The sequence below is a fragment of the Lonchura striata genome, chromosome 2 (assembly GCF_050655825.1).
Source record: "Lonchura striata isolate lonStrDom1 chromosome 2, ASM5065582v1, whole genome shotgun sequence".
Classification (NCBI taxonomy): Eukaryota; Metazoa; Chordata; class Aves; order Passeriformes; family Estrildidae; genus Lonchura; species Lonchura striata.
Genome location: NC_140704.1, coordinates 139,125,906 through 139,197,994, shown reverse-complemented (window position 1 = coordinate 139,197,994; position 72,089 = coordinate 139,125,906). Strand labels below are relative to the sequence as shown.

At 37.7% G+C, this 72,089-nt stretch overlaps 1 protein-coding gene across 1 annotated transcript; it reads left to right on the top strand.

Moving 5' to 3' along the window:
* Positions 1 to 46,908: 46,908 nt before the first annotated feature.
* On the top strand, positions 46,909 to 69,845 carry EIF3E (eukaryotic translation initiation factor 3 subunit E). Its single transcript, XM_077782439.2, has 13 exons — positions 46,909 to 47,016; positions 48,697 to 48,811; positions 51,777 to 51,894; positions 54,909 to 54,951; positions 55,404 to 55,508; positions 57,466 to 57,591; positions 58,981 to 59,105; positions 59,824 to 59,950; positions 61,875 to 61,976; positions 62,620 to 62,729; positions 67,940 to 68,042; positions 68,489 to 68,623; positions 69,678 to 69,845. The coding sequence occupies exons 1-13, from the start codon at positions 46,927 to 46,929 to the stop codon at positions 69,714 to 69,716; spliced, it is 1,338 nt and encodes a 445-aa protein (XP_077638565.1). The 5' UTR covers positions 46,909 to 46,926; the 3' UTR covers positions 69,717 to 69,845.
* The last annotated feature ends 2,244 nt before the right edge of the window (positions 69,846 to 72,089 follow it).

Genomic DNA, 72,089 nt, shown 5'->3' with positions numbered 1-72,089 from the left:
GCCTTTATCAACTGTTCTGTTCTTCCTTCCAGACCTGGTGAAGCTTTACTCTCCTGGGCACTGATGCCCCAGGGCTGGAGAAGAAAGGGCCATCCCAGTGCCTTGCCAGCTGCTCTGCTGAAAACAGGATTTGTGGAGCTGGGCAGAGTTGGGGAACACTCCATCTGGGCCCTGAGTAATGTGCTACAGTGAGGTCAAACTGTTGTTTTGTGGCACAATACAGCCTCTGCAGAAGCACAAAGTGTGGATATGAATGATCCTCAGCTCCCAACTGAGCCCACTTTTGCTCCAGATACATATCCAGTATTCAAGACTGGCTCTCAGTTAATTGGAAGCACTGTGTCTCCAAAGGCCAGAAGGATGAAAACATTTCGGAAAAAACCAAGGAAATGCCAATAACCAGAGCAATCACCTTCCCAGCCAATCCTGTCACCTCCTTATGCATTATAAAATACCCAGGATACTTTCATTTTAGAAGGAACATTATGGATTAATAAATAGAAACCAGAAATATTTGGAAGGTACTACTTCCAGGATTAAGTGTTGCAGGTGGAAGGCCTGCATTTACCAAAATGCATCACTCCTCGAATGCTACATGTGTAGAAGAACTTGGGCCCCTTTGGTTTTTTAAATATGCAACTCTACAAAGTGAATTTCTACTTTGCTCTGGAATTAAGCAATATTGATTATGGTTTGATAATGGCATTAAAAATTGAAGATTTCATGTAGCCATAAGGATATACTGGTTTTATGTGACACAAATGTGTGAATTAAGAAGTTTTGACTGGACAGGGCATGAAGTCTTTCATAAAGGATTATCCTTTTCCCAGAACAAAAATGGCAACAGATCAAATTCAGGAAAACAACCTGCCAAGCCCCTTACCTCCCACTCCACTTCTTCAAGACACACTGCATCTTAATTAATTAGGCTTGAATTTCTTGGAATTGATAGTATTACCATTCTAGCAATTCTCCAGTCATCCATAAAGCTTCCTATGAAGTCCAGATTCCTTTACAAGTAAAAGTAAACAAAAGCGTATCTAAAAAACTAGAGGAAAATGAGACAGAAAACCTATACCTTTTGGCTGCCATTTCAGGATAGCGTAGGCAATGCCATGAGTTCCCTGACTCAATATTTAATTTGTTTTTATTTAACTTATTTTGTAGGATCACAAAATATGCCATAGAGTCTTTGGCTTTGATTTTGCAACAGCAACTGCCTGAGTAGATCCTTATGGAGTCCCCTTCCTGAATGAAAGCTTAGATATTGTAAATCTATCCCAGTCATCCCTAAAGAGAAATTGGACTTTTTCACTGTCTGCAGTCAAACCTCAGCACCTCCAGATGTAGCACGCACTGCAGCCTTCACTTCAAAACAGTTGTCAAGAGTGTGCACCAGACTTTCAACTGTCATGCCATACAGTCAGGATCCCACACGACATACAGATGATAAAATAGAATTAAATAATGGTACATACCATGAGAAAAAAACACGCAAGTTACAAAATGTTAGTGGTCATGCTCACTGGCTTTGCAAAATTCAAAATTTCTCTGCTGGAGTGAATTTAATACCAGACAGTTCTAAAATCATGAGGTTAATATGTAGCTGCATTTGTTGAGAGAAAAGGAGTAACTCTAAATGCTAAAAGTATTTTTAAGAAAGGTGTCTCAAAATTTATCTAGACAAAATACCCCTTCCATTTAATTTAGCTGTTATTTACTATGCATATAAAGCTCTTCTGTTCAGGACTGATGAACTATAGTGTGTAACTTTCAACCTCCACATTGTGGTGTAGAAAAACCCTCTGAAACTGCCTTAATATAGAATTTGGAATGATTTCATCAATTACTAGCACTCTTCCTCAGTTTAAGTAGATTTTAGTTAGTAGCATATTTGACAAGGCATATCAAGCTGACAACTTTCATTAGTCAGATGTACAACCATTGTAAACATCTTCCAAACCAGAAGGTTAGGCTTAAGAAACAAGACACTGGTGTTGGCAGGTTCAAAGATAGTTTTTCAATTTCATGCAACAGTTAATCCGTGCCACTATAAATGACTAAGAAAGTAATACACTGAAATACATACTGATGGCCTGCCACTGAAAGACACCAAAGAATAAGGAAAATTCAGATGATCCTGATCAAGTAGCTCTATTTGTTAAATGTTGTGTGATTAAAAGCAAACCTGTTGAACTGAAATTCAGGTAAATACTTCCACATTGGATTTTGAAGTAAACATCATCATAAAAGTGGATATGCAAGATATAAATTGTGAGAATGATTTAATTGAATGGCAAAGCATTTTATTTTGTGTAAAGGCACTATATGTTATTAGAGTATTAAATGAAGAAGAGCCCTCTCAGAGGACTCTCTAGACATTACTTTTATATAAGATCAAGTCAAGCAAGATGATCTAATAATCCATTGTGACAATAACATGTATAAATCTAGGAAAATTTTAAAATAAACTATAAACCCAAAGATTGTGGTCATCTGTAGTATGTTTTAATATTCCTTGTTATAAGTTTGTAATAGTTCCATCTATGTACCCCATTTGGCTTCCCTAATGGTTCAGTCCTGAGTTGTTTACCACAGTTTTCCCCACCAAAATGTATGTCAATCCACATGTCAATCCACCCGAATATCTCCCTTGCTCCCTTGTCTTACCCCTGTCTGTCAAAGACAGCACACGCTTTTGGTTCTGCAGTGTTCCCTGTATTTCATCCCTTCCTCGAGGTGGAGTTGGATTGTGGGGTTTGCTCCCTCCTTGTGTTGGTTTCTACTGGGGAGCTCTTACCCTGCACCCCTCCCCTAATGCCTCCTGTTGGTCACAGGTTGTGTCCTCCCCGTGTTCTCCCATCCCTTAAAAGCAGCCACTTCAGGTTCAGATGTGTCACTTGCTCTGCCCTGACTTCAACATTAAATCTTTGGAGACTCAGACAGGTGTCCTTCCCTTATTCCTGTGCCTCAGTTTCCCCGTGCTCTGTCTCTGCAATCCCCGCCCCCTGCAGCAGTCTGGGCACAGACTCGGGGCCACTGCGGGACAGCGCCGGGAGCCTCCGTCCTGTGGCTGCTGAGAGCCAGGAGCAAAAGATGGTGTGGTATTTCGAATTCTTAATTATTGTATTAAGACCTAATTTCTAAGACTTCTAAGACTTAGATAACTAAGACTTCTCAGACTTAATAACTGCGACTTAATTTCTAAGTCTTGTAAGTTTAACTAGATGTAGTTGCAGGCTAGGTCTGCCTTTTTTTCCCTGTTTTTGAAAAATTGTGGTGACTATGTAGAGCTAATACAAAGTTTGGGCATTTGTGGTTTTTTAGTGATTCAGGGAATATTCTGCAGTAATAAGAAAATGTGTATGTTCAGATGTTACTAATGAATACCAGTTTAAGAATCTACATAAAGAGATGGACTAAACTATTTTTCTTTTGCTTTTGTCTCCTCTTAACAGCAGCAGGAAACAGTCAAAGACAATTGTATTTACTTGACTGTTGTATACCAGTTTCACAGACCCAAAGAATTATGTTTAAGTGAGCCGCCAAACCTGGTTTGGTGCCAGCCTGAGCACTCCCAGTTTATCACCAGCTGACCTGCTGCTGCAATTCTAATACCTACTTTCTTGCTCCTACACTCATATCTCCCTATGAATAAGATTTTGCATATCCCTCTTTTCCTGGGGTTAAGACATGACTGGAAAAGTCTGTAGCCCACAAAGCTACAGCTAATATTCACCTGAGTGTCTACCTGTGCTTATAATCTCCATAAGGCATTGGAATCACTACATTTTATGGGTATCTGTATCTAAACTTACAACACTCACTGTAGCCTGACACTCTCCCAACTGGTTTCCAGCAGAATTCATGCCAGTGGGCACAGTCTGGATCTGATTTGGAGGACGACAATGGAAATAGGGATCATTAAAAACACCCCATTATCATATGGTCTGGTAGTTGGCTACAGTGCACTTCTACAAACATGATTTAGTACAGATGTTTCATTTAAACTCTAGGTTTATAAAGGTACACATTTTTTTGGTTTACTCTGATTATAACCACAGTCTACTCCTCCCCAGTAATCAACTGCTAGAATTTGTCAAATGTTGTCATTTAATATGTGGGTCACTTCCAGTGCTGTGTTTGTTGCATGGAATGCTCCACTTCCATAGAAACAGATGTTTTAACTTAACAGCAAAAAGAGCTAAACAAGTGCATGTGAAGGCACAGTGCAAATAATGTGTTTCATTTCTGTTATTTATAGCTGTCCACAGCTATCATAATTTTTTTATTTGAAAATTATTAAATCAATTACAAGAAGTTTATTTGCGGATACTGCCAAGCATGATGCATGCTAGGAGACTGCTTCTGGGAAAAGTGTCTTCTTCTGGGCCATGCAGAGGCATTTCAAAGAAATCAGTGCATTTCTGAAAGACTGCAGTACAACAGGGTCTACACACTAGGCCTCAAAGTATATGCAGAAAAGAAACCCTCTTTAGATCTCCCAGCTGTTCTGGCAGAGCAGTGGAGCTAATACATACTTAACCCCTCGGCATGTTTGAAGAGAATCTCTTGCCCTCTTTAGTACAGCTGAGATGGTGGTTAGAAGGAAGAGTCAGGGGAGAGGTCTCTGCAAAATGGCTGAGATAAGAAGATGGCTTTCTTCCTTCTTTCAGTTCTATTTGACTGAAATACATCCTACCTAAACAAGGAATCAGAATTGTATGCAAAACTACTAACAGTCTTATCAAAAACAAAAGGGGGAAATATTTTTGAAACACAGAACTTTATACATGTGCCACAACACAGTAACAAGTCAGCCATCTGTGAAATTCTTTGCTCATTTAAATCCTACCTGACTAGTTTCAGGTCACTGTAGGAGCCACTGATTTTTATAACAACAGTAATGTTTGAAAGCAAGCCATGCTGCATAGTTTCCAAAGCACAAAGACAGAATAATTTGTAACAGAGCTGTAACATTCCATATCCAGGGGCAGAGCACATAAAGAGAGAGCTGCATGTACCCAAGGTAAGGGCTGATGCTGTAACATCAGATACTGATGATAGGCTGATATTCTAACTTCCTAAACAAACCAAATAATTTTTACACCTGAGCTATGGGCAAACCTGAAAGTACAGCCTAGGTTATTTCAAAAGTTCACTGTGATTATTTTTATGCCCATGCAAGTGCCCTGGACATGTACTCCACCTCCTATGCTGGATTCTCAGTGCAGTAGTCAGAGCCAGGCCAGATGAGAGAGATATCTGTGTTTGGAAAGTCTTGGCAAATGCGGGACACAAAAGCAGTAAACAAATCAATGGGATGCCAGACCAAATGTGTTCCACATTTGTGAAAATAACAAAGTTGAGTCAGGAAGAAAGGTTTATGTGTCTTCTCCTCATACAATCCTTCCCAAGGTACTTTCTTTCAATCCCCCCCAAATTAAATCCAGCCCAGACAGCAGCAATATTTGAGTACACAGCATCAACCAAATGCATTGCAAAGCTGCTGACAGCTCTGTGGAGCTTGGCCGGAGCCACGGCTCCCAGGGTGAGCAGGTGTTTCCTCCCAGTCCTCCTGCCCAGGCAGGCTCATGGATGCTCTGGAGGAAGAGCCTGTGCCTCGCCTGCCACTTGCAGTGGAGCCAAGCCCAGGAGCCAGGCTGGCAACTTCTTCCCACACAACTCTCAAATCTCTGCCCCCGCCATGAATTCCTGCAAGGAAAAATCTCTGGATCATTTCTCGAGCCATGAGAAAGACCCTGTGACATCTGTTTGTGCCAGGGATGGAAAGCCTCTGCAAATATCTTTTTGAGGGACTTGTGAAACCATGGGAATCAGCTCACCTCTCCTGAACAGGTTAGACAGCATCTGGTAGCTCCACAGTTTGGTGAAGCATAGCTATGCTGCAGCAATGGGAAGCAGGCACAGAGCCAGTATGGGACAGAACTGTTGTTCAACATCAAATTTGAATTAAACATTAAATGTAAAAAAACCCCAAAAAAACCCTGAAAGCTTTATTCAAATTTTCTAATTCAGTTTTTTGTTAAAATCGTGAGATGTCAAAAAAATTACTCATGGCTATTAATTAACACAGTGCTTTGCTACATCCATAATGAGAAATGGGAATTTTTGAAAGCTGTGTAATCTGTAAGGCTTTTACAACTCTTTTCACTGTATTCAAATTCAGTATTTGATGTTCACATATACTGAGTCAGCACAGTACAACCCAACCCTACAATAAAGAAAAATGTCAGCTGATGGCTTTAAAACCTATACTTCAGAAAAAAACAAGTAAGTCAGCGTGACTGGCAGCAGAACAATTTGGTTATCTTTAGTTAATGTATTTTATTTTAAGGATTATAGGTATTGTATTTATTCAGGTAACTCAGCCTTTTTCCCTGACAGCAATTTTCTACAGAGAAAGTGGTATAAAGTTCTTTTGAATTAATTTTTGTCTTAGGAATAATAAGTAAATTTATGGTACAATTTACATGAGTGAGGCTAGTCATTTAATTCCTTTAAATTTAGAATTTCATTGTCCACCTGAACTACATATTATTTTTGATCTTTGTTGCATGACATAATCTTTATAAAGTGGGTGGATGGGCCTCACTAATTTACTGGAAATTTCATTCATTTAGAAGTCTGATTGAAGAAAGAAGACATATTACACTAGCACTGGATAAGCAGATTAAAGGAATACTAGGGCATTATGTATTATTCTTGCTTTCTTAAATAAAACCCCCCATTACTTTCCTATATGTATATATGTATATATGTATATATGTATATATGTATATATGTATATATGTATATATGTATATATGTATATATGTATATATGATCTTCACATTTAATATATGTTCTCCCCTTGAACAAATAAATCAAAAAAACATATTGTAATAAAACTCACCTGATTTGGTAGACCTCAAAATCCAGAATCCTTTTATGCCTCAGCTATGCTCAGTTTTGCCTGCACATTATAGTCACACATATCTTTCTTCTCTAATAGGGTTATTTGCCACAAAATGAATGTCTGGAACAAGGATTTGAGAATCCAACTTGATATATCAGCAAGCAAAAAGTCTTTGTGATGTTAATTGTGGCCTCTTCCTGCTCTTCTTTCTCTCACACCTATTTGCTGTTCCTTTGTTAACTAATTCTCTGGACAAGCCTAAATAATAAGGAAAAAGTCATAACAGAATTACAGATTGCTTTCTGTACCTGGCACCATAGCCATGTGTGTTCTACCAAGTTTTTCCATGTTCTTTAACTTCCTTATTTGCTGCAAAAATTAATGAAAGAAAATATTCTCCTGGAGAAATCTGGGCCCATCTGACAATTTTTCTGCCAAACATTCAGGGGCTCTAGTGAATATCTCACCATTCTGCCTTCTCCTCTGATGTGCGTGCCCATGGATATAAAAAAAAAAAAAAAAGTAGGATGGACAGTAAATTCAGGTGGAGTCCCAGATGTCTTCAAATTCTTGCTGTTTATTTATTTTTTTTCCAGGTCTTTTAGCTTTCCCAAGTAAAAGTTTTGTGTTCTGGGAAAACACATTTCTCTCAGCACCACAGGCCCCCTTCTCCCAAACCCCAAATCATCACTCAACATGGAACAATGCCAGATTTGGTAGTGCTGCAGTTGCTTTGAGGGAAGATCAAGAAGTTAATTCATAAGAGACAGAGGTAAGTTTACCTTTTCTAAACTGCCTAACAAGACTGAGGAAAAAGCACTTTTTTTCCAATCTCTACTTAGAATTTCAAAAATTAATTTGTCTATTAACACTCACACAAAAGTAAATGCCATTTTGGTGACCCCAGAATATCTGGGAAAACTCAGCCTGGACAAAAATCCACAAAACCTGCAATTACAAATCAGTTCCTTTCATGCTAGAAATTTGTCATTTAAAGGGTTCCAAGATAGTAGTTTGTGATGTTTTGTTTGGCATTTTATTTTACATTGTTTTATTAAGCCTTATTAAAAGCAGAAGAGCTACTTTATATTTTCAGAATCCTTAAAGATATAATCATCAAGTTCACAAAGTTTTCACTGAAAGATCTTTTAACTTGCTTCTTAAGCCAAAAGACCTTGTGTTTGATAATGAATCAGCTGGACATATGGATATTGTATTTGCATAATGCATATTATGATTACTATACGTAAATAAAGCAACAGTAAAAAATTTAGGAAAATTAAAAATAATATAATACAAGACAAGAATTAGGTTCATAATTTACATGAAAATTTACTATACTTTAAATATTCTTTTTATCACAGCAAAATTTAAAGGAAGTATTTTGGTACAATCTAAAGCAACATTTTAATAAAAAAATATTTTTGTGAAAAATTTCTACTCCCTTGCATAGGTAAAATAAAATAAGCTTAACTATTACTCCCAGAATTAGAAGGCAGAAATATCTATTTCTCCTTTATTATTTATCTGGAAACATGAATTCCCCTAAATTGACATTATTCACTTTTACTTCCTGCAAAATTGTATAAAATTATAAAATACATAAAAATTAAAAATATTGTAACATAAATTTGAATGAGGTATTTAAATTTCATACAACTTTTTTCCTAAATTATAAAATCTAGGATTTCTGGACTTAAAAGACATACAGAAACACAGATTTTTTTTTTTTTTTTTTTTTTTCCACTCGGGAAAACCTTTTAACCTGTTTGGAGTGCAATGACAGCTCAAAATTCCATTCTGAGGTTCCAAAATGCTGGAAAAATTTTGTACTGCAGGAAAATTAAAGCTCTAAGTTTCATTTGATGAAACTTTGTATTCCACCCCACTGAGCTACAGAGACCTCAGTGCTGCTCACTCATCTCCCTATCTCATCTTACAGAGGTGTGATGAAATATTGATTTTTTTGGGCATTTTAGCTTAGTATACAAGTTTTCAGGTATTAATATGATCTTCTTTTCTTTTCCATGGCTGCGGAGAAATATTTTATCTTTTTAAAGAGTGGACTAAAGGCCTCTCTCACCCTACTTTTTGATCTGACCACTTGTGATTACGTCTTCAATCTTTCAGTCTCCCACTAAACCTCCCAGCACAGCACAGCACATCCCAGGAGACAGCATGTTCTCCTGGCTGGAATTGCAGCTGCAGGACACAAAGCACTTCAGACTGCTTTTGAGTCAATGCCACCTTGAGACCCATCAGCAGGAAGAGGTTTGCACTTCTCTGGGGTTACACTGTGGGCAATACTTGAAATCCTTTTTACAGACAGCTCTCACCATTTCAGTGAGTCCATGCTCCACACAAGCTCTGCTCAGGATTTTCCATGTAAAGTACCTTATCCATGCAAAATGCATTGTTGCAGTCCTCCACCAACAAAATCAGAATAACTGAATTGCTGTGGGTTTTACTCATACTCATCTCCAGCATGGTAAATCCCTTCTGGCCACATCCTTCTGGTGATGCTGACAGGAGGGCTGGGCTGTCCAGCAACAGCAGGAATTGTCTGGGCTGTGGTCAGTCACCAGCTACAGAACTCCTTCTTGCACCTGGAGTTAAACTGGGAACAAAGCCACATGCAGGAACGTGTACATTTTCCCACCTGTTTTATCTCCAGTGCACTTGTATCAATGAGCTTCTGTTTCCTATTTGAAATCTGTTTCCTGAACACACAGTTCCTATCCTGTAGATCTCCTGGCACCATATACCTAGGATTCTCCTAAACTTAGTAAGCTTTTGATAAAATCAAATTAGGCATGAGTCAGAAGTTCTTCATGTTCACCATAGAGCTGATTTCTACTCTGCATTTTCCCAGGATAAAATCACAATTGGTTTATTTTTGCAGACTCACAGGACATGTCCCAGAATCAAGTGTTTGGAGGGTAAGGAGACGGCAGCATCCCAGCTCACCTGTCAACAGTACAGTAGAAAGAGAGACAGGAAAATGGCTCCTGCTGGGAAAGCAGAAATGCTACAATCTCACTTTGCTCATTATGGAAACATGGCCACATTTTTGAAAAACAAAAAGACAAATAAAAATATTATTATTTGTTCTGACAATTACAGTGACGTTTAAACCTGAAATTTGGCCTGCTAAGAATTTCTGGCCTCACACTTTCTTTTAAATTCCTATTCCAAAAATTCTTTCCAAAAATGCATTTGGAGCAACTGGAAGTATTCCACTTTGCAGCTGCAGATAAACCCAATTTCCAACAAGTTGGTTCCAACATCTGCCTCCTGTTTTAACCTGGTTTGATGGAGTCAGTCCATTGGCTGCTTGCCCCTGTACAGATCACAGGTTTTTCTTGCTTTGACAGTTCATCACATGCAATATCCACTTAAATTCCCTGGCAGGTTCAGAATCTTTGGAGAAGTCAGCCAGGAAAGTCATCTTTGTGCCAGCAAGGCACTGCCTGCCCTGCATTGCACCTAATGGCCTTTTGTTAAATTCGGTAGCTGTCTCAAGAGTTCAGAAGAGAAATATGAGGCTGTGACTTAATTAAGTAATTTGATTACATAGAAATCAATCCCCTGCTAGGACTGGATAACTGAAACAAAAATGCCTACCAAATTTGACACAACTTCTATTTAAATCGTTCTATAAGCTTGTGCTTAAGCACTTTGTTAAATGAAGATATAAGCAGAAGAAGACACTGCCTTTGTGCTCTCTTTGGAATAACAATCTGAAAAGCTTTAAATTGGGTTTGTTCCTCTTACATCTTCTATATAGTTTCCTAAATCAGAACAATGATCTGCAGAAAAAAGAGAAACTATGGAAATTTCTCAAGCTGAAATGTGTTGCAAAACTGAACATTATTCTAAAGTTGTATATTACAACTAAATTAGGTATAGATATTTTAGGCTGTAAGGAGTCAAACTTACCAATGTGCTGGAATGCTTGTAGTCTCCAAATTCTTTATTGCTACTTAACCCTATCTATGTGGAGATAGGGTCTCTTGCATATTTTAGGTTCTACCTCTTCTTTAAGATGTCCAAAGGTTTTGGTGGGGAAGAAGGTTATTTTAAGAATGGGAGATAATACAAAACCACAATTTCTTTTCATCAGACATGTTTCTATCACTCTTATGTTTCTTGCTCTTTATCTAAACCTCCGCAACTTGGAATAAATGCTTACAAGATACAATACTTTCATTTTTCTTGTAGATGTGCAGAGTCAGCCCAAGAGCTGGAATTTAATGATGCACATAGATTTAATGCAGAGATGGATACATTTCACCAGAAATAAAAGGCAAGAGCAAACCTGATTATCTGCATATTCCTTTGTACACCCTTGGCCTGTCTCAGTTCAGTAGATGGAAGCACACATATTTAGATTAACACCTGCAATACAGCATTGGGTAAAAAATTTGTAGAATACCTCGAGTGTGTAACATTTTCTTCATTTTTTTCATTCAAGCTAAAAAGACCTCTTCTATAATGGACTGCTAGTGGAAAGGTCTGTTCTGGGTGAGACATGTTTCTGAGCAAGCTTCCACATTCCAACAGCATTTTTTGGTGGTCTAAGCAAAAAAGATTAATTTCCTTGGAGAGTCACAGATTATCACACTTGGGCCCAGCCTCCTGAGGTGCAGTTCAGGTGCTTCCCCTCAGCCTTGCCAGGAAGAAGGGGCTTTGCACACAAACACTGGTTTGAGGTGCAAACACTGAGGTGCTGGAGCACAGCGGCTCATCCTCAGTGGAGGGCAGCTTGCAGCAGTGCTGCTGTAGAGATGATCACACCTTCTTTTAAACATGGCACATAATAATGTTGTTTTCTTGAAATGATGAACTATTAAATCTGTATGACATATAGATGAGAGAAAAAGTGTTCACAGGCCTGCTGTAATTTATGAACATGTGGTGCACAGATGTTACATGAGATTTTTCTTCCCTTTACTTTTGAAAATTTGGATTACATTTTCTCTCCTCGCTAGTGTTCAAACTCTGTGTTTGAGGCTTTATTAGATATCTCAGCAGGGTAAATGGATGATTAATAATTGTTGATGACAGATATTTGGTTTCTATAAGCTGTGAAGTGAAAGATAAATATGATGGGAGCAGTTGTATCTATGTATGACAACTAAGCCTCTTTAAGACTCTGTTAGAGTTATCCATGATTTATGGGGATGTCACCACTGACTCTAGATAGGGAAAACCTCTTAAATTTCTCTTATGATAATCATTGCTTTTTCTTGGATATCAGGGGGGAAATATCCCCTAAAAAAAAAAAAAAAAAAAAAAAAAAGACAAAGAGAGAAAAACATGATTTTTTCAGAGTTAGGAGATATTTCAAAGAATACCCAGTTCCTGATAGTAGTACAATTAGAGCTTTCTTCAGAGAAATACAGGCTCTGTGCTGCCATCTCTCAATTAAGCCATGAGAACAAACACATAGTGTGTGTGTGCTGGCATCCAGGGCTGCACTAAAGGCTCACCTCCAACTCCAGTCCCCATTTCACTGTTTAGAAGGAAAATCAAAAAGACAGTTCTGAATCCCTCTGAGATGAGATGAGATGAACCATGCTGTCCTGATCTGGATCCTGGAGAGTCATATACAGAGGTAAGGTTTTGCTTCAAGACCATTTCTTTTGTAATGAGAAGCGTCTGGCTGCAGCAACTTAAATTCAATTTCCAGTGTTTTAAATTCAAGGAAAAGATTGTAATGGATTAGGTAGGTGAATCGACAGGAATAACTCAAAGCAGTTGGCAAGCTAGCTGAAAGCCTTACCTCATTGTAAGGCTTTCTATGTCTATCATATACAAAATCCTCATTTACAGAAATATATCACTTCTGTTTCTTTGAGTCATGTTTGTTGGAGAAACAAAGAACAATAACAAAAAACCTTAACAATTTTATTAGGAGCTCTTTCTAATTTCTTTAGGTCTTCGAAAAAAAAATCACATAAATGTTGCCAATGTAATAGTAATTCATTTCTAATATCAACTCCTGATAATTGCAGAACCCTGAACAGAAGTGGAAATTCTGTAGGCAAAATGTATGCTAGACAGGAACATTGAAGGAGAAGAAAGGTTGAAACACAACTAAGTGAAGGCAGCTTTTTCAATTGGAAAAAAGGAAATTTGCCTTACAAGTATATACCTATAATAGTACTACATGTGCTAAAAAAAATCTCCATCTATTACTCATTATTATATAATAAAAGTTTTTTTGATATATAACTAAATACTTATGATATTTTCCTCATTTAAAACTTCTGTTCCACCACCCCTGCCCTGGCCCCAAACCCAGCTTCCTGGAAATTTAATTCCTCCTGAAGTTAAATAGTTTGAAGACTACTACAAATTTCTCTGACTCCTAATGTTACTGCAGAATGATGGAAACTGCTTTTCTGCACCTTTCTTCTCAGCTCCATGAAGTTTTTGTGAGTTAAATTTGCATGTAGAAAGAGAATGACTCCTTCCCACGTCTGGTAATTAGTCTGGGAAATGTATTGCTATAAGAGAAAATCTGATTAAGGACCACAGATGAATTCTCTTCCTCTTAATTAATCATTACGCATGTTGATAAATGCCTCCTCTGAATTTTGGCCTGATAAAGGGCTTTTAAAAATAGTTAGGAAGTCTGCTATCTGTTAGTGGAGTAAAAAGGAATCATGTTAAGGTTTGGCCCCTCCCTTGTTGCTTTGAGTCCTAAGCCCTCGTACACCTGGAAACCTAAGACAAGAGTGGCAGGAAGCAAATTTAATTTGAAGGGACAGGGAGGGACTGTGTGCTGTGAGAGGCTCAAATGCTCTGCACAGACATACTGGCCTCCTCCTTCACCAAGACATCAGGAGAAATAGCAGATATTCTCCTATCTGCCACTTTGATCTGAGCTTTAGTCCTCCAGAACAATATAAATTAACAAAATCAATAGAAAACTCCCTTTAATTGTAATTGGGTTTGGAGCAACCTATCTTAAACATTACTAAATTAGTTTTGATTTTGATCACCACTTAATTGTGGACAAAAGGAGTGGAAAACTTAGAAATAGGGAATATGTGCCAAATGTTCCTCTGACCCACCAGGGCTGGTTTCATTACAAAGCCCCACTCCATCATACTGAAGCAAAACAACAGCTCTCAGTTGCTAAAACAAAGGAAAAGCTGAGGTGCAGCTCCACTCACAAGGCAGCTTCGTGGCTGGCAGAAGGCACCGTGGGGACACCCAAAACTGCCAAATTTCAGTAGAAACTCTGAGAAAAACAAGCAGAAAAATATTTTAGGCTAAAAATGGGATGTAAAGCTCTTTAAACCTGTTCTCACTTGCTGCTGAGAACTGGGAGAAGCCCTAATGCCCTAACAGTGTGTTGCACTTCTGCTGCAGAGGCTGCACAGAGAGTCCCTCCAAGTGGCTGCAGCAGCTTCTCCACAGCCTTTCTTGATGATGGCAAAGTCCTTCACATCAAGGGTATGTGATAGTCATTGTTATTATCCCAGTTTTGAAACAGCGTCTCCAGAGCTGAGATAGTTCTTTGTTTCAGCTACAGGCAGACAATACTCTTCAGCTCTGCTGCTAGCAGCAGACTGTATTTCATCTCTGCCCTCCACCTGGCACAAAGAAAGGTTGACAGAGAATTACCCAGGGGGATAGAATAAGCTCCACTTGCAAAAAAAAATATATTTTGTACAGGTGGGAACAAGTATGTTTTAATTCAGAAATATTATTTCCCTCTGGTGCAAAACTCTCACTTGACAGCTTGAAGGAGGATGTGTGCCTCTGTGTGTTTCCAGGCCAAAGCAGAGGAGGGACCCAAGTCTACAGTCCTCCAGCTGTTTCCTAGTGCTGGACCATGCGTGTCAGGTGCAACAGCAGGGACAAAGGGATGAGACCTTTTGAGTTTGTCCACCTTCAAAAAATGCTCAAATTGGCATGTTCTCAAGCATATAGAATAATAACTTCCTACTGTCTGAGGTTACTGAGCAGACTTTAATTTATTTTAGGATTATCAGTAGTTTTCAAGCCAGTGAAAAACTGGAAAAACAGCTGCCCTTGTATTTTGATGGTTCTTAAACTTTCATGCCACCCACAAGGCATTTATCTGGATTTCTGTAAAGCCTTTGATACAGACCCCCTTGACATCCTCTCTAAATTGGAGAGAGATGGATTTGATGAGTGAACTATTAGATTAATAAGTTGTTGGACAGTCACATCTGGTGGGCAGTGGTCAATGTCTTGGAGTCCCAATGGACAAAAGTGACTAATGGTGTCCTTCATTGAATGAGTTATTAAGTATCTTCATTATTGACATAAAGGATTGAGTGCACCCTCTGCAAATCTACAGATGACACCAAGCTGAGTGGTGTGGATGACACAACTGAAGGATGGGATCCATCCAGAGGGACCTGGATAACTTTGAGAAACGGCCCATGGAAATCTCATGAGGTTTAACAAGACCAAGTGCTGGTGCTGCACCTGGGTTGGGGCAACCCCTGGTGTCAATCCAGGGTGAGGGATGGACAGACAGAGAGCAGCCCTGCTGAGAAGGATCTGGGGGTGCTGGTGCATGAGAGGCTGGACACGATCTGACCACCTGCATTTGCAGCTGTTGGGCTGCATCAAACCAGCATGGCTAGCTGGGCAAGGGAGGGGATTCTGCTCCTCTACTCTGTCCTCCCACATGGAGAACCCACCTGTAGAGTTGCATCCAGTTCTGGTACCTCAACATAAGAAAGACATGGACCTGTCAGAGCAAGTCCAGAGGAGGCCACCAGGTTGATTAGAGGGATGGAGCATCTCTCCTATGAGGAAGGGCTGAGAGCATTATGTTTGTTCAGCCTGGAAAAGAGAAGGCTTTGGGGTGACCTACTTGCAGCCTTCTAGTAACTGAAGGAAACCTACAAGAAGGTTGGAGAGTTAGTTTTTACAAGAGGATGTAGTGACAGGACAAGGGGAATGGCTTCAAATTGAAAGAGAGTATGTTTAGATTAGATATAAGAAAGAAGTCTGCACTTTAGTGGTGATGAGGCACTGGAACAGGTTGGTTAAGAAGCTGTGGATGGCCCATCCCTGGAATAATTTAAGATGAGGCTGCATGGAGCTCTGAGAAACCATGTCTAGTGAAAGATGCCCACAGAAAGGGGTGGAACTAGATGGTCTTTGAGATCCCTTCCAACCCAGGTGATTCCATGGCTCTGTAAAGGCTGAGATGGATGTTCACATCAATTCTAAGACAGTGGTGTTGAAGTTAAAGAATAAGTAGATTGGAAAGTTTTGTAGTCTGACTAGGTGTGGTGGCTCCTGTGGTAGTCCAGAAATCACTTACAACCTCTGAATTACGTAATCTCACAGATTAGTCCTAGGCGTTACTTCATAGCCAATAGTCCCCTATTCTTTGAGACTAGTTCTGTAGGATAAGGACAGCTGGAGAAATGTACTGGGAGGAATTAATTTTATAATGGATGTCCAAGTCAGCCATTCAATGTGAAAGACAGGTGTGCACAGGAATACATTTCTGTCATTCCACAAATTGCTGTAAATCCCATATCCAAGAGCTGACTGGCTCTGGAAATGTGCATTTTTACAACACGCAGTAACAATATGCCAGTATTAAAAATATTGACAACTTGCCCCAAATCAAATCTAGTTTTCTTTTTCAGTTTTCTCTCTTCACTGCTCAGGCAGTGCAGATCTCTCAAGTGGATCAAGACAATGGATGGTGCATTTTTTTCCATAGAGGCTGACAGATAGAAGGACGATGATTAGGAGAAAGCTATAATAGACAAAAAAGTTTTAATATTCTTGATTTGTCTGATACATTTCAAATATACTGTCCTGTGCTAATGAGAAGAAAATGAGGACAAATGTTCCCCTTACCCTAGCTGATCTGATCTGCATGCAAAAATGAAGCTCTAAGAAAGTTTAACTGGTTCCAGCTGGGTCCTACACAACCTAAAAAGGACCAGTTCCTCTTAGGCAAATTATAGCAGTGTAAATTCTTCTTATATCATGACAGTGGCAAGTGCTCAGAATCTCTGCCACTGGGAAAAGTTGTGGAGGGCACTACAAGAGCACATAACTGAGAAAAGAGGGATTCTCGTAGGAGGAATTACAGACTTAAAAAAGACTATAGTAACTAGATGTGCATAAGAGTAGACTTCATCAAGAAACTATAGAGGACCCTATCCCATAGGTTATTAAAAGTGGACAGGGCAAAGTAACAGAAAATACACTGTATTGGACAGTTTTTCATTAGAAGCTGGAAGGACATGGTGAACTATTGAGTAATTTTTTTTTATCATGAATGTCTTTTACTGCTTTTGAAAATAGCCTAGGTTGCCAGCTAGATCCTTGCTGTGGGACAGCAGCCTCACATTTATAATAACCTCACATTTTATAATAGTTCAGAGAATATAATCTTCTTTCAATAAAGAAACAGTGCATGGGAACACTTTAAAAATGCATCGACAACAATTTGCAGGTTGAAACATGCTGCTTTTATTTTATCTTTCATAAGCCAATATGAATCCAACATTTAACTTTTAATGGCAAGCATGTTGTGCATAAGTGGAGCAGTTTCATGTAAATATGTGAACATATTTAAACAAACAATCTAATGCAGGCTTAAAATGAATGAAAAAAATGAAAATCAATAAAATCCCGAGTTACACTGGTGTGTGCTCATGCAATATACACCTACTGGGACTTAGTTTAAAAGTGTTTTGAAATATTTATTTCTCTGATATTTATATTAATGGAAACTTTCCCAACTGCTGATGGCAGATATCATATGCTTGTGGTGATAAGAAAAATGGCAATTTTTCTGTTCCTGTGGAATGTCTTGTTTTGGCTGTATGCAAAGAAATACCATATTGTCAGGCTGGACTGGAAGCCTGTCACTGAAATGAAAATATGGAAGAAATATAATTGTTTCCATAATTCCTTATTTGAGTTAAATGAGTCTACTCAGACATGTTACCCCTGAAAACCTGACAAAGCTGCAGATGTTAAGAATTTAAACAGTTTGTGGTTCTCTTGATAGCAAATCTTATTAAATGTGAACTGATATGGTTTATGCAAACATGGAAGATACAAAATAGTAGGATCTTTTAATTTAACTCTGATAGAAGCTTCCAAATATAATCTGTAAATATTTAACCATGGACAAAAGGTACTGCTTTTTACAGCATTTCATTAAAAACAAACCAAATAACCTAGTGCACTCAATTATAGTATAGTGTTGGCAATGACTGCTGCTCCATCCAATTCTTTTTCATAATGTCTGTTACTTTCTCCCATTTTGTGATTGCCCTGAATTTCTTCTCTTATATTATCAAAACCAGTCCCAAATCACTTTAGTTTATTTCTTTCTTCAGACCAAAGAAGAAAAGGTAGTATAATTCCTACTGAATCTTGGAATACTTTCTTTTGTACTAGCACGTATTTTCTTTTTCTAAAAATACAACATATATCCAATGTTAAAGCTTGTTGTAAAATAGAGACTAAACTGGCAACACTGACTAAAACCACATATCCAAACCAATTCCTTTGCATCTGCTTTTTTTTTTTCTTGAACTTCTTCAACCTTCCTCAGATTTCAGCTCCATGTACCAAGTAAGCAAGAATTTTGCGAAGGATGAAGCGATCAACCTGCAGGAACAGGCAGAGTTCATCAGGAAAGCTCCTAGCACAGCACCAGCACAAAGTCCCTGCGTGCAGACAGCTACAGCACACAAATCACCTCCACAGTTCTTGTTTGACTGGTATCCCAAACTAGTAGGCAGTCTATTCCTGATACTGTCATAAGATCACAGGGAGAAGCAGCATGTCACGGGCTTTGTCTCTGGGTGAGCTTTCCTTATGTGCCTGAGGAAAGAGACATCTTTGGAAAGCAGGTAAAGCTGAACCCAGTAACCTGACACCACAAGAAGGAGGTGTACCAGCTCCAGAGCTGACCATGACTGGTTCCTGTGGCTGTACCAGCTCCAGAGCTGACCATGACTGGTTCCTGTGGCTGTCGGGAACATTGTTCCCAAGGGAAGATGGGTGATCACAGCAGGCACATTGTGGGGATGGGTCCGTGAAGCAAAGGGAACATTTAGATCTGAGACAGAATTCCTCCTAAAGTCTGCAGTGCATGTACTCATCACGCTCAACATACCAGGACATAAATCCTTTAGCCACCTCATAGAAAACCAGAAAAAGATCTCTCCAAGCAACTGTATTTCAGCTATTAACTTTAGGCCCTTGTTTTTCTGCTTTGTTCTTCTCCAGTCAGTTAAACAAAGAGATGTAGAAAAACCAAAGAGAGAAATACGAGCAACTGAAAAAGAAAAGTGCTGTCATGATTGTACAAAAGGTTGCTGGTATTTACAAAATTCTGTGTATTCAGATTCAATATTTTCCATATGAACATCATCACTTAGTATTAATGCTGAAACTGTAAGGAGGATAGGGCCCCTCTTCCAATAAATAATTTGCAGATACAAGGAAAAGTACAATCCCTGCCCTGAGGACCTTGGAAATAATATCCTGCTTGTATAAGTTGAAATAGAAATGTGTTTATTTTTACTACAGTAAGTGCTTAACACACAATAACTAAACCAAAACTATTATTTCAAAAGGATTTAGAATAATATTTTAATTATCTCAATGTTTATAGAATTGAAAACGCAGGAACTACTAATAATTACAGTCTCAAATACTTGTATTTTTTCTTTGGAAAATCCAGAGACTGATATAATTATATGCACTTGTAAAAAAGAAAGCAGTTGGACAGATGAGCTCTTCCATTATAGGATTTGGCCTAGAGGACAGCAAACAAATCAGCATTATCTTCAGGGCAATTTACACCTATTGGTCTCCAGAAATTTATACTGTTGAGGAAATTTGGGAGTTTTACTATGCCAAGTCAGAAAACATTGCAAGTTATTTATGAGACTAGCAAAGAAACAGTAACCACATAATAAAGTATATAATATTTTATTCAGGTTATGTTGGAATACAGAATATAAAAAGTAACAGAAAAAGAGCAAGATCCAGAAAATAAGTAGTATGGGAACTCATACTCTCTTTTCAGATAATTTTTACCAATATGAATGCTGAGAAGCATCCATTCTTCACTGTCTGTCAAGATAGACTACATAGGGCTCTGGAGGTATGTTATCACATTGTATATAGTATTCTTACTCTTAACAGAATATCTGTGACATGCACAGAATGTGGACCTAAAAGTTTGTTCTTAAGTTACTATGTCCCCCTCCCTGCCACCCCCCATAATCCACACCAGCATGAATAAAGCACATTGAGGAAGAGATTGAAGATACTTGTTAAAAAAAAAAAAAAAAAAAAAGAAAAATATGTGTTATTTCATAAAATCATTTAGGCTGAACAAGACCTTCAAGACTGTGTGTACAGACTGAGGAATGAGATTGAAAATCAGTGCCACAAAAAAGGAAGCTGGGAGTCCTGGTCGATGGCAAGCTGAACATGAGCCAGCCATGCCCCGGCAGCCAGGAGGGCCAAGTGTGCCTTGGGGGGCACCAGCCCAGCATCACCACTGGGCAAGGAGGGGATTGTCCTGCTCTGCTCTGGGGCACTCACCTCGAGTGCTGGGGGCAGTTTTGGGTGCCATAAGAAAAGACAGATAGAAAACTATCAGAGAGTGTCCAAAGGAGGTCAACAAAGATGGTGAAGGGCCTTGAGGAGAAGCTGTATGTGGACTATGTAAGGTCACTTGGTCTGTTCAGCCTAGAGAAGAGGGAGACCTCATTGCAGTTACAACTTCCCTGTGAGGAGAAGAGGAGAGGAAGACACTGATCTCTTCTCTGTGGTGATCCAAGACAGGACCCAAGGGAATGGCCTGAAGCTGTGTCAGGAGAGGTTTAGGTTGGATAGTAGATAAAGGTTCTTCACCCAGAGGGTGGTTGGGCACTGGAACAGCTCCCCAGGGAAGTGGTCACAGCACCAGCCTGACAGAATTCAAGGAAAGTTTGGAAAATGTTCTTGGGCATAAGGGGTGATTCCTGGGGATGGTGCTGTGCAAAGAATCAGACTTGATGATCCTTGAGGCTGCCTTCCAACTTATTCTGTGATTCCAGCTTATGTCAACTAGACCATAGCACTCAGTGCCATGACCAGATCTTTCATGAATACCTCCGGGATGGTGACTCCAACACATCCTTGTGCAGCCCATTCCAATGTTTGACAGCCTTTTCTGTGAAAAAATTCTTCCTGATGTCAAACCTGAATCTTCCCTGGCACTGCTTGAGGCTTTCTCCTCTTGCCTTGTTGCTAGTTGCCTGGGAGAAGAGAAAAATATTTGGAAAATGCTGCAATATGGACAGCACAGAATAGCATGTGTGAGATGAGTATGAAGTAGAGGCAGGATCATCCCCATGGAGGGAAGTGCTGGCCTCCCCAGAAGTGGTCCTCGGGCTCCCTCTTTTCCTTGCTGTGCTCCTCTACTGCTGTGAGCAGTGCCAGTCTTGCATGCATGGGATTTGCTCTCATGCCTGCCATCCAGGGCCTTTGTTGGATCACCCATCCCATGGAGGAGCTCCAGAGCACAGACACCATAAAAAAGCTAAAAGAAAAAGAGGAAAATACCCAGAGGAGAAAGGAGTACAGAAAGGAGTGGAAATCACTGTTTTAATCTACACCACATGTACAACATGGCTGAGATACAAGCTCTAGGGAGTCATAACTCTGAATGTCCTGACTTATGTGTATTTAAAGTCTGAACTGTTGCATTACAACATGGGGTGGGTTTTTATGCATTTAATTTAATTTTTTTCTTTGGGGAAAATGAAAGTATGCTTTACTGTACAGGCAAAGAAACACCATGACAGACAGTCAAATAAATATCATCCTCACATTTATTTGCATGATTAAGCCATCAGACAGTCAAGTAAATGGAATGGAGTGCATTTATTTGAATAACCTCCAAGGTATTTTTGGGCACATAAATAAAATAGGGAGGCAAGTCATAGCCCTTAACTTTTCCATTGTTAAAACAGTGCAACTTTAGAATAACTCCTCTGAAAAAAAGGTAAAATCAATGTAAAAACAAACTAGTATACATCTGAAAACTGCTCTGCTTTTTCCATCCTCCCCTTACACAAAGAGGCTTTTAATTAGGGGGACTTAAATTAGTTATGAAGGGTGACATGCAAATATGTGTCTGGACCAGGTTCAGTGCTGTAGTGGTTAACCAGATACTAAACACAAGATAGTATAGTGCCCATACATTCTTGTTCTGTAAGAATCAGGAAGCTCTTCTCATAACTCCAAGACATTCTCTTCTTCAAAAGCACATAACATCTGCATTGTGTGTAAAGGTTTCTGCATCCAGAGAAGACCAAGAGGACAGCATTGATAGAGCAGAACACTCAGTGTGAATACTTGAAAGCCACAGTACTCACATTTAAAGGATTTTTTTCCTCTTGGGAAACAACTCTTGGGAGTTGTTTTAGAGACTTTTAGACTAACTCTAGATTGGTTCAATAGACTAAATGCCCATTGTGGCTGGAGTCCATTAGATGAGCTCTAGGAATCTATACTCCAATTTAGTTTCATTCAAAGGCATCTAGCACATATGTGCCAAAACCATCCCACAACAAGAAGCAAAGGACAGTCAATAGGGACAATTGGGAGTGTCATTTTCAAGTGAAATCCTTATTTGCATTGAAATACCAACATTGGCACACACTGTGAAGGAGAGGAAAGATAACTTAAGCTCATAAACTATGTCTTCTGTATTCTCAAAGTAAAACAATAAGCCCTAGAAAAAGCACCCAGTTCCCACTACTTCCACAGATTAATGCACCTATACATGAGAAAGCTTCAATACAAAATTTTGGAAATGCTTCCAAGGAAGTGCATATTAATTCAGACATTACTTATAGTCCTTATGACTCAGACCCTCATACGAAACTTAGTCATGTGCTTGGAAATGACCAAAAACATTTTAGTATCCAGAAGCATCCAAATACCAAATGAATCCTATTTTTACCACCCAAAACAATAGTTTCATTCAACAGTGGTGAGAAACATGAACTGAGTTGTGTTTTAAATCAATAGTGAAGGCCGTTCAGTACAATATTACAAATCACAAAATTGGAAGAAGTGTGAAGTGACCCAAAGTGATGATTATAAAGCAAAGTAACAGTATTAGAAAGTTATATCAAGCTAAGAAAAATGTTCTTTAAGTTTCTTGTGCTGTCCTAAGCCTTATTTTCCTTGTGGGTAGGGTTAGGATCAAGGCCATGAAAACAGCAAAGGCTATATTTTCCAGACCTGGTGAAACTTGGTGATTTACATTGGAAGCACTAACAACTCCAGGAAACTGCTGTAGGAGCTGGGGATTCTGGTTTGTATCCTGCAATACCCCAGTATGACATCATATCTTTTAGCAGATGAACTGCATCCCACCAGCACCTCAGTGGACATGTCCACATTGTGCTTAGCTCCTTGACAATCTCTCAGGTTTGACATGTCACCTGTCTACCTTACTCTCTACTTTTCCTTTGAAGGAAATTAGCTAGCTCTGTTCACATCAAAGCAGGAGGGCAGCTCTGTGGATAGCTCACTAGCAACTCTTCCCAAAGGACAGCACAGAGCAGCCTACACTCTGTGGGTCCTGCTCAGTGTAGTCCTCCAACACCATTGCAAATAAAGCCACATTCCTTTCTGTCATACCCCACAACCTGCAGCATGTACCTTAAGATTCATAGAATGAAATATCCACTCTGGAAGACTGAAATACAACCCACATGTTTCACTTTGATTGGAAAAACACATAAAAAATAGCATCTTATAAGGCCACCCTGTGAAGCTCAGAAAACTCATACACTATGAACATGACCAGTCTGCTTCAGAGGACAGCAGCCCTGTAAAACATGGATGTTACCATCCTGCACCAGATGGTCTGTGAGCCACGCATCACAGTCTTCAGCACACACATTTTTCAGCATGAATGTAGTGGGTGAATTTTAGTTTCTTTACAGGAAACTCCTGGATATCTGAGAAGTTAACTGAGGAGAGCTTGATAGACTACACCCTTCTTGAATCTGGGATGTCAGTGGAGAGAAGTGAAAAGTGTTTGGTGGTAATATCACCAAGTGCACCAATGCAAAGAACAGACTTCCAGAAATGGTAGCACAGCTTCCCAGAGAAGCAAGAGAGAGATAATTGTCAATGGACTTTTTGCTGTAGCCCCTTGACCTGGAAAACTATAAAGAGGAACTCATATATCGGTCTCCTATGGAGAGGTGATATGTCAAAGTCTAGTAAACCAAGCAAGTTGGCAGGACAGTGATTCTGATGCTAGGTGGCTATAAATTTTCATCTGTGGTACCAGGGTATCAGCCTGGAAGCCTGTGAATACAGGGTGAGAAATATTGCATTCCTATGGCACATAGGAAGCTTGCACCCATCATGTTTAACTGGTGCCTTTTGTGTAATCTCTTAGATATTTCAACTTTGATAGAATAAATTGTCTAGTAAAGAGGTTAAATAAAATATTTATGTCTGTATGTCCACTGAAGACTAATCTAGATTAAAACCATTATAATTAAGAATAAAATTTTAGTCCTAAAAGAGTGGAACTTCAGCCTGAGTAAGGATGTACTCGAAGCAACATTGCCGTGCACTTTTGTGCATTAAAAGTGGAAGATGCTGTGAAAATAAGAGTGGTTTTTGGCAAGAAAGGAAATTAAACTATGTTGAAAATATCTAAAGCAATACATTTTATCCTAGTAATAAACCTTTAATTACTCTATCATATTACCAGAAAGGTTTTCATTAATCTCTCTGAAACAAATTGTATCAGTAATCAGAAAAAATTTTAATGATCAATCTAAAATGGAAGTGAACCAAGCCATTATTTCTCAAGATTCCTTGTAATGACTCTCAGAATATAAGCTGCTAGTAACACGTGAGCTGTGAGCTTGACATACAGGCTGCTACTTTGAAAGCATCTGAAATTCAGTAGACATTGATTCAAGTGCACTTTTAAAAAGCTGTTTGCAGCTTCCTGCTGAAGAAGCAAAAATTCAGTTGCCAAGATGAAAAGTCAAGGGAGAGCCAAATGCAAAAAGCTCAAGAAAAACTTTTGTTACAAAATCTTTAAAACTCAGTACTGTTGTTCACTACAAAATTAAGGCTTGATGCAGCCAGTATATGTACATTCATTTAACTTCACCAGCATGAACTTGCAATCAGTTAAGCAGATTCCCTGTGGCAAGCTGTGAGTGAGCTTTGCTCAGTGGGGCACTGACTTGAGTCTCTCTCCTTTAGTATCAATTTTCATGAAGTGTGTAAGACTTTAATAGTTTGGGGACCTTTAATCCTCAGTCAAATTTGGTTAAAATTGGCTGCCAGTTCAGAAATTATTAGAGGACTGTGAAACAAGCACATGAATGGATAGAGGAACAAAAGACCTCTAGAATCAAGTAATTTCTCTCCTTATAGAGTTTAAAATAAAAGGGGCAAAATGAAAGTAGGTTGTGAATCAAGGAAAAAGTTCATACTGATGTTCTTCTTTGATTATCAAGAGCTTCCAAAGATGATGGTGGAAATGTCATCCTCTGAAACCTTTCAAACTTCATTTGTCAAAATTTTTGTGAATAAATAATAAATTGCCCTGTAGAAAAAGCTTTTTTACAGTGAATAATTAAGTATTTTCAGTAGAATTTATAAACTATATGCAAAAATAGTTCTTCGGCATACCTCTCTTCAGGTGTGCAAATATATAGGCATAAAGGTATGAAACTATTTTTGAATTTAAATCTTCACTAAGTCTTCTTTTGATATGAAAAAAATATCACTAAATCAGAAAGGAAACCCATAAGGCATTAAAAATGACACTATGTATGCTAGTCCAAAAATCTGTTCCAGCTGAGCTATATACCAAACCATCATTTCAGAGAAGTACAATGAAAATAATTGGATTTACTTGGTATTTGTGTCTGAATGACTCATCCTCAAATTCAGCCTGGGTATCTGGTTCTATGCCCTTTGTCATCAATCATTCTGAGGAAAAACAATCTGAACTATCTCCTCAAAGCACACAGATAGCTTTAGTAACAATCTCTTAACTTGTACAGATACTGTCTTGTGTTTGTTGTATGTAAATTTACAAACTAAACCTCAGGCAGTTTACTTAGTCTCTCTGTCAGTATTTAACAAACTATTTTCCTTATGAAAAGCCCAGTTCAAATTAATTTCTCCTTGGCATCCATATTGTTAAACATAATCTTTGCAGAAATACCTCACCTAAGAATAGTAGTTGTATTTTATTTCACAGACTTAACTTCAGCAGTCTTCAACTGATCTGAGTCCCACAGCACTCACAGACATATGGTGATGCGATTTGGTAATGTAAATGCAACATCCATTATAGGGTCACTGGCTGGAAGGTGGTGTTAAGATTCTGGGATCAAAAAAGCTAAAGTATGATCATGTCATTTATTGCAAAAAGACTCAGAAACATGCACTGGTATGCACACCCGCAAAGCCATACATACTGCTTATATTCAGCAAATATTGCTTCTCTTAAAATAAAGGCAAAAAAGATCTTGGATGTCATATTCACACATCAGTTCTGATTTTCACAATTTTATTTTTATATGGAGCTTTTTATTAACATCAAGAGCCAAAAAGAGAAAGCAGGAAATAATATAGCAGAATAAAGGAAATTCCAGCTCATAGCTCATTGGTAAACAAGTAAGAATATTTGCATTTTCAGCAAATTGCTAGATTGCAGTGAAAGGTTGTGGGGATCCTATGTACTCACCTTAGTAGTAGCTACAGGTAGGACAGGTACTATTGCTTTCCTTAAATTAATGGAGTAGCTAAAAGATCAAATTTAAAAGTCTAAAATTGATCTTAAATTCTTATCAGAAGTTCGTAGGTAAAAAAGTTTTTATTTTGAAATGTGAATATCCTATTGAGGTTCTACAGAAAGTCAATGGGTACCACACATTTTCGGCACCTTTAAAAAGAATTGGAAATTTACATATAAACCACATACAGATCCACAAAGAAAAAGTCTAATCCTGGTCAAATCAGTGGTAACCTCCAGCCTTCAAACCTTCCCATTGATAGGAACATGGTCAAGGTTTCACCAGCAGTTTAAAAGAGGCTTCATGAGTTATTGGAGCCACATCTTTCTGTCAAGCTTTAAAATCAAACCAACATTTTGGAATTCAGAGCTTTCTGACAGGTGCACTTTTCCCATGTCTGTCTGCATGGGCCAGGCACCAGAGCCAACCTGCTTCTGTACAGACAGCAAGTGATTTCCTTCTCTCCTGGCAGCCCCTCATAAGAGCTATCAGCTCTTATGGGTGACAGAAGGAATCCTGCTCGTGAACTGTGCCAGACTTCTGAAAACAAGGTTTAACTACCCACTTAACAAAAAGTTTATATGGGGACTTAGTTACGGTACGTGTTAATGAACCTTCCCATCAATACTACCTACAGGACCACTAAAAAGATTTCTTTTTTCAGTACAGATGATAAAAATTCACCAAAGTTTGCAAGTTTGCAATGCACAATTGGCAGACTGCATTATGGGACTTGCAGTCTAAGACCCCAGAGAACAGCTTGGTTTTGCAGCTCTTCCTTTAGGAGCAACTCACAGCAGCATCACAGATTTTCCTCTTTCCAATTACAGTCCTGCATGGATGTGCTGACCTGAGGAACATTCAATAATCAAAATCTGCAGTACCAAACCACAGAGGACACATGGATGATAGGATAAAAACTGTAATGATTACTGATGCCTCTTTTTAACAATACAATGTAAAATTAAATATAGATTAAAACAGTGGGGAAAATGAGATTGTTTTACTCAACACCAGTATTAAAAGCTGCCATTTCAGCCACATATTCCACATCTTTAGTAACCCAGTTATCATTAAAACAATTTTTACATGCATTCTCTGCACATCAGTGAATCAAGTTAGTCAAGATACTAATTATTTGGTTACCATTCTGTGACATGAATAATTCTAAAACTAAGCTCCTAAGAACCACTTCCTTCAGTTTAAAGGCAAAATTCTAATTGGCATGCAGGAAGATCTGACAGATTAGTCAATGGGGGCAGCTAATCAGTCACTTGACTTTTTGTCCTACTGAAAAAATTCCCAAAGTTACAGCTAAAGTTTATTTAACAGGATTACACCTGAAGTGAAATATTTCTCCTCCTTGCTCAATGGTATCTTCAGAAAAGGCATATCTAAAAATCACTCTCTTTTTGAGAGAGGTTAACTTATGGTGTCAAACTCAGAATGCTGTGGCACATTAAATAGAGTTTCAGAGATGGCTCCTACTTCCCAAGCTTAGGTCCTGAGGTTTCATTGAAATTCAGCCACTTGATATTTTGTTGCTAAAACCCACCACGATGATTGTGCCAACAACTTTATTAATGGCCAAGGTGATTAGAACAGTTAAGTCTCAGAAGGTATGGATGAAACTTGATCCAACTGCTCTTCCATAATTCCACAGGTAAATTGCACCTACATTGTACTTGAAGCACACAAGAGAAGTTTTGTAATTTGCCCTAAGTTCAAAGCCACATTCCTACATTCACTGAGGAGAAAGCAGGTTAGGATTTGGCTTTGGAAAAGATTAGCCTGTTCCAGGATATATACTGACCTGAAAAGAAGAAATATGGCATCTCTAATCATGTGTGACAAGTAAAGACAAAGGGTTTTTAAAACTAGAGGAAAAATAAATCTGAAATATGCTTTTCTCTACTATTATGCTTCAGGATGGTTCTGTAAGACACCTGCTCTAAGCCTTGTGCTAAACAGCTGGAATTCTCTAGAAGTCAAGATTCTCATCTCCCTGATGCTCCTATAATCTAGATCTACTGCAATACCTCTGAGCTCTGAAAGGCTCTCTGCAATACTGGCGAGTGCTTCCTATTCAAAATATTTCTGTTGTTCTACAAGGAGAACTGTGGATTTCTAGATCAACATTTTGGATTGTTATAATCAATCTGTATTTGTCACACTGCATTTCTATTTATTATGTTTGCTTTTAGTGGCAAAATCAAATCTAAGGAACATTAAAGGAAAAGTTGATCAATCAATCAAATAATGAAAAAGTATGGTCACTGAATTACACTTCTAGCATGATCAGGGCAAAAAGGTATTTCCTGTATTTAATTTTGCACTCCCTTCTCTCAACTTAAGAGACAATTCCTTTTTTTCACATGACTTGAAATACATCAGGATCATTTTAATCCGTAATTAGCATATCCTGAAGTTAGCTATTCCTTGTTTGCAACAGATACAAATATCTGCAGGAACAGGACTTTCCTTTGTATAATTTTCTTTGTCAATGAAAACTGTTACACTTGAGTCCATGGATTTAAATGTGCATTGTTCACACTTGTTCAGTGAGTAGTTCCATTACAATTACTGAGGCAGATAATATCTTGATCCAGATCTTACAGTTCTCCTTTAATTTCAGCATAACTAATGTAAATAGGATGACATATGAGCTATCAGCAGTAAAACCAAAATACAAATACATGGAATTGCATTCTAAGCTACTTTGATGATTAAAACCTGGAAAAGTGAATTTTATTTTAGTAAACTGAGAAGACTTGTTGTTTATAAGGCAGCCTATTGAATCATCCCTTATTTTCAAGCCTGCATGAAACTGCCTAAACAGTTGTGCTCCTAAGCTTTAGAAGTATACTGATTTATGGAGAGGCAGAATAGCTTGTAGCACACATGCAAATATGAAGACACCTTGAAAGACATGTGACTGGTGTTTTATAGTCTGTCAGCTAAAGTGTATTGTACACTTTGGAATCCCACTACCTGCAAAGTGTTCTCCTTTGGGCAGTTTCATGTGAGTTTCTGTCCTCAAGCAGGCAGCCAGTCTACTGGCTTTTCTATGAAAATCAGATATTGCTTCCATTTATTTTACATTTAAGTCAATCAGCTCAAACATTTTCATTAAGAGATATTGTTAAATATTGTACCTATATAAACAGTCCAACGTTTCAAAATCTATACCCTTTTATCCTTAGGCAGGACAAAGCAACACATAGATGAAAAAAAATTTTAATTTCCAGAACAGCAATAGCTAGAGCCAGACAGTTTTTGTCCAAGCTCAGAGTTTACAGCTATTGAGTGCATTTTCATTTTATTTGTAGTAACAGCTGTGATTTCTACGCACATTTTGCCAATCGGAGGACAAGCATTTTCTTCTGAGTAACTAATCATGCCTCCAAGGGCCTGTGTTAGCAACACAGACATCCTCTTAAGGGAATAGAAAACACCACCTTTGCTATAGCTTTGACCTAAACCCAAAAGAGCAAGGCCCTTGGGGTCATGATTTCAAGCAGCACTGCCCATACCTTTCCTCTCAGTCATGTATTAGATCATTACTTTACCACTATGGGAAAAGAAATATGAACAAGTTCACTTCTACTTTAATATTTCTCATGAGTTCAGCAGTTCTTAAAGTTTGATACATAGAAAGGTCTTGTTGCAGACTGATTATAGGCTGGTTGCCAGAAAGATCAAGTAAGGTATTTTAAGCTTCATCAACCATATGGATGTGCCTTGTCTTTTTAGAGGATGTATTTTTCCCTGAGGATTTTCAACATTTTAAAGTTCTACTATTTAGATTTTTTAATAATTTCAGATAAATTCAGGATGACTGAGACTCAGCACAGAAGTCCACAAAACTGACAGTAATTTTCCAACAGTGCTATGTTCTTGGATGATAAATATCTTTACCTTGTGTGGCTATATATTCATAGAATGGGTAAGATTGGAAGGGAACCCAGTGGGTCATCTGGTACAACCTCCCGGCACAAGCAGGGTCATCTAAGAGCACATGGCATAGGATTGTGTCCAGATGGTTCTTGAGGGAGACTCCACAATTTCTCTGTTGGAGAGAGGGTAAATCTTCAGTATGTGGTCACTTGCACAGTAAAGAAGTTCTTCTTCATGTTCAGGTGGCACTTCCTGTGCATCACTTTCTGCCCATTGTCTCTAGTCCTATTGCTTGGTTCCACTGAGAAGAGCCTGGATCTATCCTTGGACATCCTCCCTTCAAATACTTGAAGATATTTATGATATCCCCTCTCAGTCACCTCTTCTCAAGGCTCAATAGGCCCCTGTATTTAAACCTTTCCTTGTAAGAGCTCCAGATTCTTAATAATCTTTGTAGCCCTCAGCTGGACCAGCTCCAGGACCTCCATGTCTTGCCTATAACGAGGAGCCCAGAACTGGACACAATACTCCAGGTGCAGCCTCACTAGGGCTGAGTAGAGAGGCACATTTTCAACTGTAAATACATTACATAGCAATTAGTAATAAGTGCTTAAGGTTTGTTGCACTTAGCTGCAATCAAATATTTCTTGAACAGGGAAAGCTGATTTTGTCTTTGTTTCTCAGGCTTGAACTTCAACAGTCCCTCCTGCCCCTTAACACACACACGTTTTGAAATCGTATCTTCAGGTCCTCCCTATCTACTTGTCTTTGTTTTCTGTTGGGTAAGAGACTTGTATTGCTCTACATTTTTGCCACTAGTTACATGCCTGATGATCTAAGTGTAGCTCTACCTGGCTGCCAGGAAATCCTGCTGAAAATCAAATCTCTCATTCTCTGACAGATGAACAAATAAGTTCAGGGGTTGTCTTCAGTCCCTGTAATTACTGCAGAAGATTTTTCCTTCTGGTATCTTTACCCCACTTTTAAACTGATTTGACCTGCAGGAAGAAATAATCCTTTTCAAGTCTCTCCTATACATACCTGAAGGAAATATGTGATTAATTAAACAAGACACTTATCCCTTGTACAGCGCAACTGAAATTGGAAAACTGGAAATTTCTCCAAAAATGTCCTGAAAACATTCTAAATTTAGGTAGAAAAATGGAAATTTAAAATACTGTAATTGAGCATACAGCATAATTAAAAGCAGCGCTTAAAACAAAGCCCCAGATCCTCTAGAGAAAAAATATGTATTAAGTACATGATTTAACCAAATGTATTTCTCCAAAATGTGTCACCTGAGTAAAATGTTAGGAAAAAACTGGAGTTCTTCCTATTTCACAGCAACTTCAGAGCACACACACAGCACAGAATTGATGCCACAGTCTGTATGTTCTTTAGCAATGATGTTGTTAATAGTATCTTCAGAGGAGGTGCAGCATATCCAACTCTATTTCAGTCCCTGAGAAGTCTCCCTATAACTTCCAAGAGAGCTGGGCACTGTTTCATATTCATTATATTTCCCTTGAAGACTGATTTGCATTTTATTGTCCAAGTTAAATAATATCAAAGCTCCTAAGAGGCACAAAATTTCCTAGAACCTGTATCCTGCCCTGCCTTCATTCCCCAAAAGCAATCCTGAGTAGAAGCATACAGCTGTAATAAACTAGATTTTGGCAAGTTTTGCTCACCAATTAAAACTATTAAAGTTATATAAGTCTGTTTGATCAGAACTGAAGCTTGGAAACATTGCTGGGAATCCATCTCCTAAAAGGTCTAGTACAGAAACACCAACACAGTTTTGTAATAATTGCTAATTTATTGCACATCACAAGTTTTTCTTGGAAGAACACAGAGGACAAAAATTTTCAAGTCAGTTATATTTTTACTGAAATATCAGCAAGCCTTAGGGATAAGCCTTACCTGATGAGCAATATGTGATGCAACACATGCACTTCAAGAATGGCCATCCATGTGCAGTCTCTCCCATTCCACCTACTGCTGCATTTGGCATCAGGACAGAACAGGGTGTTGGCAAAGGCAGAAGATCAACAGGAAACCACAGCCTCTATAGAATACAGAACAATCAGCCCCTAGAAACCAGTGCATGCATAGGCACTGGTCATCCACAGCAGCAAATATATGGTATAGAGCACACCTGCATTCAGCAGATGCAAAACCTCTTTCTGTGCATGAACACAAAAACCTTCCAAATCCTTCCACTATTTGTTCTGTTTTGTTCAGGGAGCTCATCCTTCTTTTAGCAGACAAAACATAAACCTAGAGCTCTATTTACATATGATCACAAAGAAGTTTAGCATTAAGATTAATAACTTAATGCATAACTCCCCCCAACAGTGTAATTACAAAAAGAAAACAGTGAGCATCATTTGCTCTCCTATGTAACTACACATGCATAAAGCATATTCTCCTACATGAGGACTTCTAGGACAATTACGCTTTACTGAAAGCATATGCTGTTGCTTTTAGATGGAGATGTGCTCATATAATTTGAAGGGTAATGTAAAAAAATGTTATTGCTGTAGTTGTGCTGTGCTTCCTGACCAAATATGCTTAAGCTGTGATGCATCACTGACAATATTTCCCTCCACTCCTCTAGGGATATTTATACAGTATCTCAAGAACACACTGCCATAAGCAATGGTTCTTTTCAATATCCATATACAAGAATATATCCCACAGTTTTCACTATCTGGATTTGTTCCCAGAATAATTTCAGGAAATTTCTAGGCCATTCTGTACAAGTAAGCTTTTCTAAAATAGTCTTCGGGAATACACTCTAGAAGCAGATGGGTCACAAACATTAGAGCCCAGCAAGAAACAGATTATTAGCAAAGTCAGCATTTGCACACTTGCTCTTCCTTAGGACTTTTTGTTTAAAACTGATGATTTGTTGGCAAAAAAATCACGTCATCCATTTTGGTCTTCTGAGCAGTCTCTTAGTTATATCTGTGGTATCCAACTATGTTTGTCCAACACCTTCATTCTTACCTTCACAACGTTTCCAGATACAATGCTCTACCTTATTTGATTATATAAAGAACTAAATTTCACCTTCCTGTCCATGTGAGAACACCAAAATGATTCTTGAATAAAAATGTGTCACATCCTTTTTTTCTGGAAAAAGAAGCTGCCCTCAGAGATTCAGTGAGTGGGTTATTGGAGAAAATTAAGTGGCAAAACAGAGAAGTCAGTGATGTATCAGAAGACTTTTTAATTCCAGTTCCCTTGGGAACTGTACCATGTTTTGCTTGACATTACAAAAGATTGATAGGTGTGAATTATACTCTTCTGGAGGTGAATACCAAAGCATAGTAAAAAGTAGTACAATTTCAATTGGATTTCCCATGTCCTGCCCACTAAATCAAGTTTTCTTCCATTTCACATAAAACATCAAAACTTTTCAACCCTGAAAAAAAGAATGAAAAATATTAACAGGAAACTGGAGTGGCCAAAATGAGAATAGATCCTTCATTCTTAAATACTGCTAAAAGACTGTGACAAGAAGTGATTTTTAAAAGTATTTCCTACATTAAAATAGAATATTTATTTTCTTTCTTTGACTTAAACTTATTTTGTAACTCCAGTAACTATGTAACTATGGATCAAAATTTACATGGAAATATTTGCTTGAACGTAATTCCGCTTGCAAGCATTCTCTCCCACTAATAGTCAAATTTTCATCTCTATCTATTCTGACACAAACCACTGATGTACAGCTAAACAACTTGGCAAGCAGCAAAAGCAATATTTCAACAATTCTTCAAGTTATTGTTGTCTCAGCACAAAAAAGCCCATACTTACTTTATGAAAAATACTACCAGTGTCAAGGGTGTATAAAACAAATTGGTTTTAATGCAGCAGTTTTGACTCATATTAAAAGCATGTGGAGATTAATTTATTTTTGAAGGTAAAATGAGTTAACTCTGCCAACACTTACAGAAAAAGTTCTAATGCTCTTAAGCACTCCATAAAAACCACCAGGTGACAAAGTTCTCTTTTAGTGACAATGTAGGTATCATGTGAAACACTAAACATCTAAAAATTAAAATTTATGTAATAGAATGTTTTTTCTTGCAAATTTTAAGGAATAAGCAAGAAATTTAATCTCTACATTCAGTCTAAATAAGTCCTTTTAATAAACTGGCACTATTTTTAGGATACAATTATCCAGTTTTATCTGGTATTAGGAGCAAAGTGTCAATAAATACATGCATTTTTATACTGTTTTGTAAATGAATATTGAATAGAATACTGCCACCTTTTGGCTATAATCTGGCCTTAAAAAAGCAACTTCTTTGTAAAATTTCTGAAAACATTAGATATATAATGATTGTTCTGAAGAAATCAGTCTGTCAATAGGCAAATGTTATGCTTATCAGTAACTTATTGTTGATGCAAAAATAAAACTTTTCATACTGAACTGCATAGTATTATCCTATTATTTCAGGATAATGACCAAGTAATTTCACAAGGGTTTGTGTCTTTAGCAGAAAAGACGCATCCACAGCTTTGACAGCAAGCTAATGGAATTACTAATTTACAATCACAGCAGTTCTTCTACTGCTTAGAGTTAAATAATACTTCAGTGCAATTCATACACTCAACTTCATAAATACTGAATCACAGACTGATTCTCAGAAAATTCTTGCTGATTAATTGAGTCTAATCATAAGCATTTAAAAATGCTTATCTGGTGAAAGATTAAAGGCATGTAACCTCTGAAAGAAGGATTCTAAAGTATCTTACCATGAACAAATGATGCTACTAGAACAGGCAGTGAAGAAGAATTGGGATTTGGGGTTAATCCCTAGCAAGTGTTCCAAGTCATTGCAGAGAGATCCTCCCAACTGTGGGCTAATCAGGTTTCAATTTAATTCATTTATGCTGAATAAATTAAATAAGAGGATTTGATCCATCTTTAGGGAAGAGTTTGCTGATTAAAAAATCAGGAAAAATAAGTACTTCCTTTTGTGTTTGAATATTTGTTTTATCTATTGTGGTGTCTGGTAATCATGGTACACAAAAAGACTATTCTCTACAGGCTACATTAAATCAGATCCTATAAGCCTACAACATATTTACTATAAATTCAGCTATCACAACGCTTCATTTTTGCACTGTTAGACAAAACAACTAGTAACTTGATGAAAAATGCAAATACCCACTAGACTGCTCTAATTAAAAGGAGAAAGGTTCTTACCCAACTCCGTGTAAAATGCCAATGCCATAGTTTAGTGGAATATTAATTTGTAAGCATTTTCAAACCATTATGCTTTAAAGAACATGTTAAAAAGTAATAACCACGAATCATTTTACTACTTTAAAGGCAGTGTTCTTGTATCCTTTTTCCTACTATTGTAAATACTTTGTATGTCAAAACTTTGTTAAATCCTATCAGAGTTAAATAGAAGGAATTCACTAGAATGAAGGCTTAATTTCTATCAACAAATATAAACACTTGAAACTATCCTGACAGCATTTTGGAATTTCAAGATAGCATTCACATCTAGAGAAGAACAAGCAGCAAGATTGCTATACTTTTAGCCACTAATTCAGTAGTTTCCCCTTTTAAACCAATCCTATTTAAAATACCTGCATTTTTCCATATATTGGCTATTGGCACAGAGAGGTTTTACATGGAGACCAAAACTGTGCAGGCTCAGTTGAAAGTTTTTATACAGAAAATTTGTTCTTCAGAATTAAGTGTATAAACAATTTGCTTTAAATACTTTCTTCCCCATCTATCCTATTCCAAACTTTTTTTACTGAGACAATCTGAAGAGGACAACTAGGAATATTTACAAAATGCCTGGTTTTTGGAAACAAAATTTAAAGCAGCATTTAACTTTGACAAATAGCCCTCACTAACCTTTAAAAATTTGCCTGTAGGGATAAAATGACAAATGACTCTCACAATGGGACTTATTAGACTTTTAGAATATTGCTCTAACAGGGCCATTCAGGAAATACTGTTTCAGATTATATCAGCAGTTCCATTTTTCAGGGCCTAATAACTCAGTTTGAAAAAAAATAACCAACCAAAAGAAGCAAAAAAAACCCCACACATACACCTTCCCTGGGGGATGGAAACTTAACACATGACGTCATGAATGAACCTTGCTTCAAAATTTAAACCATGTAAATATCACAACATTATGTGCCTGTATATAGCTCATGATGCTCATGATATTTCAGATATAAAAATATTGCAAACGATTAGCATAGGCTACTGAAATGTTTTCAGTATTTTGGGAGGGGAAGAAAAATTTGATGTTTTTAAATGTCTTAAGGTGATTTAACATAATGGTGAAAATGCTGTGCTGCTGCAGGAAGTATTAGCTGTTAAACTTATTCCCTGGTCCAAATCCTGTATCTGTTTCAGATCCCTTAAAAACCACCGAAGTCAACAGACAAATCCCACTGCCTTCAAAAGTTTGGATCAAACTCCTTAAGATTATATCATGCGACAGGCAACCCATCTATGGGATATACCAGACATTTAGAAACACCAGTCTTGTTAGGCAAGGAGGGCGTAATTATTGAGATCTAAGACATCAGAGTCTGTTGACTGAAAGCAGTAATACATATTGTAGAGATCAACATTTGTATTAGAAGTTCGACAGTGAGAAAGGAAAGTCAGATTCCCCTTCACCTTCCTGGCTGAGGCTGCATTCAGAGAGGAGAATCTGAGCAAGCTCACAGAGGCAATAACAGCATTATGGAGTAGCTATTGTTCTCAGAAGGAAGAGAAGCCCACAACCACGGGGTGATCAGTTGACAGAAGTGCTTAAACCATTTCTCCTTCCACTGCATTTTCCTGAAGCAGCCATGTTTATTACATATCTGCTAAAAAAACTTAAGTGGTGGACTCAGTAGAGGAATGTTAATAATAAGTGAGTATCTTTATTTCAGATATTCCTTTAGTAGTAACAATTTCATCTTCCCTTTTTAATATACTCCTTCATTATAAAAATTTTCAAGGTGTTCTTAAAACTGTATTCACTGAGAGTCCAAACTGTCAAGGCAATACAGTATGATTGATAAATATCAATTTAGAAGAGTTGGAAAATGTAAGAAAGCCTGTGTCTCAAACATCTTAATATGGAACTGGCAACAGATTTACAAAGGGTGCCTCAAAAAAGAATTTAAAAATAAAATAAAATCTAAACCAAACTTTGTCTGCTCTTTGCTTTCTATATCTTACACCCATCAGATAGGAACACCAGTATGTGTTCTGCTTCGAAAGCATTGAGTTCACCTCACATTTTGTAAGGCAGCAATCTCTTTACTATGGCACCTTATTGACTCTTTGAATATGTCCACTCTGGTCTGCAAGCTTTGTGGTGACTCTCAGACTCAACTTTCTAAATATCCAGACCCTGTTAAGTAAACCTGGATTTCCTACCAAAACAAAGAAGTGCACTTACAGCTCCTTCTTATATGGAAAAAAAAAAAATGACAGGGTGCATAGGCAGTACAGAGCTCTTCATGAGCACAGAGAATTTGTTTCCCTTTCTGCCCATCAACTACTCACCTATCTTTAACTCATGTGCTGTTATATGACTTGTTCCAGCAAATGTTTTAGTTGGTTTCTCTTACTCATTTTTATTCCTGTTTGGATCTGCTGTGCCATCTCCCACATTGTACCCCACTAAAATTGTCCTTAGTTTATTCCCTTGAGCTGTCTTTGTGCAATTTATTATCTCCATATGATCATCTAGTAATATTCTTACACAACTTTATCTCATGTATCAATCATCCATTCTATGTATTGTCCCACAATTATCACAATGAATGTAGGCTACTGCAGCTGTGGAAGAACAATGCCTTCAAAGACAGCTCTTGAACAAAAGGAGAGAAATGAACATCTTCACCACAACCCCCGCCCCCGTGAGAAATTGTGCTTTCCACTGTCTTAGACTCATTACCGACTGGAGGCCCCTACAACAATTAAGCACTCCAAGAGACCACAGTGAGGTCAGATCTCTTCCTCTTTTCCTGGTCCTGCCACCACGCTATTGTGCTAGCTCTCAGTAAGTCTTTATCATCTCTCTGCTTCAATTTTCCTCCTCAACAAATGCGCCTAAAATGTTATCCCTCCTGGAGAAGTTAATTTGAGATGAGTACAGGGAACACTGTAAGATTGGAATGTTTTTCTTGTGGTTAGCATGGTGACGCAGTCCACTTCCCATGGACAAAGCCCAAGAATGAGCAGGGTTTCTTTTTGTATTTTCAGGCATCTTTGGTGCATTGTTGTTGCAGGAAAAAAAAAAAAAAAAGTTAAGCAATAGCAAGCAGGTGATAAATGTGTCTATAGCAATGTGAATATCTGAAAGTGAACTTTATACCCTCAGGAAGACTGCTAGTTTCCACTGGCAACCAGTGCAGTCTGGATATAAATTTTGATAACATTGTGATTGAACAGCAGCACATCCCAACTCCTCCAATTAATACAGAGACAGAATCCCCAATTAGGAGGCTGACCATGCATTGTGTTTTTATACAGACTACTTGAGAATATGGGAGACTAGGGGCCTCAAAGAAGGTTCAGCCCCCACCCCAAAAAAAAAAAAAAAAAAAAAAGGCATGGCTTTGGAGACGAAAAAAAAAAAGCCTGGAAAGAAGGCAGTGAAAATCTCAGCTGTTGTAAAGATCTCAGGGGTCAAGGGGATATGTGTGGAAACAAGTGCCAGGGGGTGCTCAGGGACCTTGGTCTGTAATATCTGAGGCCAGTAGCTATGAGCAGTGGCAGACAAAAATCCAACATGGCTTTGGCTCCAGCATTCCTGGACCAGCCATGACCTCCCTGCTGGGAAGGGAATCCAAGACCTACTAAATATAATGCTGGGGGTGAGCAAGTCCATGTGAGATAATCCAATGGAGTGAAAACACTAATCTTGTTGGTTCTTGAACAAATCCAAGTAACCAGATCCACTATGGCTGTTGGTTCCTCTGCCTTGCCCATGAACATTACAGGGTAGTATTCTGCAATGTATCCTGTAGCAGAGTCCCATCCTTTCTGAACAAATGCTGTCTGACACTGATGCATGATGCTGTGGGTGTATTAGACTATTGTGAATACAGCTTTTTTGTAGGATTTGCCATGGTGACTGTGACCATTATCATGACCTCATGAAGACAGGTACAGTAAGATACAACCCTCACCCACGTGTGAAATACACTGCCTGTATTTATACAGCATGCTCTGCTGACATCTCCAGATTGCCTTGTAACCCATTCTATATAGCCCAGAGACCCCCATAGCAAGGCACCTAGCATTACCTGCAAATATTCATCACCACCCCCTTCCAAGCTACTCACTTCTGTGAAACTACTACAGGCAGCCCCCATCCTGCCCTACAACAGAACTGGAGAATGGACATCGGGCTGCAATCTCTGACACCCCATCCTCCATGCTACCAGGACCAGCCTAGACTCCAATTATTTCAGAAGGCTGACAGCAGACAGCAATCCTGAGAAATGACAAAATATTCCTTCAGTAAATGCAGGTAAATATGCAGCTGCCAGGAAACATAAAGACTGTCTCTTGTTTTAATTGTATGCTTTTCCTAAGTTACCTGAAATGAACGTCCAGTCCATGTGCTCACAGTACCATATCTGTCCTGTCCACTTTCCTGAACAACGCTAACTCTTCTCTTAAAATTCAGCCCTGCTGCATGAGAATGCTAACCCATACAGATGAAATGACACATTTGGCAACCTAAGCCAGGGTGTAGGGTGGGCTGGTTTTGTAAAAAAAAAAAAATTAGTACATAAAAAATAGTAAGTAGAAGAGATACAGCTCCCTTCCACATTTTTCTGACTCTGAACTGTTTTCCGATATGAAGATTTTAGCCAGGTCCACCACCTGATCACAGAGCTATGGATTTTGAACCTAAAAGAGACAGAACATGTATGAAGCATTATACATCTCTCCTTCCCTGTTCCTCCCTGTTTCTCCCCCTAAGCTCTTTAGACAGCATTAATTTACTGTGGGATTGATCCATCTATCTGTGTTTCAGTTAGCAGGGCTTCTAAGAAGATTGTGTTGTGCTTATGTTAAGAGCTCTGGACTTCTGGGTCAGAGCTGACCAGATCATAATAAACCTAGAGGGCAAGCAGGGCATGCAGTGGTTAAATTTGGGTATTACTTTAGAATCCTGTACTTAGGAGTCAAATTTAGGGTTGTGAATGTTACACATTTGCAGCCCTTATTTGAGCAATAGAGTATCCATAATGTGTCATAATTACTGAAGGAAAGATGACCAATAACACAGTAATGAAATAAAAATTAATGCAGTAGTAAATAAAGCAATAATAAAAAGTTTACAATATAATAAAAGATGAAAACATAATAAAAATTAATTCCACAGAAACTGGTAAACTTTTGCAGGTCCTATCTCACATACATGAATGTGACAAACAATTATTTTACCCTCCCTTACTCAGAAAAAGCTCAGAGAATATCTTACATTTCAAGAAATGTGCCCACTTGCTACATAAAGCTTAAAGTTTATAACCCTTTTACCAAAGTCCTCATGAAAAAAAAAAAATCCTCTCAATTTTCTATGAATTAAAAAGGTTTTTAAAAGGTTTTAGGTAAATGTCTTAAGCTAAGATAGTTTCAAACTTCATTTCCTGAACAATGAAAAGGGAAGCAAATATTTAAATCCAAAGAAAGAAACTGGATCTGAAAGAGGTCACAAAACTCATGCCCATAACCAGATTTATATTAACTTCACAGGATTTTCAAATTATTGTTTCAAAAAGTGTAGTGATATATGTATCACCTTCAACTCAGATTTTCATGTACAATCATTCTATGACTGCTCAATATTTCATAATTTAATCTAAACTGATCCAACAGTAAAGGATAGAAAAAGAATACACAGTAAGCGCTGCTTAATGTTCATTGGCATAGAGAGACCTTTTCAGATGTGAAGTTACCAGAATCCAAGGGAATGGCCTGAAGTTGTGTCAAGAGAGGTTCAGCCTGGATATTAGATAAAGGTTTTTCACCCAGAGGGTGGTTGGGCAGCCTGACAGAGTTCAAGCAGCAATTGGACAATGCTCTTGGGCACATTGTGTGACTCTTGGGTATGGTCCTGTGCAGGGCCAGGAGTTGGACTTGATCCTTGAGGGTCCCTTCCAACTCAGCTTGTTCTGTGATTCTGTGAAAATAATATTCACTACAAGTTGTTGCACATTCATTATACTGAAGCTTTTTCATAATAGCCTATTATTTTCCCCAAACATCCTGGGGATACAACATTTAAAGATATTTCACACTGGGAAATTTCACTTTTCCCCCTCATTTTTATTCCCCTTTTCTTCTTTTTTTTTTTTTTTTTTTTTTTTTTTTTTTTTTTAATCAAAAGAGGGAACAATATCCAGTTATTTAATTAATGACTTATGGTACTTCTTAATGTATAAAGCTATTTTGAAAAATAACTTTAAAGCATACTTATTTTGAAAAGCCTCAGTTTTTTCTCAGATCTCCAGCTCAAGTATACTTGAACTCCAGTGGTTTTTCTTCAAATCTCTCTCCTGTGAACAGCTTGGGATGGAAAGCAAAAATGGTTTCTTTCATGCTCTTCCATCATCGCCAGTAATAATGATCTAAGATTAAATTATGCCCTTCCTTGTTGATTCAAATACTCTGGGATAAAAAGCTTTACTTACAATTTCCTTTGCCTTGTTTTGTATATTTAAAGTACACTATGTCATACTTACAGAGCCAAATTCATTTATTCCTTAGCAATCCAGTGAAGTTCATGGAAGTATTCTGCAATTCCCAGGCATAGCTCTGCCTTACAAGCATTTAAAGTCTCTCTTGAAAGCACAGAATTAGACAAGCTGGTAACACTTGAGATGCATGTGTTATTTTCAAATAAAATACTTTCTTCTATCTTTTCTTGTTACCATGATGAAAATAATGAAAATTGTACTATAGGGTAGAAAGGAAGGGACCATTTCTGTGTAAGAGGTTGCCCTCTTCCTTCCTTTCATATTACTATATTCTCTAAAAAAACAAGGTAATAAACCAAGAGCAAGCCCATATCATATGGGTTTTTGAACAATTATCATTTTAACCCTATCATGTGTCAGTATATTATGCCTGATGTAACTTTTAAGAGGATACTAGTCAGCAGAGATATCTGCATTTGTAGGAGATTAAAACTTTTATTCCAACAGACATCTTGGAAGTATAAACCATGAGAAAGGGAATATTTTGCCTGACAAGTGGAGTGTAAACATAAGCCCCCTTTCCCTTTGAAATAACTCTTTTCACTTTGTCTTGTTCTTCCCAATCACCTCTGTGGAGGGAAAGGGAAAGTGTTTTATTTACCTGTTTTATAAAAATCTGAGTTTGGCTGGAACCTTGACAGAGAATATATTAGAACTGACTGACTGACTTCACTGGATTCAAATCATCAGTAAACCTTGCAACACAATAGCTTCATAAATTGTTTGGGGTGTTTTACAAGAGAAATAGTTCAAAAGCAACAGAAGACATCACACTAAAATTTAAGAATCAAGCCTAATATAGTCTAGAGCCCACTGGTAAAGTACCATCAGGTAAGCATTTCCCCCCTTAGCTTTTTAATATATCACAGTTTCAGTTCCGAAAAGCCTGCTTATCCTAGTTCCACTAGGAAAATGAAGAGTCACTCCACTAAGTTAATTATAATTACATTAGACAAGTTCTTCAATATTCTTAAACAAGAAAAAAATGTATCAAATAATTATGAAGTTATAATGAATCAGCTTTGAAAAGACCTCTGAGATCATTGAGTCCAACCTATGACCTAGCACCACTGTGTCAACTTGACCATGGCACTGAGTGTCAAATCCAGTCCTTTCTTAAACACCTCCAGGGACAGTGACCACCATCTCCCTGGGCAGCCCATTCCAGTGACTAATCACCCTTTCTGTGAAGAAATTATTCCTAAGATTCAACCTAAACCTCCCCAAGAACAGCTTAAGACTGTGTCCTCTGGCCCTGTCCATTGTTACCTGGGAGAAGAGCCCAAACCCCACTTGGCTACATCCTCCTTTCAGGGAATTGTAGAGTGACTAGATCTCCTCAGCTCTCTCGGCCTCTCCCCATAGCACTTGTATTCCAGACCCTTCCTCATCTCCATAGCCTTTCTCTGGACTCACTCCAGCACCTCAATGTCCTTCCTGAACTGAGGGACCCAGAACTGGCCTCAGCACCAAGGTATGGCTTCACCAGTGCCAAGAATAGGAGGACAATCCCTGCCCTGGTCCTGCTGGCCATGCTACTGCTGATCCAGGCCAGGTGTCATTGGCCTTCCTGGCTGCCTGGACACACCTGGCTCGTGTTCAGCTGCTGTCACCAGCACCCCCAGGTCCTTTTCCACTCGACCACATTCTGCTACTTGCATTTTGGACTCTTGTGTTTCCTCATTTTTTTCCCCAGATAGTTTAAATAGCACGTCAACATAATCATGGTTTTTATGATGACTCAGCTGAATTATGAGATACCCTTTTTGTAGATTTGAACACTATCCAGAAAGAGTTGACAGCACCAAATTGCTCTAGATGATACATCCTTGATTTTAGAAATATTTCTGTTTTAAGCAGTGTAAAAATATTTATGGAATGCAGGATTTAAAAAATGTTTTCAGACACAAAGTCAAAATAAAAAGGATAGAAATATAATTTCTGAATTACAAATACCAAAAAAAAAAAAAAAAGCCCAAAACAAATTACATAAGGTTTGAATAATATCAAAAGATGTGGAAGAAGTTAATAGATTCAATTTCCCTTTGATAATGTGAGACAGAAAATACTTTCTTATGATTTCCTAGTGATTATTTACTTCTAACAATTCAAGGAATGTTGGATTCCACTGTCATTTTCACAATAAGATAAATGACAACCAATTATGTAAACAGAATCCATCAGATAAAATTTCCTCACTATTTAGGAATTATGAAATCAAAAGACTTAGCCCAAGCAAGATACATTCCTGTTGATTTATTTAGGATAATCTAGATAATTCTAGCCAAATGGATTTTATTTCATTAACCAAGCTAGCAATCTTAAGTACACTGGTGCTAAGAATATTAAGTACAGAATTTCCAGAAGGGAAGAACTTCACTAGGTTAGAGGACTTCAGCCTCAAGCCTGTTCTATGTCAAAAATGAAATTTGGCCTAGAGGTACTATGCTTTGTATAATTCCTCAGTCAGGTGTCTGTGCAAGAGTTCAAAATAAACTCACATTTCCTGTTATTCAGTTAAGACTGGCTAAGACTGTTTTGTCATGAAAGTTTAAATATATTTTAGAAAAATTTTACCAAGAGGGTGAGTATCTCACTAGATGATACAGCCAATGCAGTAATCCTCAGCACAGTGTATGTTTCACTGAGGGAATTTAAAAGAGTTTTCCTGGCATTTTGCCTTGGCACAGTATTGTTTTAAGTCTTACGGTCTTTCTCTCCCCCAGCTAGTTGTTGACACCTTTTCTCTCATTACTGTACCTGTTTCTTTCAGACATCAACTAAAACCAAGCACTGCATGGGGCCTTGGATGCTTTAGCATTTTGTAGTGCTGAGGGTCTTCCACTGGCAGCTCTGTAATCTGACCGTCATGAGGAGAAACCAGTGAAAAGTTTGAACAGGTCTTGGTGAAATCCACACTGTTATTATGGGAAAAATAATACAGGAGGATAGTTTTCACCATTAGAGATTATCTATGCCATCAGTGATATGTAGGTATCAAAGTGAAGAGTATCTACAACTACTATGAAATAAATTAGGTTGTCTTGCAGGTAAAAAGGGATTCTTTCTCACAGATGATGTTCTGAGAAGAGTATTACTAATACAAAATTACACATATCACAGACTTATATGAACAATTGAGTGTCATGTAAAGAATTACTTAATTCATACTGCATACTTTTTTCCCCTTACAGAGCACCATTAAGATGTAATGAAATCCTACCTCTAAAAATCAGCCTGTCACATCCTTAATTCTATAGTTTTACATCTTTATGTTAAGGTGGGGAGAACATCACTAGCTGCCTGAATAATGGCTTAATAACTGTTATGACCTTCTTATTCCTCACCTCCCATATACATTTAAAACAAACCATCCATGTCTAAAATTAACCTGTACTACAACTGTACTAACTTGCTATTCCACATGAACAGCTCCTGTAGACATAGTCTGTAGTTATGTGAATTGCTAAAAAAATTACTGTATCTCTGCTCATGAAAGGAAAAGTTTCCTCATGACAAAGGTTTTAATCATGCTTTATGAGATGAGGCTTGACTTACTGAACACAACTGTGTGTCCTGACAAAAATCACTAGAAAATTTATGGTGTAACAGGAAAAGACACCTTTTATCTTTCTGGTGAATTAACATGATAAATCACAGAATCATTTAGCTTGGGAAAGACCTCTAAGATCTAGTCCACCATTGAGCCATGTCCCTAAGTGCCACATCCAGAAATTTTCTAAATACCTTCAGGGATGGGGACTCAAGCACTTCTCTGGGCAGCCAGTGCCAATTCTTCTACCATGACTACAAGTAATATGCAAGTTATTGGCAATATTACTGATTCTTCCATTTCTGTAGCTAAACGCAGCAATACATTCCTGCACTTGCTTGGAGTTCCCTGTGTAAGCAATTGTCCAGTAGCTCCCCAGCCTTTTTCCATCTCATCTGGCATAGCCTCCCCATGGAGAGCTTGGAAAGATGGCCAACATGGACCAACCCTTAACAACCTTTTCACTGGGTGGGAGCCAAGGTCAGCTTAGACCCCTTTTCAGATTCTCATGACCAGATTAGATCGAGATCAAGTCAAGCTGACACTCGACGCACAAAGCGTGTGGGCTGGACTGACAGCCCACAGTGCTTTCAGGAGATGTTCGCCCTCCAGGGATCGCACTCTGCCCCAGAGAGCCCGAGCTGTCCCCCAGCACTGGCTCAGCTCGGTGCCGCAGCCCCGCACGGGTGAGGGGGGAGAGGGAAGGGAAGGGAAGGGAAGGGAAGGGAAGGGAAGGGAAGGGAAGGGAAGGGAAGGGAAGGGAAGGGAAGGGAAGGGAAGGAAGGGAGGGAGGGAGCCGCGCCCACCGCGCCCATCCCCGGCTGCTCGCCGCGGCCCTCGGCGCGCAGGCGCCGGCTCCCCGCCGCTGGGGGGCGGGGCCGCGCAGGCGCAGTGCCCGCAAGAGCCGCGCCGCGCCTCCGCCTTTCCTCTCTCCCGGCTCCAAGATGGCGGAGTACGACCTGACCACCAGGATCGCGCACTTCTTGGACCGGCACTTGGTCTTCCCGCTGCTGGAATTCCTCTCTGTCAAGGAGGTGTGTGTTTCTCCTGAGGCTGAGGAAGCCGGCTGCGGGAGCGGGAAAGTGGCAGGCCGTGCTGCCAGCTGCCGGTGCTTCCCGCGGGCCGGGGCGCGCCGCGGCCGGGGCTTCCTCCCGCGGGCCCGGGCGCTGCTCGGGCGGGGCGCGGCCCGTGGGGGTTCGGAGCCTCCGCAGGAGGAGCTCGAGGCTCCTGTGCCTCGTGAGTCGAGGGTGAAGCGTGTGGGGCTGCCCGGGAAAGGACGAGCAGGGAGCAAAGCCCACAGGAGGCCTGAGGGAGCCGCTCCTCGATCACGCCGCGCAGCTCCTCGGCCCCTCGCTTGCGAGGCAGCACCGACTTCCTACGCTTTTTCCTTCCTCGGATTTAGTGTAGTGTCTGTCCCTCACCTATATGCGGAGAAAGGAGAAGTCAAAGCTCTCCCTTGCAGCCGCAGCCCCACGGCGTGGGACACCCTCGATAGCCCCGCGGCTCTTGGTGCTCGGGCCGTCCCTCTGCGGTTTGTGGGGTTACGCCAGTGATACTAATTTTCTTTTGAAACCCATGTCATTCCGAATTTATGTTGGAAACAAATATAAGTCCCTTCTGGAATTATCCCTTATTGGTCTTCTTATGTATATTTTTAAGTTATACTGTTACACGGAACCTAGTTATGCTGGGGATAGCTCAGACGAGTGCTTCACATACTTTTGAATAAACTTTCATCCATCTAAACTATTTTAAAGTGGGAGAAGAATGCATAAAGTTATATAAGTTTTGAATTTAAAGTAGGTCTTATTTTTAGCCTTCAGAAAGGAACTGATGAACCACACTCGTGCATTGAGACACCTTGACCTAGGAAGCTGTCAGGTCTAGCATGTGGAGTTTGCTTAATGTCTGTCATCTTGGGGGCATTTTTATGGTAGCTGAAGTTAATTAAATAGTTTATTTTGTGGTGTTAGTTTTTAACAGTACAATGTTCATAGCTGAATTAAACTTCTACAGATTCTGTATCTGCAATGTGGTGAGTTGTAATGCAGCTCTTGTGCAAATATGTTTTTGAGGAATATACTGGGTTTGGCCGTCACCTACATCTTCAAAATCTAACAGCAGTTTGTAGCTCACTGATAAATTATGGAGTATGAACGTTAGAAAACAATTTGAAAAGTTTTAAGTACACTATTCGATTACATACTCTAAATTTGTTTTTATGCTATAGACCTAGCAACATATTTTAGGTTAATCTGCACTACAGTTAAATTGTGAGTTTAATCTTGTGCATCTTTTCTGAAATTCACTTTAGATAATTTAACTAGTCCTCACTGTTCAGCATTTTATTTTGTGGAAAGTATTCAGTACTTTGAAAGAAAGGTATGGTTAAAGATTTTTTTTATTTTTTAAATTTGTATGTAATTTTGCAATAGGAATTACTATTCCTGTTAAGAGACGAGTAATACTTACTTGACTTCTAATTAGCTTTTGAAGTACCTGCTTTCGTAGATAGCAGGAAATATTTGGTATTTTGTCAAGACTGTAAATGCAGAGAGGCTTTATGGAAAGTACTCTTAATTATAGAGCAGTGAAATTTGTTACTTAATTCAATTGTACAGAAGTCCATAAACTGTGCCATCAAAGTAATACATAATATGAATTGAAACTCCTCAACACTATTCAGATGACTCTGTTAATAATGCCTGTTTCAGATATACAATGAAAAAGAGCTGCTCCAAGGAAAACTGGATCTCCTTAGTGATACCAACATGGTGGATTTTGCTATGGATGTGTACAAAAATCTTTATTCCGATGAAATTCCTCATGGTAAGCTGCTCATTTAGATGTAAATCTTGTTTTTCAACCTTTCTGTCAAAAATAAATAACTAGTGGTAATTGCTTGTTGCATTCAAAAACTAGGGTACTATTTAACTTTGTCATTATCAAAAAGATACTGAGACAAGCAGAATGCCCTAATCCTGGGAAGTTTGGTTTTGTTGGTCTGTCAGGAACTTGACCTTTGAGTGACCTCATAAGTATTTCAATGCTGATTTGGTAATTTCAAGAACTTTAGAGGTGTTGTGCTGCAACTAATGGAGTTGCAGTAGCTTTTCATCTGTCAAACACTTGAACAATGATTTGGTGACTTTTTCTTTAAAGCATCCAGTATGTTAAGATTAGAGTTGCATTGTCTAAGTAATTCCATTGATTTGTCTGTCTGTGGCTGATTTTTAGGTCTTGAGAGAGAGAGATTTTTTTTTGAAAGTGTGTGTTTTCCTCAGTTTTGGCAATATAAGACTTGCTTCCCTAGGACAAAATATATTTAAACTTATAATGAAGGTGATGTCTTACTATCTTATCCGTGATTTTGATAACTACTCTGTTTGCTACTTAAATTTCTGTAATTTTGAGGAACATTTGGGAATGGGGAGAAAATAGATTATATACCTTTATCTAATTTCCATTCTTCATGGGTGTTTTGATTTTAAGAGTTTTCTCCCAGTTCTTTTTTATAATGGGTTGGGTGTTTCATTTTATTCATTTCTTCCTGACCTAGTCTTCCAATATCCACTGTCTTCCTATTTTTCCACCTTTTTTCCATGTTGGTGAATGCCTCATATTTTTTTAGGTATTGGGACTACAGTCTATTTTGCTGCATCTTAGGAATAAGAGACTTGGGTGCTGCTGCATTTTTCCTCTGGGTCTTGCTCTTTTCAGGCTCTTGAAGCTGCAGAGATGGCCACTCACCTCTCTGGAAGAAGAGAATTGATAGGCTTATGGACATGGGAGTCAATGTTTTGGCCAAGTCTGTGCTAGTGTTGGGTGGCTGTTGTTATGGGCATGAGTGCCAGCACTGTTATAGCCATGTGTACTGTGACACATGGGACTTTAACATGTAATGAGAACCAGAGGGTTTCACTTCTGTAACTAAAGAAACACTTGTGGTAATAGCTTTACCTTTAGGTTACTTAGCAGTCCTACTGATTAAAAAAGTCAGGCTGTATCAAGGCTATAACAAAAATCACAGAGCTGAATAGATATTCCTCTTTCTTTGCCTGCTTCAGCCTTTTTAAACTGTTGAATATTACTGTTATCAGTAATAATTAAGGAGTAAAATACTAAAGAAGTAAGCAATACAAGAAATAGTAATTTTAGCAGACTTCCACAAAATAACTACTCCAGATGTCTTCAGAATTCTGATTGTAGCCAGTTAGTAAAGCAGATTACCTTAGGGTATAACTTCATAAGGTCACAGCTGCAAGAAAGTTGAATTAACTTGCTCACTTGGAGACCTCTTCCTTCATCAAATACCAGCAATTTCCACACTTGTTTGAAAAGAGTATAAGAAAAACTACCTTTCAAGATTTTACATCATCAGTTTGGCAGGTTTTTTTTTTTTTTTTTTTTTTTTTTTTTTTTTTGTATAATGACTTACTGTTGTTTGATGTGTGGCTTTTATTTAGTTAACATAAGCAGAGCTAGTTCTTTGACACATTGTTCGGGGTGTTCGATTGCACAGCTTTCTATGCAAAGACCTGAGATCTTTCTGGTATGTGTATCATCTTGTATCAGTGCTTATCAGAATGCGTGTGTGGACTGGTGGTTCTTACTCGTGGAACTGCTGGCATCATTAGAAGTTTACCCTTTTTAAGATTTCACTATTTAAAGTACTCAAAGCTAAGTTCACTTACACAGTTATAATTGGAAATATCCCTGCATGAATTAGAGTTCCTTTTGTCTTGTCTTCCATGAGATCGACTTAAAATTACACACCCAGGAGATGTCACAGGAAAACATTTTTGTATTCATAGTAAGTCAACTGAATGTTTTTTCTTTTATCTGTTTCTTCTTCCTCTTTTATAATCTCAAGAGTCAACTAAAGGTGGAGGTAATTTCTCCTTACTGAAACACTTCCTGTCAGGCAAGTTGTTCTCATATTTAGGTTGGGTCACCATTATGGTGTTAACCACCTTGGATGTCCCGTTCAAATATCTGTGTAGTCAAATCATTAAAGAACTGTTGACTCTGTTTACTGTGGCATTGAGTGTTCTGGTGTGTGGCTCACCTTTGGAGTTTCCTGCATTTATCTCCTGGGATTTAGTCTTGGCTTCTCTGATCCTGTGTGTTTTACATAGCCAATGTCAGGGTGATTTTTTGTGTATTTTTTTTAAATATATACACTTTTTTGGATTTTAAGTCTTCATTTTATTGCATTGCTGTCACTTGGTAAGGAATTTGGGGTCTGTGCAAAACAATCACCCTAAAACTTAGTTGAATTTCCTAACAGTTTTTCATCAAGGGCTTAATGTTTCCATTAAGGACACAGCGTTCAAAATCATAATTTTGCAGGTTGAGCTGCTTGAAATTTTTCTTGTTCCTTTTTAGTTAAGTATTCTCTAAATGTTCTTTCAGAACCTGATCATCAGTAAGAAGAAAATCTATCTTTGTATATCATTGGATTGTTTCGTTTTTTGCGAGTTTATTTGGATTAAGTGAACTTAGTTAAAGGTTGCTTCTCCCTTAGTGGAAGCCTGAAGATACCTCATGTAATACAGACTTTGCTCCAGCTGTACCTGCTCTCTGGTGGCCTCCACACAGGAGAAAGAGCCAAATGTTAGAAGTTTTTACTAAGTTACAGAATTGTTATACACAGCTGGATTTGAAGCTTGACTGAGAGGACAGGTCACGTAGGAATTGCAAAGATGTGTTGAAGTGTCAGCACCATGTAATTACAGGGTGGTTCATGTAAAAACTTAAAGCATTATATTAAAGTATTTTTGTTTGTGTTCAGCTTTGCGTGAGAAAAGAACAACTGTTGTTGCACAGCTGAAGCAGCTTCAAGCTGAAACAGAACCTATTGTCAAGATGTTTGAGGATCCAGAGACTACGAGGCAAATGCAGTCCACTAGGTAATTTCTAACGTAATTTGTTGGGATGGCTTGTTGGTACCTCTCAAGTGCTGCTGCTGAGAATGCTTTCTGTGTAGTAACTGCAAGAAAAACATTTTTATTTTCATACAGTATTTAAGTAGGGCTTGTGGTCAGGTAAGTGAAATTGCTGGACACAGTTTGCTCTTTTCAGTGCTTTTCCCTGTTGTGCAAAAAAGGTTTATTGTTTTTAATGTTCCTGAATCAGCTTGGTACAAATGACAGTCATCATCCAGTACAGTCCAATCACAGATGATTTTGTTGGCTTTGATTTTGTTTGGGGTTTTTTGAGGGAAACTACAGGCTGAAACAGTTTATATTTTCTCTTCTGCCTTCCAAAAAAGGTTATGGAGTGTCGTATTAGTCTGGGAGGCCTGGTGGATGAGCATCCTTTCATCCTCGGAGCACATATTTCTTCATGGTGTTCTTTGCTTTTCCCACTTAATCTTGCTATCTCCAAACTGTTCCAACTTGTTGGTGTAAGGTTGTGCTCATGTCTTTTTAAGATGCATCCAATTTCTTTTAAATTTTCTTATGGGAGTAATTAAAGTAGAATGAGTTTGTCTGCACATTGTATCTAAGGTCTGTCAGGGTTTCACCATGGTTAAGCTTGAACTGGGCTCTGTAAGAAAGAATTCAGCTGTAGTCACTGAGGAGTAACTGCACCTTCAGCAGAGAGATGGGCAGGTATTTGTTTGGCATAAATTCCTCCTTGTTTCCTTTAGATAGGAATCACTGTTACTGCTGTTGTGTGTCTAGCAAACTGGAATAATAATTGGATCTCTTCTTCAGCCTTACCTGCCCTAAAATTTTAAAATGGAGCGTAGTGTATCATAGAGAACCTATGGCTTGACTTGAATTTGAAGATTGTACTTGGGTTTATTGTTGGCAAGCTGTGTGCATCCACTGATACTGTAACATTAGGAAGGCTGTAAAGTTACTTTTGGAATTTCTTAGAAAAGTATTGAATGTACAAAATCTTTTTTCTAGTCTGCAGAAATATTCTGTATGAATATATGGGATTTTTTTGTGAACAAACTCCCTGAAGAAACTCCCTTGGGTCCCCCAAGGGGGAAGAACTTGATTAGAATTTACTCTGTTTCAAATACATGTTATCATCCTTTTTTTTTTTTTCCTTGCCTCTGTTTTTTGTTCACTCTTTGCATTGTTTTCAGAATTGATTGTAGATTAATTTAGATTTTGGTTAGCGCAGCAATTGTGACGTGCAGTGTATTATGTCTCAATGCGCACATGAAACAGATGTCAGTAGGAATCATGAAATCCGCTGGATTTACAGCGTGTCAGGAGAAGTTTGTTTTCTGTCCTGATACCACCAGAATGTACTTGAATTTCTGTTGTAAAACTATTGTTAACTAAGCTGCCTTTGCATCTGATTTCAGAATGGATGTTCATGTCAGATAATTACATAAAGAAAAAGGGATTGCATTATTTATAACTTGTGGTAATGCAAAGCCAGGAGTCACTTGCTTTTCTTGGTATAGCTTTGAAAGTCTTAGTTACTGTGGCAGTTGAGCATGTCTTAAAGAAAAGTCTTTCTCCATAACTATTCAAATCTAATTGAGCATACAGAGGTCTTATCAAATTCTTGCTTTACCTTTATCCAGTTTTTTAAATAATAATTACCCTAGAAAAATGTTACTAAAATACCAGCATTTTGAGGGAAATATGCTCTGTTACTTGATTTTGATTCACAAAAGATGGTCAGTCGTATGTACTTCAAATTGGAAATGCTTTGTTTGGGAGCAAGAGATAAAATACAGTCGATAAATGCATGGAATATGACTTGCCTAATGTAGTAGAATATTAGGCCTACTATTCATCTACAGCAAGTTTTGGTTTAGAACTGGTCTGTGATTTGTGTTCGTAAAACATGTGGAAGCTTCACAGCTCAGAAGTTCTAGTTTTGGTTTATTGGCTCAGGGATAGTTTTAATCCAGATTATTTGGATTAGATAGTGATATGTAGAATTGGGCTGAAATATATCCCATCTGTCTAGACCTGAGTAGTGTGCTGTAGATAATAGAAACAAGTTTTGATTCTTTTGGTAATTTCTGCTGGTGATTTTGGGTCTGTATCACATTCAGATAGCTGCATATTATTGGGAGTTTAAATTGTGACTTTTGATCCATGATGACACTGTTTGGAATATCCACCTCAGGGAGATAATGAGTAGCAGGCAGAAGTTCTTTTAAGAATAAGCCAAAACATTTAACTTCTCTAAGCAACTGTTGGAAGATGTTGACAAACTCACATCTTTTCAGTCAGTTGATTTCAGAGTAAATGGGAAAATATTCCCTTGCATATAATTTTTAAAGTATCTTTGTCTCAGGGAATTTACAGCTTCCCTCCTGGAAGCTTAAACTTTGATCTAGGTGATACTGCTTGTTCTTTTAGTCTTAATGTTAAATAAATAACAGTCTTCAGAGATGTGATCACATGATCATAGATATTTAGAATTTAATAGTATGATTATGTTTTATGGTTCTGTGTTCTCCACATATTCACTGTAGTAGAGATATTCTTGTGACCCACTCTCAGTGCTAACAGTAGGATAAGTTTCCTTCCTACTTCTGTTTACTTTAGTCTTTGCCATTTTTTCCCATCTCCAGTTAAAATCAAGGTTGTCTAGAGTAACGCTCTGAAATTGGACCATGAGAGTGGGAAGAGCTCAAATTCAAAATTTAACTTTCATACTGAAAGCTAAGGATGCTATTGAATTTAAAAAAACTTTACACTTTCTTAACTGTAGTTATTATTGCAGGTGGCATTCATTACTTAAAATTAGAATGAGTTTGAAACTACGTGACACAGTAATAGGTGACTGCAGCTGCTTTTGAATAAGTGGAAGAATTCTACTTTAAATTTGTGCTCAGTTTTTTGTATTTTACCTTTAAAATTGTGTTGCATTGTGTAGTGTTGCATGGTGGCTATCAATTTATTTTGTAAAAACAGAGCTTTCTATCCTTTTATTATAGAGATGGTCGGATGCTGTTTGACTATTTAGCTGAGAAGCACGGGGTAAGTGTTGTAGCTGCTGGAATTCAGTTCTAAGTATGTCCACCCAACCTCCCTCACAACTGACAGCGTTTTGACCACGTGTGGCCTAGCATTTTACTCTGTCCCTTGTCAATGTAGCTAATAGGTAGAATTCCTAATACTAACATATTTAAGCCCTTGAACTTTTAATTTTTATACAAACAAACAAAAAAAACCCTGAGACTTAATGCTGGCTGCACCTGTGTAACTTAGGTGTGCTTTACTTTGAAATGCAAGATTTCACCTTTCTCCGGTATTGGTCTAAACTTCCATTCCATGATTGAGAATATAATAGTTTTCTGTTGTTGCTTCTTATGTTCAATGTCTTTTGAAAAGCTACAGATTTCAAATCTTACTCCACTATTAAAGTCAGCTTGTGACTGTGGTTTTTTTCCTAGGAAAAAAAAAAAAGCTTTTATTGTATTCCTTTTCAGTTTAGGCAGGAGTACCTAGATACACTCTACAGGTATGCAAAATTCCAGTATGAATGTGGTAACTACTCAGGAGCTGCAGAATATCTCTACTTCTTTAGAGTTCTGGTAAGTTTTGATTGGTTATTGGTTTTGGGTTTAGGTTTTTTGTTTGTTTATTTGGTATAATTTTCAAGAAAATACTTAAACCAGTAAATTGTCTATATTCCTTCTTAGCATCCAATACTTTATAGCTTTTTGAGGCAATTGCTGTGTGCCAAAGTTTACAGTAATGGTTAATAATCATTACTATGGTTCAGCAATTCCATTATTTTCAAGTATATCTTGTAGCATTTAATTATTTGATACAATTAAGTGAATACTTGTTTTTAAGAATACTTGATTTTGTGCACAGATGTAGTCAACAGCAGTGAAAAGCTTTCAGGTAGGTTGAATGTAATTGCTGGTAATGGTGAACTGCCAGCTTCTTATCTGAACTGTCATCTGTCCTCTCTTGAATTCTGTGATGGATTTAAGAGTATAAGTCATCTCCAAATGAAATGTAGACAGCTCAGATGATAAAAGTAGAACCAGATCCATCATCTCTGAAGCAGCTCTTTTCATCTTGTAATTTATATAATTTTGTTACTGGTGGGAGTGAAGTTTGAGAATAAAGATTTGATGTCTTGTAAGAATCTCAGCACAGTAAATTTATTGTTGGTGGTCAGTAAATGTGCTGCTTTACTAACAAATAGAAATTTAAGGTAACTGCATTAAAGTCCAGATAATGTAGCTGGAACAGCTGCAGAACCTAAAAGCAGTTATTGTGAATAGCTATATCTAGGTAAGTGATTTGGAACCATCACATAACATGTGAACCTTCTCAACTCAGTATATACTAAACTGGCACCTGGATTTCCTGGAAGAGCTCATAAGTCAGTATCTCACAGATTTGTGCAGTGATTGCTGAAAACATGCTGTTTCTACCTTGCTGCATTTTCGTTGCTAGTTTCTATTCCCATTGTAAAGTAAACTTAACTCTCTGAAATACTGTTAGAGTAAACTACAAAAATTTCTGTAATTGACTGTAATTAAAGAAGAAAAATTGGAAAATATATCTTTAATCAGAACAGGTCTTAAAGTAGGAATGAGTTGAATTATTAGTCTAAATCTTGATGCTAAAGCTGACTTTGAGCGTTCTAGGTTCTTTTGATGTGCCTTCAGGGGAAGTGAAGGTTACATATGTAGGTTTGTGGACAACTGTCCTTAATTCTTCATTACTTTTTTTCTGGGCATAGCCCAGAAAAACATATGTTCTTGTGTGTTCAGTTACCTCAAAAATTGAACTATTGATTTTGTGTTGATAATAGCTTAGTATAAAACTTCTGTTACTAATTTTGATGGGAGAAGATTTGTTTAAAAGCCCTGTGTGATGAAACATAGTCTGTGAGAGAACTATTGTAACCAATCTGAGAACAGAATTTGACATTGGCATAGTGCAGCTCATTCCTGTGTAAAACTAACACAGCTTGACTTTAGGACTACCCTTCCAGGAAGCAGGTTCAGTGCTGCCAAGTTGCAGTTCCACTGGACATTGCTGTAACAAGTACACTTCTGGGCAAGGCATTAGCAGGAAGAGTTTGAAATGCTAGCTTTTTGAAGGTGGTTACCTACTATTACGAGTTCTTTAGGAACCTGCCTTGTAATAACCTTGTTTTAGTAGTTTAGAAGCATTTTTTTATGGTGGAACAAAAAAACCCAAAATAAATTTGGAACCAGCATGTCATCTGGTGCTCAGCCATTTTAGATATTTTTTAACTTAAACTGTAGCAGCATGGATCTTTGTCTTTCTTTGACAGGATTTCTTCTGTTTCTCTAAGAAATTTTACTGCTGTTTTTTTTTTTTTCTGTGTCTAAACTGTTTTTCTGAAAAAAAACCCAAATTTAATTTGGAAAGTTAGGACTACACAAAATTGATATCTTGTAAATGAAAATTACTGCCAGAAAACACCATTTGTAATTTTAAAAGTAAATAATTTTTAACATAATACTAAGAGTGTCACTTTGTTGCTGTTGTTGAATGTAGGTTCCAGCAACAGACAGAAATGCTTTGAGTTCTCTTTGGGGAAAACTGGCATCTGAAATCCTGATGCAGAATTGGGATGCAGCCATGGAAGATCTCACAAGACTAAAGGAGACAATAGATAATAATGTAAGTAAAATCTTGGACATCTTAGCAAGGTGAGAGGTTAGAGGTGCTAGTACTCAAGTTTTATTATAAATCACTTGCAGTTCTGTTTAGGAGTAGGTTACCACCTTTTCACTTGATACTTTCTTATTGGCAGTGGGAGAGTCAAAGGATACTTGTGAAGAAATAATGAAATATTCATTTTCAAATTGCTGGCCTCTTAACACTTTAGGTTCTCATCTACATTTTCAAATATATTTCCAATAAACAAAAAAATCTTAAGCATGTGTTTGAGGGCAAGGTATCACTGCGTGAAACTGCTGTTTAAATTTCAGATACTTGTACTATTCATTTTCTGGAAAGAATAGCATGCATGTGAATAAACCATATTATCTGATGTAGACAGTGCTTTATGACAGAAATTGCAATCAGCTTGTATTTGGAAACAATTTTCAGCTAATTCAGCTGTTTTAACAAAACTCTCCTGAGTTCAGATGAGTACCAAGAACTTAAAGGGAAGAGTGGGGCTGCAGTAATAATTCAGAGCAACTGATTAGATTAGGGACCTCTCCTCTTTGCTTGTGGAGCTTCAGTGGCCATATCAGAGAGATGAAATATGTTCTCTCTCCTGAACCAGAGTCTTGAGCAAATAGGTTTTTTTCTGTCCCCCAGTTGTTCTTTGTCTATGTGGCAGATATTTAGTGTTAACAAATTTTCTTCTGTAATTTTGTTTTCTTTATGATTCTGTATGGTTATAATAGACTATTTGACTTGTTTATTAAACTCTCAAGGTTTTTTTAGGATTGAATCAGAGCAGTTTGTTGTCATGCTCTTCAGACGGAGAATTACTTTCCACGTCAGTTCATCCTCAATTGTTGTTTTGCAGTTTGTTTGAAGTGCTGTTGAAATTTGGAGCTAATATGGGTACTTGGAGCTGAACCCTTGTTTGTCCATTATCAGCAGGTTTAAATAATGACTTTTTTTGGCTAAAGATGATTATAGAGTTTCATTATCTGAGGGTCTATGGCAAAAGAAAAGGTCTTGTGTGAATTTAGAAAGGAAGTAAAACAGAAAAGGTGAAAAAGCCAAGTAATTCAGAATTAAGAAGGGAAGTAACTTAGGTCGGTATGGTGGTCTTGGAGAGCTAAAATCTCTGCTCTTACCATAAATGCAAATTTCAGGAAACAGTTTGGAATATTATATTAAAAAATTTATCTTGCTTATAACTTTCAGTAGATTTATCATTGAGATGACAAAAAGGCTGGAGGTCAAACTCAGCCTGACAGTGATGACAGTTAAAAAGAGGTGATGCGAAATCACAAAATTTTGGGCAATTACAGGTTTCCATGGATTAGTATTCAAGTAAACTTTGTGTTGTGTTTGACTTGAACCAATGTTACATTTTTCTCTTAGTCTGTCAGCTCTCCACTGCAGTCACTTCAGCAAAGAACATGGCTCATTCACTGGTCTTTGTTCGTGTTTTTTAATCATCCTAAAGGGAGAGATAACATCATTGACCTTTTTCTCTATCAGCCACAGTAAGTTGTTTTATCATCCCGGGGGGAGGGTCTTTAAATCAAATTGAAGGCAAATGATAAATATGCAAGCTTGCTGAGTTTAGGGCTGCAGGGTGATGGTATTGTTCTATTCTGATTGTAGAAATCTATTTTAAAAGATTCTTGGGAAATCCCAGACTAAAAATGAAAATTGAAACACTCTATCTGTTTGTGAGAGGATTGCCTTATATGTAGATCTAGCAGTCTTTGTTGTTGTACTTTGGATGCACTCTGATAGCTTGATACCTTTCTTATGTTGTGGCACCCAAAACTGCACCCAGTACCAAGGTGAGGCACTGGTGCACCCAGTGCAGAACAGGACAGTCCCCTGCCTTGCCCAGCTGGTGATTCTGTGCCTGATGTCCAAGACACAGTTGGCCTTCCTGCCTGCCAGGACATGTGGCTCACATTCAGCTTTCTGTTGACCAGGACCCCGAGATCCCTTTCTGCACCCCAGCCTCTGATTCCCGAGTCTGTACATAGATCCAGTGTTGCTCAGTTCCAGATGCAGAATCTGACATTTGCCCTTGTTGTACTTAATACAGTTGGTGATTGTCTGCCCCTCTTGACTTCTTTGTCAGGATCTCTCTGCCGGGCCTCTCTGCCTTTGAGGAGTTAACAGCTCCTCCAATTTTAGTGTCATCAGCAAACTTCAGTATACCTTTGAGTTCTGAATCTTACCTATGTTTTTTCTTTCTAGATATCTCAATGCAATTCAGACAATGTGCCCACATATCCTCAGGTATTTGACTACTGCAGTCATAACAAATAAGGATGTTCGTAAACGTAGACAAGTGCTGAAAGATCTAGTCAAGGTTATTCAGCAGGTAAGGATTGCAGTATCTGATACTTTTTGCCTTCTTTTTAAGGAGACTTCATTATAACGTTCTTCTAGTAATATATCTGGGTTAGGATGTGAGGTATTTTGATACTTGTTTTTTGTCAGTGAAAGTTTTTACTGAAATAAAATGCATATCAGTCAGTGGGAGGATGAAGTAATTTTTTTTCTCCTTTCATGTACATTAGCAGTGTATGTACACATATACGCCGTAGAGTATGCACACACTTCTTTATATATTAAATGCTGAAAATTCAGTGAGATGTGAAATGGCTTTGGATCTGATTCTTCTTTTTCAGCTATCTGTACAGTGAATTTTTGTATATATAAGGGTCCTTTCTTATATTTCAAGACCAATGAATTGTGTGTGTAGATTTAAATTCACGTGCATTCTCTTGGAAGTGGTTCTGTTGTCACAGTCACATCAGCATGGAGATACAGAGAAGAGCAATAGAAGAGTTGCTTGGTAGCAGTCAAGTGGGGGTTATGGCCCAGATTTTTACCTGAAATCAGCAAGCCACTTGTATACAAACCAATACGCTTCCAACATTTGATAGTGTTGTGAGTAACATTACATCTGTGTGTGTATGTATATAAATGTGACAGTACCATTATTATAGGCTAGCAATCAATTTTAATCACTTCAGGCATTTGGGAAACTACCTGTGCAAAGAACAGACAATGAGAAGATCACATTTTAACTACAACTTAATCTATTTTTAAGCATTAGTGTTCACAAAAGGTAGCATAAGCAATAAATCAGTGGTGTTATGACTCAGCTTTTATCTAAAATTTGATTGTAACACTGAGCTTTTATATAATATGAATTTCTAATACTTGAAGTAAGTAACATGTTATAACTTTGTGATTTGGTGTAATAATGCACACCATTAGGGTACTCCTTTTGAAAATGCCAACTTGGGCCTTGGTTTTGAAATTGCCTATCAGATTTCTTAGTACTCTCTACTCTGTATGATTCAAGATATTAAATGATCATGTGATAGAGGTTTTAGAGATCTGAAATAAGTTGTGGTGCTGCTTCAGTAGCAGTAAAAGATTGTACTTGCAACGTCTTTGCAAGTATTGAACTGATAAGTAAGCAGTTTGAGAGATGCTCATTCTTAGACCATTCTGCAAATAATGGTTAACAAGTGCAATTCTGATGTGAAAAACATGTATAAAACCGAATTTTAAACCTAAATAATGAGACTGTAAATACAGTTCTTCGGGGAAGGAAAACTGATGGGTAGAGAAAAATATCTCTCTTAGGAATTCCCTTAATCTGTTGATTTTACTATATGGTAAAGCAGATACTGATACATACTGACTTGAGCCGTCTTAAAATATGCATTAGAAACACTTAAGGGGATGTTTGTTACATCTGAATTTACACAATTGTATATAGATGTAGTGTTGTCTCTGCCTGGTATTTGAGAAAGTTGAGTAATTTCTGTAATGCCAAAATAAATTGAAGTAGCTTGTATATAGAAAGTAGCATTTTTGTTAGCTATGTTGTCTATGAAAATCCAATAATCATTCTGTTTAAAGTATGAAGGATTTGTTGTTGGAGTCATTATTGAAATCAGAATTTAGGAAGACTATTCTGTCTTATTTTATGAAATTGGGAGATTTGATTACAGAGACTGCTCTAGTCTCGACAGTTTCCTAACCCAAAAATTGCATCATTAAATGCTGAAGGTGAAACTACATCTCTGGTTGTTTTTACCAGACTATTGGGAGGAGGCATGTTTATGTAGCTTTTATAGGAGGAATTTGGAACTTTAGCTTTTTTCTAAGGTGATATATGGGCTTGTTTCCACTATGACTTTTTTTAAAGATTATAAGGAATCCTTGAGCTACCACATGGTCTCGATTTTTGATGTTGTTCCTATTTTTTTTTTTTTTTTTGATAGGAGTCCTACACATACAGGGACCCTATCACAGAATTTGTGGAATGCTTGTACGTTAACTTTGATTTTGATGGAGCGCAGAAGAAGCTGAGAGAATGTGAAACAGTAAGACTTAAAATATTTATAAGACTGCTTTTTCATTAAGTAAAGACCTCTAAAATTCACGATGAGCTGCTCATTTGTTTGAAGTGGTGTTTGATTACATTGCTAGTGTTTTCTGATAAACTTAGGTTCATGGTTGGGTGGTGTTGGGTTTTATGATAACTCATTTTGTAGCACACGTGACTTTCTGTTAAGGATATCTTTAATGTTATAATAATGTTATATTTAAAAAGTTCTAGAAGAAGAAGCAAATAGGTAATCATGCATTTGGCTGAGCTTCAGGTTTTCCATTAAAGTCTGAAAAATGCTTGAAGAAAAGCTCAGCTTAGCCTTTTGTTGTGAAAGATGAGTGGAGAGTCAAATTTTAGGGCAGCAGTAGAGTTTGACCTTCAGTAGAGTTACAGCCTTGCTTTCTTCTTGAGTCAGACCTCAGTGATCATGTTAGCATGCAATTTAAATTTAGTAAGATGCTGAGCAATGAAACAATGAAAAATATTGTTCATCTATTGCTTTTTTGCCACTTCTTTGAACATAGCAATACTGTTTGAAGGTATACTGTGGGCTGCTCTTAGGTATTGGCAGTGTCTACCAGTAAATTTCTACTCACAAATTTGCTCTTGTGTTCCCTTTCTGCTTACACTTGCAGGTGCTTGTGAATGATTTCTTCTTAGTAGCGTGCCTTGAGGACTTCATTGAGAATGCCCGTCTCTTTATATTTGAGACTTTCTGTCGCATCCATCAGTGCATCAGCATTGGGTAAGAGAATGTTTTCATTCCTCAATTCAGAAAATCAGTCATGGGAGGCAGTTTTACAAACAATGCAAACTTCAAGAAGCATTCAGTTGTCAAGGAAAATCCTCACTGACATCTCATTTGCCTAGTATTCTTTCTAGTTCTAGAACTCTGATGTGATGTACTTGAATTATATTTCAGAGTTTAATTATTCTATTTAACTTCAAACCAATCTCTCCATCACCCCTAGCCTCCCCCAGAAAAGCAGTACTTTCAAGCTAAAACCACTATGGTTTTAAGTGAGATCTCTGCTGGATTTAATGCAAATTTTCACACCCACTGTCACCAAAGTCCTGATGACAGTACCTCATTTGGGCCTCAATTCCACATGTTGAGGTAGAGTGTTAATATTAAGTAAATACAAACTGAATACAATAATTGTTTAAATTTATTTTTATTTGGTAGATACAGGTACCCATGTCTGTCTCATAGGTATGTTCTTTGAAATGTATTAAATCACATGGCCTTTTTCATTAATTAACTAGAAAACAGTGGATTTTATTCCCTGTGATGTGAAGTGATTCAGCTGTAAGAATTGTTATTGTTATTAGCAATTATGTCTGTTTATTCAGATTTATTTTATAAATGCAGGCTTTTCAAATGGATCAGCCCTGATGCCTCTGATATATATATTTAAAAAAAAAACCCAAAAAACAAAATGAATGGGAAGATACTATGTATGCTTGAGATCTCTTTCCACATGGCCTTTGCCCACATTTCCCATATTTCTACATGCTTAAATTAAAAAGGAAAAAGTGAAGTGAAAAACACTGAATTCTGTAAAATTCTGTAAAAAAATCATTGATAGAGTGCAGTGTAGAGATCCTTGAGACAGGAGAAATGAAGGTTGTTGAATCGGTCAAGTTCAATGGAGTCTTGTTACTAGCTTGTATCCAGAGCAAATGTGTGCATCTAATCCTCTGAGGAAAGGATTTAACACTGCCCGATTTCAAAGGAAAGGCTTTGAAAGAAAAATGCCTTAATATTGCAAACTTCTTGGAAGGATTGCTTTTTTTATGGATAGGTGTAGTTGGAAAAAGGACTGATTCTTACTTGCTTATATTTGTCTTCATTGCCTTTAGGAAATTTTTATCCTTTATATCAGCTAAAAATAGTGGCTTTGATGTGAAAGGCATACAGTGAATTTGAGCATTTTAGTCGGCTGTGGTGTGTTGGACTTAAACATATAGTCCTAATAGGAAATGGAACTACATGCTGTGAGCAGAGCTTTTCTATACTTAATATTTGTTTAAGAAGGCTAATGCTTTGTCTAAAATGACTTTAAGCAGAATACTGCATGCTTAGGCATAAAGGGGGTTTGAATAAGTATTTGGAAAAAAAAAACCATACGTCTAGTGCTATTAAGGATGAGTTTCTGGGGAATATAAAGCCCAATAATGTCTTGTTCTTTCTTACAAATTCTTTTTCGTGGTGTGAATATTGCACATATTCAAGCACAAGTTTTCAATGAAAATAGATGTTTAAGCTTTTTTAACTAGAGACTAAATGTCTTTCTAAGAAGTCTCCTCTTACCTCGTAGTCTCCTCTAGAGACTAGATATCTTTCTAAGAAGTCTCATCTTTGCTCCAGTCAATGAGCAAAGACTGCATTAAAAATTTTTCAAGTCTTGTATCAAAAGATATTGATAAACTGTGGGCAACATACCCATGATTCATTATGGCAAAAATAACAAGCTTTATCAAATTTTGTGGCAGGTAATTGCCATTTATTTAGTGTTTATTACTTAATATGCTGCGTGTGATACTTCAACTTTAGATATGATAAAAAATACTGTAGTTGGCTGTCCTTGTTATGTATGAGTGATTCCTAAATATAGGTAGCAGTGTCCTTTCTTTATAAGCATTATAGTGTGTTCTGAGTCAAGTGATAGATTTGGACTTGAGATATTACCTCAGAGTGACATGGATATTTCTACCATGCACCCCTAAGTTAATTGCACATGGAGACAATTGTCAATAATGAGGTGGTTCTCAGTAGGTCATTGTCTTTTCAATTATGGATATCAGCCTTAAATTTCTTTGCAAGCTGTAACAACCATTATATTTGGGCTGATTAAATTAGGTGTGTATTTTTTGGTGTATTTCAGAATCACTTTTGAAGGAATTGGCCGGTAATTGAGTAACAGATGAAGCTAATTCTGTTTTAGTTGGTTTGATATGCCTGTATTTAATTGGAGAGCTGAATATGCTTCTTTCTTCTTTTGTACTGCACATACAAGAAAACTTTATATAAGATGGGCTTGTTATATAAGGTGGGCTTGTTATATATGAGCATGTGGGGAATTCACTAAATGAAATGAAATTTAAGTAAATGAAAACTTAAATAACACAAGCCCTAGCATGACCCAAATAAGTGGATTTCCTTATAAAACTGGAGGGCAGAAATGATTTCCGAAATTACTTTTGCCACTGTTTTGGTGAAATTGCCATTTGAAATTGACTGTAACGTGAAATGGTAGACCATTCTTTAAATTTTAATAGTATTTCATTATAATTGACTTATTTTTAATTGAATTATATCAGGAACCTTTATAAACAGTGGTAACCTATAATACAACTTCTGTTCCATCCTTTCTTTAATAGTTATGGTGTTAATATGTATTTGTCAATCTAAATGTGTCACTATTACTTCAGCTGTCAAACTTGTATGAGGCGAAGCTGTATTTTATATCTTGAGAGTTTTAAATACATGTTCTGACTGTGGTAGGAGAATGGTGATGTTTGTTACAGAATTGTAATCAGGATAGATATTCCATGTATTTGCTCTGGAAGGATAGAGGATAATTTTTTGGCCATGTGTGTTACTTTACCAGGAAGATACCTCTATGTTATACATCCATGCAGTTTAGGTGGTCCTGGCTGCTTCAGTGTAGGCAGCAAGGAGGCTCTAAAAGGGAATCCAATTGCCACAAGTGCTGGAGGAAGGTTGTCTATTGTGTCAAAGATGCGTTAAAGTTCTAGGTTTTTTAATAGATTTATTCTTTGTTCACTAAAAGATAGTTGCTACCTGCTAATGTCAGTTATTTTATACTAAAATATAAAATCTATGTAAGTCTCAAAGCTACCAGGTGAGATAAAACAGATTTTACATCCTTTTTACACTGTCATTTTCATTCTGTGATTTTTAAGTTTTCCAGATACATGTTCAGGAAAATAATACTTGTGTAGTGTTACTTCTGTTGTGTTGCTACATATATACTGTATGTTTGTGTTGCTACATATATACTGTATGTTTGTTCAAAAAACACATTTTATTTGAAAAAAAGCACTTCTGAAGCAGCGGAGCTAGTAGTAAACTGTAGATGTAATAGGACACGGTAGAATCATTTGCTAGTAATGAATGCGAAATACTTCATAGTTTCTGGCTTGGAATGATTCTCTAGAAATCTGTGCCCTCTTCCCCTCAAATTTCACGAGGACTTTGTTAGGGAAAAAGGAAAGTGTAGGTGGTGTAGATTGGAAATCATCTGGTTTAATCCTGTGAGCCCAATTCCAGCTCTGAGCAGGTCCCACGGCATTATTCCATTATGCTGCTTAGCCCGGAATTCGCAAGTAAATCCTCCTATCTCCAGGAACTGAGGTTCCACACTGTAATCCCAAAGATTGCTTAATCCCCACTGTAGTTGCAGTGGCCTTTCTTGTGGAAGGGAATTTACTTTATCTAAATCGTACTAAGGTTTCTAAAAGAGAAATGTGAGAATTGTACCCACCCCTATGAACTTTGAGTTTAAAATTTCTTTAGTTTCAAGTCAAATGCTTAACATCACTGATTGGGGGTAATAAAATGATTGTACTTTTTTTGTGTTTAAAGTATCTCATGTTCTGTCCTGGTGACTGATAATTCCACAAAAATTTCCATCCATAATGTCTTCTGCTCTCTTCTGTCTTTACAGTTGCTCATTCAAACTCAGATTAAAAGGTCTGCTGCAACAGTAGCAGTTGGGGTTGGGTTTTACTTCCCCTTACTTTGCCAAATTCAAACACTTGTTACCCATTTGTTATCTTATTTTGCTTGAGTCAGTGTAAATTTAGTATTTTAAGTTACCTATTTTTTTTTTCTACTCGATGTTTATCTGTGGAAAAAAATGGAATTTGCTTTTATAGTTGGGAGAAAGGTAAGAGATCAAGACCATATAGGAGAGACAACTGTATAAAGAAGTGTATGTAGAAGTCCAGTCAGGTAGATGACCTAACAATTGATAGTTTATAAAGTATGTACTTGAGGCAAATAATCATCAAGAAGAAAATCACTTTTTCAGGTGAAGAAAAAGCTGTTTAGGCAAGATTTTGTAAAATGGTGAGAAACTGACCTCTTGTGCAACTCAGTGTAGCCAGCTGCCTTTTTAGTCATGTCTGTAGCCCTTACCTCATGTTTGTTTCCTTAGTCTGCCAGCTGATGGAAGAATGAGCGTTACTAATGCCCTGTATGAGCCAACTGCCAGCAGGCAGCTAAAGGAGTTAGCTGGAAAGCCACAGGAAGCACCATTAGGAGGAATTATTCCTGGACAAGAGTGCTTTTTTCATTAAGAGTTTTCCTTTCTCTTTCTCGCCCACCTTCCTTCCTTGAAGTTGCAAGTTTAACACAGTGTATCTGTCATATCTTCTATACCAAGCTCTGTCTAATGGGTCTTGTTCCTGAACTTTGGAGTGAAGCTTTCTTGCTAAACTTTTTTTTTTTTGGACTAGTTAATCTATACTTTCTTGACTGCTAATTGAATTTAAGTAAGAAAAAAAACAGTTTGGTTGATTTTTTTTTTTTTTTTAATTTATAGGGGTGGTGGTCTTATGTTAATAGTCAAATTACTTAAATGACAATATTTCCAAGAACATTTGTGTAGACAAGGTTTAATAGGAACATAAGAAAATTGTGCAGGTCAAGATTTAAAGGCAATATGGTGTAGTTCAGAATGAGTAAGTATGAACTTCAGGAGATGTATTTCTTATTTGCAATGGGGGTGGGAGATGTGCAGGAGAGCATGTATATAATTTTAAAAGTCATTTCAGTCAAAGTGTCCCAGCTATGCAGTACTTATTGAATCCTGGACTGTGCCGTATTTTGTATTGGTTTGACTTGTATTCCATAGTCCCTCTTTATGTTTACCAATATCAGAGAGAATTTTTTTTTTGCCATTTAATAAGCTGGTTTTCTTTTAGTATGTTGGCAGATAAACTGAATATGACTCCCGAAGAAGCGGAAAGATGGATTGTCAATCTAATCCGAAATGCACGGTTGGATGCCAAACTGGATTCAAAGCTGGTAAGACTGTACATAAAATTGTGGAATGGTTTTTGTTGAAGGACCTTAAAGACTGTCTAGTTACGACCCCCCTGCAGGGATACCTCCCACTATACCAGGTTACTCAGAGCCTCATTCAGCCTGGCCTTGAGCACTTCTAAGGGTGGAGCACCCACAGTTTTCCTGGACAACCTGTTCCACCCTCATAGTAATCTAATCTAAACCTGCTCTTTCATTTTAAAGCCAGATGGATCCAAGTGAATTTGTTGAGTTTTTCATCAAATTCCTTTTACTTCATGGGCAAAGAAAAACAATAGAAATGAAACTTCCTGTTCCTGGATAAAATGTAGATTTCATTTATTGTGTTTTGTACTTGTCTGTAAGATCTGTGAAAGTTCTGAAAGCAACATTAAAGATCCTTGCATGCTGAGAGTTGTTAAATTTTTTCTGTCTTTGCTGGGTTTTAGGGCCATGTAGTCATGGGCAACAATGCAGTCTCACCTTATCAGCAAGTAATTGAAAAGACCAAAAGCCTGTCTTTTCGTAGTCAAATGTTGGCTATGAACATTGAGAAGAAACTGAATCAGAGTGGTAGATCTGAGGTCAGTATAAGTTTTTTTTTTTCTGAGTTCTTGCTGTCTTTTTTAAGAGATAAATTTAAGTATAATGCTAACCTATGCCTTATTTCACCAGATGTGCCTACTCCTAGTTCTAATACTAAGAAATACTTTGGAAAAGACTTTGTCATGAGGAGAATTAGACAGTGGTTCTTGCTTTCTTTTAGCCTTTCTCTTCACCATTAGATTTTATTCTCTTGCATAACTGTTTCTGTCATTTGCTGCTCTGCTTCTTTTAAATGGTCTCCTTCACCACCAGGAAAGAGCAGATTTTGAAGTTTGACACTTACGAAAGTAGTTACAATGCTTTTTCCAAGTGAATTGTATTCAAAAGTTTTGTAGTTGCATATGTGGTATTGAAAGGAGAATGAATTGTGCTTAAGTTTGGAACATGGAGGAGGAATTGAGCAAAACCCTAACTGTTAAACCTGTTAAGTGAAATTCTAGAAAATGTAGTTAAGTCATTGAAAGGTTTAAGTAGAATTACTGAAAATGAGAAAATTGGTAAGATCTGGTTTTTCTTTCCTCCACCTTACAATATAGGAAGCTCTGTGAGGGAGAACAATCCCATAATGGGATGGCTCTAAGGTCCAACTATACATCTTTAAAACAAACAAAAAATTCAGAACAAACCACACAGTAAAAGACTTTAAACATTAAAAGTTTTATTGCACTTCCTCAGTGCTTGGCTGAAATACTGGTGGAAATTGGACAGGAAGTGGTGCACTAGTTTATTCTGTTAATGGGAAGTTGTATGAAACTTGTGTCATTACTTTCTTTTAAAAATATAGCTGAAAAATTAATCCTGTATGTATAGTGGGATCTTCTAGAACTTCTCCTTTTTGAAGCTACTAGCTTGGGGGGCTCAGCTGTACATCTCAATTACAGTGTGTGTATCTGGTATATCAACACTTGGCTTTAATCTTACAGGGTATCCTTCATTCTTAACAACATTCCCACTGTTTATATTAATGTATTATAGATTTCAGTAAGTATTAGGTAATACAGTAATTTCTTCTAATCTTTATTCATTTTTTAGGCACCCAACTGGGCTACTCAAGACTCTGGATTCTATTGAAACACTTCTACAGTGGGAACAAATCTGTTTATTTGACTAAAAAAACCACATAAATATGTAACCTTTTTGAGAAAAGTAATTGTGTTAGAGCTTATGTTATTGGAATAAAATTGGCTACTTTTATCAGTCTTTGTGTGTTTGATTTAAATAGATTCTTATGTTTTATAAGGACTTCTAAACATCATGGTATTCTACAACATTTTTGATCACATTTTGCAAAATTTAGGATGCCAGTTGTACTAGGTCTGTTTGTACCAAAGGGTGCTTTTGCTTTCAGGACTGTCTGAGTTTGGAAGCGGGGATTTATAGATTTTTATTACCTATTGTAAATGTTGCATGTTAAGAAAATTAACGTGTGGAACAAACAAATAGATCATATTTGAACTTATGGTCAAGCCAGAATCATCTGTGCTTCCATGTTTTTGTCTGTTACAGGAGAAGCATGGGAGAGCAAAGGCACTTGTAGCCAGTATATTCTGTGAAACCTATGTGTAGAATAATTTGAGTAGACTTCTTGTGTTCATGCTTCAGAATTTTTATTTGAAATCACATTTTAAATCTTGCCCTGTGTTGTTGGAGTATTTTTGGTTGGGAGGCAGGATTACAAAATGCCTGACAGGTGAGCTGCATATGATTTAAAACTTTCATTCTGAAACTTGAAGTTCTTAAGAAGAATAATGCAAACACAAGAAAACTCTTGTTCAGACTGTTGGATTTTGGAGGGGGTTTGTAAGTTTCTGGGGTTTTCATCTACTATTTCACACTTGCCTTGATGTCCTTAGCACCTTTGCACTGCAGAATACACCTCAGTGTCTTTAATAGAAAATGACAGATCCTTTTTCTGAGTTCTGGGAAGTACAGTGACTGATCACTGAGGTGAGTGTGGATGTTGGAAAGGAAGAGGCATTCTCTCTGCATACAGTTTTGTGTTTAAGGTTGAGGGAAATGCCAGTGACTCACCTTCAGCTTGTTCCAACTGCCTGTTTCCCTCTTAGCTCCTTAAGTTCTGGGATTCATATATGTGTGTAAAGTTGTTTCAGCTTGCCAAAACTCCTGCTTACTCTCTGGAATTACATGTCTGGAAAAGGAGAAGCAGTTTAGTGATGTGCAGCCTTAAGGCTAAGACCAGTTTGTACTGTTGTATTTCTCAGTAGATTCACAATAAGACAAGTCTTCAAGCTGTATGGAGACAGGATCAATGGCAATGGACACAAATTAAAACATGGGAAAATTCCAGTTAGATTTAAGTGGGAATAACAGTATTTTTAGCTTTATTACCTGGAAGATCATCAGGGACTAGTAGCAGTCACACATAAATTTGGATTTACTAAGGACCTCAGCACACTGATGGACCTAAACCTGCTTTGAGGGCAGAGTTGAAATCTGGCCTTCAAAGGTCCCTTCCTTAGCTGAGCAACTGGAATTTAAGAGGTTGTAGCAATAAGCAGTTAAAAGTAGATTGCTGCTGGTCTGTAACCATGGTTCAAGAAAGCTATTCTGTAGAACAAGGATTCACTTAATGTATAACATTGGTTCCTAGGATGGGGATGAAGGGTTCTGAAACACAGCTGAAGTTAACAATTTGCTTTTAGAGAGCAGTTTCCTAAGGCTGAACATTGCTCTATGCCAAGTTCCTTATTCCCCAAGTTTTCTGTCAAGGGATGGATTAAATTGCAATCTGTAGATTCACTCTATATTGTTACAGGCTCAAAGCAGTCACTTTAGAACAATCCAGATTGTGTAATAGCCCTGTTCCCTGTGAACACGATCATAGACGTGCAGTTGTGTAATAATTAAATAATTTTTAAATGAGATAAAGTAGGAATGTTTCTTTGTAAACAGCAGGGAAAGGGCCCATATGCTGCTTTTCCTTTGAGTGGAAGAATTTACTTAAAAGTACAGATTTAAAATAATCTCATCCCAGGAGTGAGATGCTGTGTTATCATAACTTTCTGTTTGCTGTGTTTTGGACCTTTCACATACCAGCTTTGTAGGCACAGAAAAGGTACATGCAGGTTGTAACACTACTGAAATGCTTGGTAGCTTCGTGACATGGCAGTTCCATGAAATTTTTAGGCTTGAGAATGTTCTGGAAATGTGAAAGCCTTAAAGTAAAACTTCCATTTAAAATTATAACAGTACCTTCTATAAAAGCTGAACAACAAAATATCTTTGTCATCTCTACCCTTTTAATTCTTGCACCACTGTGATATGCTGTATGTGTCAGAGGGTCCCCCATTAATGATTTTAGTCCAGTTTACAAACCCCAAGACTTCTAAGACCTTTACATTCAATAAAGAAGCAATCATTATTTATTTGGTCCTTCTTAGGAAGCTCAAAGGGTGAAGTTTATTCAACTTGTGGATATAAAAG

Excerpts from the sequence above, each read along its gene's own strand:
- EIF3E (XM_077782439.2), top strand. The coding sequence starts at position 46,927 with ATGGCGGAGTACGACCTGACCACCAGGATCGCGCACTTCTTGGACCGG. Across the intron at positions 51,895-54,908 it reads AGGCAAATGCAGTCCACTAG|AGATGGTCGGATGCTGTTTG; the intron begins GTAATTTCTAAC and ends CTTTTATTATAG. Across the intron at positions 59,106-59,823 it reads CTTTTTCTCTATCAGCCACA|ATATCTCAATGCAATTCAGA; the intron begins GTAAGTTGTTTT and ends TTTTCTTTCTAG.